Source organism: Diorhabda sublineata, chromosome 3, assembly GCF_026230105.1.
Source record: "Diorhabda sublineata isolate icDioSubl1.1 chromosome 3, icDioSubl1.1, whole genome shotgun sequence".
NCBI lineage: Eukaryota > Metazoa > Arthropoda > Insecta > Coleoptera > Chrysomelidae > Diorhabda > Diorhabda sublineata.
Genome location: NC_079476.1, coordinates 16074549 through 16146637, shown reverse-complemented (window position 1 = coordinate 16146637; position 72089 = coordinate 16074549). Strand labels below are relative to the sequence as shown.

At 33.0% G+C, this 72089-nt stretch overlaps 1 protein-coding gene across 2 annotated transcripts; it reads left to right on the top strand.

The window, feature by feature from the left end:
* The first annotated feature begins 46977 nt into the window (after positions 1-46977).
* On the top strand, positions 46978-58342 carry LOC130441543 (ethylmalonyl-CoA decarboxylase-like). 2 transcript variants are annotated; one of them, XM_056775270.1, is made up of 4 exons: positions 46978-47220; positions 54613-54799; positions 57782-57949; positions 58001-58342. In XM_056775270.1, exons 1-4 carry the CDS (start codon positions 47076-47078, stop codon positions 58329-58331), a joined length of 831 nt encoding a protein of 276 aa, XP_056631248.1. In that variant the 5' UTR covers positions 46978-47075; the 3' UTR covers positions 58332-58342. The 2 variants fall into 2 exon arrangements, with proteins under 2 accessions (XP_056631248.1, XP_056631249.1); XM_056775271.1 differs by having other exon boundaries at positions 47055-47220; positions 58011-58333.
* The last annotated feature ends 13747 nt before the right edge of the window (positions 58343-72089 follow it).

Genomic DNA, 72089 nt, shown 5'->3' with positions numbered 1-72089 from the left:
AAACACTGTGGGAAAACCAGGGAAGCGATTAGTTTGCATCTTTTATAAATTTTTGTAAAACTCTTTGTAACACAGAGGCGTGACAGCTAGGTACACCATTGGTTTTTTCAGGAAAAGAGGAAGTAATGCTTCTTTTTTTTTATTAGTGATACTAGACTTTTTCTTGTATAGGCCTTGGAGAGTGTTACAGTTGGAGTGAAACTGAAACTGCAAGAAGCAGATGAACTGCTTCGACGTTTCTTGTTCTGGTTTGTTATGTTTATAGATTTGAATTATTGCTGAGAGAATGATGTTTTATATCGAAAAAATCCAGGCCCATCTTTATGGGTCTTAATCACACAGATATCAGCTATTGGTACCTTAACACTGTCTTCATTGAACAAAGCGTCCTTTATCGTCAAGTCAGCTGTCAGCTATTTGCTTGACAGCGTATGCTGGAGGTGTCTTCTTTGCTTGTGAGATGATAGAAATATAATTTTCTGGGATATAGATGGGTGAGGCTTTTCTATATTCCTTTAGAGCCCGTTCTATAACAGAGTGAACGTTGTCGCCCTCGTTTTGAGTGTGTCTAGTTACTAAGAATAGAGCCATTATCATAATAGTACAGTTTTGGATTAAAGAGTGATACGAAAAAGTTACTTACTGTTGGTTTATCACATAATAACCCACTATTGCACAATAGAACTCCATTGTCTCTAAGTGTGGCAAGGATCAAAACTGAAATGATTCACTCTTGCACGGCCCACCCTCCACAAATCAAAGATGGCCCACTTACGAGCACTCCATCTAGGGGTGATCCACTAAGTTCTTTAAGAAACGGTCTTGCACAGAGTTAGAAGTGGCAACTTGAAGATAATTTATGCAAAAAACTGAAAATCGCTTTATTTTGAGTTAGGCCAGTCTTGAAGTGGACAAGCGATATCACAACTTTCACTCGAGACTCTCAATGTATTCTAACTTCCATAAAATATACACTGATGTATCCAAAACTTCCAATGGAGTTGGGACTGCTGTTATCACTTCTCATAAACCTCCCTTTAAATATATTTAAATATAAATTACCTGACGTAATCTCTGTATATTCAACGGAAATATATGCTATCCTATAAGCTTTGGTCGAAATCAAACTTACAAAAAACTGTTATTATAGCAGATTTTTTAAATGCCTTGATCTATTTAGTAATATCTACACCAACAATCCTCTTGAACTACAAATCAAGTTTCAATTGCATCTAATACAAAACAACAGTCGAGATATCAGATTTTTGTGGGTGTCCTTTCATCGAGGAATACAAGGAAATGTAAATGCTGACAAACACGTGTGACGAGATAGCATATACCAAACTGAAAATTAATCTTTAGTGGCAATTTGAGATCATTCAAAAAATTGAAACAAGTAGAGGAGTTGAACAGTTTATACACATTGCAAAGAAAATAATGTAATGTCACAAAAAACATGAAAACCCTACTAGGGTTGCGACCTGGATAATATCTATGAGTATCTGTTAAATAGGTTTCCAATTAACAATTATTACCTAATCCATCGCTAATGACCAACATGGTTGATGCGATACTTTCCAACCAAAAAACTGATACCGAGCGAAATTTCAGAAAAGTATTGATTAGACAAACTTCCACGCCAAAAGTAGTGAATTTTTCTAGTTGTCGCATACCTAGTAACCCCAAAATTGTACAAATCATAAAATAAAATATGTAGTTTGGTTTCGACTATCGATAGTCGCAGTGTGTAGTAATGTATTTATTATATATTTGTACTTAATTTCAATCTGTTTTTTGGATATCAGTTTATTTTACAAGTTTTGTAATCATTTTCTTCAGTTTTTATTTTTATCAACTTTTTAAATGCATTGGGGTGATGGTTTTTGGTGATCAATTCAAGTAGACAAATTAGAAGAAAACTGTTAGTAAAGAAGTCAAGAGTTTAACCTAGGAAAATCAACAGTTAAATAGCGATTTACTCATTTTAAGAGGAGCGAAATAAGCACTGAGGACGATGTACTTCGAGGAAGCTTTGAAGAGACCAAGACCTCACTCGTATACAAGGTTGCCTATAACTAGGACCCAATGTATCTAGTGAATTTGTTCATAGTTACCTCTACAAGGGAAACGGAGGGTAACAAAGATATTATTACATATATATAGAAACAATTCCAAAATTGTATATATTGAGAATCGAATTGCTTCCGTGTCCACGTGTATTCTCAAAATCTAGCCTCCAGTGACTACTCCTGTTCTCATATCTCAAGATGATGGTCGCTGGACAGAAATTTCGTGCTGAAACTAAAGCCTATTCTATCAACAAAGAACTTTTCAGCACACAAGCTATTTATTATCACCAGGTACGTATATCACACTAAATTTTCCAATTCATAATTTGTGTGAAGGAAAAATTCAACGCTTTTGTCTTATATTGAAACACTAAGTTCATTAATGAAAAGACTTATCACATATTTGTGAGAAATTTTGTATTTGAAATTTATTTGCATATTATTCAGAACAAAAGTTTCATATCTATTTTTTCATTTCAAATATTTCTCAAAAATCACATGCGAGAGCCGTAATATCATATTGATGGAAAAACGGCGGAAAATAGAGTAAATAAATACTTCTCGAACAATGGAATCCCAAGCAAGTTGCATCTATTTTATTAGGTAAATCCCACTGTGGAGACATCAAAGACTTTCATTTCAAATATACTGATTGTACGAAATGAAATTCGTTGGAATCATTGAAGGAGACTACGGGGGGTTAATGTAAGTACCATCATCTGAATCTAACAATGCAAAGCTTGATTTAAATGGATATTTGATCAAAGTTCATCGAGATAAAAGGAATATACAAAGTATATCAATGGAAAAGATACCTCAAGGAATACTGAATGGAAAAATGAACTTTGTTCCATATCCATCTATGTCGAAATGTAGTTTATTTTTCAGTATAATAACTAATGCTATTACTGGGAAATACGAGGTTAGTTTCACTTTTCAGAAACAATACTTTTGCTATGGTGATAGTTATATTGTTAGTTTCCGCCATGTTTTGATATTATTTGAGCTGTGGCTATTAAATCATAAGACTCGTGATATAAAACGTTGATATTATGTGTATTTATTATCACTTTCGATATATACCCCTCCTCTATCACTACATCACTCTATCTGAAACTTCCATTGTTCGAAACAGTGCAAGAAGACTTTTTCTGTTAGTTCTTTTAAAACGAGCGCCGCTTTTTCTTTTACAGCTTCAGCAGACTAGAATCTTGTTACTAATAATAAATTCTACAGAGTTTGAGTTATTCTGAATCGCATTCAAAGTAAACCACTCAAAAATACGTAGACACTAAACTTCAGTTGAAGTATGAGCATTAGTTTTCCAAGTTTCGTGTGGGGCATGTTTATGTCAAAATTTTACATAAATCTGACTGATAGATTAATAATTAATCAATTTTTCATGTGAAAAACTATAGAAACAGTGGAAAAGTTACATAAATATTGAATTGGAGCTGCTCGGTCCTATTGAATAGTTTGTAAGTAGTTATATACTTTTAAAAGTGGTTATACGAACACAGATGTTGCTGAACGTACGGAACCGTTATATTTTGATGCAGATAAGGTGATTGACATTTGCGTACCAGAAAGGAGTTTGTTATATTATAAATTATTTCATGTTTATTATTGTTTTGCTTGTGAGCTATTCGTAATCAAACCTTCTAGAACAGATGTTGGAAACTTATTAAGATTGCATATAGCGGCACTGAGCCCTTCAGTTATTAAAAAAGTAACTTGTCTGTTGCCCGTTGTTTTTATATTGAATACTAGTTGGGGAAATGTTTAACTATATTATTGTTAGAAACAAAAACGTCTGTGTAAATGATTTTGTCTTTGTCATGGATTTACGAGGTGTGTCTCTAACTTTTTGAATTAATAAATAACGAAGTTATTTCTCACAATAATCATTTTTAATTTTCAGCAATTCAAGTCTATACATTTGTTCCAGCGATGCTTGAAATTTTTCAACCTTCTCAAATAAAACTTGTCATATTTCTCCTGAAAATAGGTCTTTACGTATGCGACAGAGTATTCTTTTATTGAGTTGGGAATTTTGCAACCGTTGGTGATATTCATACTGTATACTTTGTTCACACCACCACTACACCAACACACAATTATACTGCCTGAGACACGTTTCGATAACTAAGTTATCATCTTCAGATACTGAAGGTAAACTTCTTCCTTCCCCCGCGAAAAATGTTTCTAGCGGGAATCTTTTTTCCTTAATTAGGTACTAAATTATAAACTGGGTTGTAAGAAAGAGGACCTTTGTCTTTATTGAAACTGTTGTGAAAGAGATCGTTGATACCCTATTCAAAGAGCACATAGCTCATTTAAAATATGAACGGACTGAGAAATCGAGCATTGTCGATAACGCTGCTAGCCATAATCATTAAAGGAATATAAATAATGTAAAATTATTGAAAAATTCATCCAATAATGAATTGTTGTTAGTGTTTGTGTAGTGGTAGTATAAACATTGTGTTTAATATGAAGTCTTCTCTTGATAAAAATCTCTATCCTACAAGTGGAACATTGAAGTTGGGAAACAAATCTAATGGTTTCTTGTCGACCAATTTGTAATCAGTGAATGTAAATCAAGGCGATAACCCAAATGTGAGAAAGTTTATTAATCTGATAGAAAATTATTCTTTTTTCGTTTAAAAGCGGTTACTGTTCTACAATTTCTCGTTCTACTTTACCAAACATTAATATATTTAACTTTTTGTAACACGCTGAACCAAACAAACTTGACAAAATCTCCTCTGGATCCAAGAAATTTTCTTGTGTTCTTCATAAGGGGTGCGATCCGAAGGAAAAATGAAGGGAAAATTTATTTGAGGTGAAAAGTGCGAGAAAAAAGTGCTGTCCATAGGCCCGAGGAAAAGTTTACTGTTAAATATAAATTTGAAATGAATCTTTTCCAAATATCACTTGAATTACGTTTAAGATAACAAAAAAATATGAAAAGTACACTTTTTTTACAATTGGATCAAGTGTAGGATACTGTTTCAAGGACCAAAGACAGTCCAAACAAATTGTAAAGCATATTTGAATACGTTCCCTAAGGTCGTGAAAAAGGTTTTAAATAAAAGACGTCGTGCAGTCTAGGGCTACTCTGGGCTGTGAGGAAAGGAAGCGAAGCGAAAAATATGTCACATTTTGCTTGAACTGCATTAATAGAGTCTGGAATATGGTGATTCGAATGCGTTTTTGGTCCAAAGCAACGGCAACTAACGACCGGTTGATTAACGCTTGCTTAAATATTCAGTCAATATAGTGCAAATGCGTTATTTTGGTATTTCTATAGACTCTTTTTTATCTGTTCTAACACTTTGGCGGAATTACATGAATTGGGCTTTGAATTGCTTTCGCATCCAGTGTAAGACAGAAGTGTCGGTGAACAGGTTATCTAAAGAATCGTACTATAATCAATGTATGACCATAGAAGCAACTTTATTTAATAGTTAAATTAAATTATACAAAAAAAAAGATTTTTCGATTGTTTCTCTACTAGTCTACATCCATCCTGTTTTCTTACAATATGTATTGCAGTTGGTGCTGATGACCATAACAAGTAGAATGGAAAAATGACATATCAACATCTATTTTATGCCATATCAGCTTTTTATACAAGTTGGATACTGTCAAATAGGACAGAGAAAGACAATTTGACATCTAATTATTTTTGTGAATAATCGTTACTGTTGATCATTTTTTTCATAAATGAAGTTATGTAATCGAACTGAATTGATAAAAAAAACATTTTAGCAGCCTATCAGAACAATCGTACGGAAAGATACCAATTGAAAGTGATATCTTTTCGAACCACACAAATAAGCGTGTTGTCAATAAGAAAAGTTATTAATGGATGTATTTCATAATTAATATCAATGACGGACAAACAAAAATGTGTTTTCTTTTTTCGGTAATATAAATCAATCTAATTTGGAAATATTATAAATGGAAACTTCTTCTTTCAGTACCGTGCTTGTCTTTGATCGTGGGCCATAACAATTTGATTGAATTGGTCTCTATTTATTGCTACTCGTAAAATTTTTTCTACTCCCAATTCTGTCCAATTTCTAATACTCCGTAGAACAACAGCTTTTTGCCCTATACCTTTCCCCGAATGAGTAGTCGAGAAATGACATGTCCGAAATAACTGATCTTTCTTTTATTAATGATGATAAGGAGCGTCCATGACTAACATTCGTACAAAAAAATGCTCCATACGTAACAGCGGAGTGTCCTCAACTGTAAGGTTTCTATTTGTGAGAGCTGCTTTCCATTTAATGAACGCCCTACATGCCACTTCAATCCTCGCTATTATCTCTTAGTCACACATTTTTTCCATCACTAACTTTGAATAAATTGATATTGTAATAGATAATCAAATAGATAATCAAATAATTTCTATTAACAGTATTTCGAGTCTCTTAGAAATCTTTGGCAACTGAGTATTTTGGCAGATCATATTCTTGCCCCATTTCATTTTTTGCGTTTGACTCGGATTGAAAATATGGTTTGTGATTGATCTTCCAGATCGAAAGTCGCATTGGTTATTTCCTTCAAATTCTCTCAACCTTCTTTCTATGGTCTTAGCCATTATTTTGTAGACAAATGGGACAATTTATTTCTGATCTGCAAAGATAAGAAGAAATCATTGGGTGACAAACAGAAACAGTATGGCGAATGACCACCAAATCGTTGTTTTGGCTATTCTAAAAGCGTCTCTCGCGATTGGTTTCCTTGATTATTTCGAGCACTTCTGGCAAAAAATGCTGGTGCACCTTTCAGAATTGATCGTTCCACATTGCTGTAATGGAACGGTAGCGATATGCCCACTTATTCCGGAAAAATAGGCGAATTTGCTTCGAAGTGGTCCGTCTTGAAAGATCCATACAGTCTATTGTTGGTTAATTTTGAGTTCATATGCATAGATCCATGATTCGTCACCTGTCACGATCTTATAGACGTTTTGAGAAACACCGCAATTTAATTTTTCCAGCATTTCTTTGTACTAATCAACACGAATTTTTCTTTTAAGCGAGTGTCAAATTATACGGTATCAACAGGAAAAAATCTTTTTGACAACCAAATACTCATGCAATATTGAATGTATGCGAGTTGAAATAATGTTCAGCAATGCCTCAATCTTACGGTATGGCTGGCACAACAGCCGAATTTGGACGACCTTCACGAAATGAGCTGAGTAGCAATTTCAATAAAATATTTTGCTCAAATCACAAAGAAGGTTTTTTGTGGTTTCGGCATCGTTGAAAAACAATGTCTTGCTTGCTGGCATAAAGTCTGTATTTATTTTTTGCAATCACTTATTTCTTATTTTATATGTGTTTGGTGTCTATGTTTCTGATGTTGAAGTTCTTTGTGAAGATTTCTTCAATTCAGCGTTAGAATCAATCAAAATTTAATCATCGTCACAGAGTGTGGATGTAGATAGCTGTGGTTCTAAAGAACCACTACTAACATACATTTTAAACGATGTTTTGTAACTATATTCATCAAAATGCACAATTTATAGTTCGGCTGGCGAAAATAGAAAAATAGGAGAAACCAACCACCAGATAATCAGCAGCTATAGCTCCTAAAATATGGACCGAATCATGGGTATTAACATCAAAAATAGGGACTGAAATTGGAAAATACAGGGCAAGCCTTAAAATAAGTGGAAGATGTGATAGTATATTGTTTCCTATCTTTCAAAACGGACTGTTTCCTAAAAATTATGAAAACTTGATTACAGTATAACATTTCTTATAATTTTCTTCTCCATTCACTTCGATGTATTCAAATGTTTCAGAACATACCTATCATTTTATCACATGTTTAGATATTTGTAAAATTGGAATGATTTTTCAAACAAACCAAAGCAAATATCACAAAATCCATGATAGGTTCATAAATTGTGACCAATAAAATATTCCATGTCATTCTTTTATCATGAGAATTAGAACCATAGGTGGCCACTTTTATCATAGTTTTACAGCAACTTATTGGCTTTTTGTTGCTATCAATGACATTAGGCATTTTGGTCTTAAATAGTAAAACCTGGTATATCTCTCTAGCTAGTCACGCGTCGCAATATCAGTGTTCCGAGAAAATTCGAATAACAGTTACAGGAGTAGTATCATGTAATAAGAACATTGACAAAAGCACAGTTCAACTTATTCACTAAAATTCTAAGTGAGGTAACGTACGTACCTTATAAGACTGGTCTGTAAGTTTTTTTCTTGACACCTCCTCCTAAACAATATTTCTGATCCACCCATGAACACAAAATAACAAAACATCAAATTACTTTGTAAACTTCATGAAAATGATGTCTTAGAAGTGAATCAACGTTTGAGAGGTGACTCAAGGCGCCGAATTGAGATTTTGTTACCGAGGATGTTTTTGTTTATTTCTACCTATTATTTTATTCAATTTAGACATTCTCTGTGTTGTTTTTCCTTGCACTTAACTGTCTCTTGAGAATACAGAGTTGTGAATTGATTCGAGGTTATAAAGAAAATGCACGTAGGATTTTTATATATAAAATTCAGATCAATCAAAATCAACCCTCCACAGTTTTTTTCTTTCAAAAAATTGAATAGAATGAGTTACAGTGTAAACTTCATACGTCGTTATAATCTGATTTGATATGATATTGAATTTCGTATTGACCATAAATCCAATAATTATGTTTATCTTTGTTTCCTGATTAAATTAATATTGATAGTATAAGTCTTTTCTGTACACCTTGCTTTTGTGAAGTTTTCCTGCACCTGCACCAGTTTGAACATCATCGAACTGTTTCATTTTCTATTGGTTTCTGCTAGAAATTTTCATCATTCACTTCTCGTCATATCCATACTCGTTTTTCCTGGTATTTTCTTTAGTTGTTGTATCTCTGATGCTATCATTATACTCTGTTCACTTATTACCCAGATTTCACTTCAATTTACTAAGGTAAATACTGTTAATGGGTTTTACACCTCCATTTTCATGTCTTCCTTTGTTTTCTTTCCTCAGTCTACTGTGAAAATGATTATCTCAGATATCCAAATGTAGTTCCTTTACCACCTATTTTGTTATGAATTATTCCTAATGATTTTTATTTTAGTTTGATACTGGTACCAGGGTTCTGTAGCCAATTGTCTTTTATTGTTTCTAGTTATTCTATTCTATTATTTTAGTGATCCTATTCTTGTCTAGTACAAACAGAACGGGACTAAAATTATCTCTTCACCTTACACTTATCTCCATCCTAAACCCTGTTGATCTTCTCCTTCTTTTTGAACCTCTCCTTGTACGTTTTCATTTCGTTATATCTATTTCTTCCGGGATATTTCTATTTTCCTGTATATCTCAAATCATTTTGTTTTCAAAAAAATCGATGAATGTGATATGTTATTTTTTGTTTTATGTTTCTTCCTTGATATTCATATGATAAAATGAATCCCTTTTCTGTTCTTCTCTCGTCATATTTCCATCTCCTTGACTGTTTTTTATTTTTCGAAAAGTTTTCTCCATGTCTTCATGTTTATTTTTATATTTTTTTCTTCATCTCTCATCCTTCTCATTCTCTTAATTCTTTGTCTCCCATTGCTCTGATTTGATCCAAAGGCTTCTTTGCTCTCTCAATTTCTTTCGTAATTTCTTATAGTTTTGTATGCCTCTTTGTTTCCTTCACTTTCATTTTCAATCTCATTATTCCAAGCTGCTATTTTCTGCATAGCTATTCACTCAATTTCTTCTGTTCACCACTTGCTTTCGTGTGTCTTTTATCCTATTCTCCTTATCCCACAAATCTCCTCAATTTCTCTATACATTCTTTCTTCCGATGACTTCTACTCTCATCTCTTTTAATTCAGCAAATTTTCTATCCCGGTATTTCTTTTCTTCGTAGCTCGTGTATCGAAATTCACTCATACTCCATGTTCACCACATTTTTTCTTCTCTCTTTATCTCCAGCTCTCCACTCACTAGTCTATGTTTCGTGCTCATTTCTTGTTATTGCTGCTATCCTTCCAATTAGTCTTACCATCATCCTCTCTGTATATGTTATATAATCTATTTCTGCATCTTTCTCTTCCTTCATGAGTGTAAAGTTATTCTGTAGCTTTTGTTTTCCATATGAGTTCATGCAAATACAAAATTCAATTATATTTCTCCAATTTCTGTTTATTATGTTTTCTTTATAGATCCTTTCATACATCCTAGACCCAAAAATTCCATATTTAGACTTTCAGATTTCCGTTTCCTTTCTTTATTTCATTGAAATATTCCTGCAGGTCATTGTAAACGTCCATTCTCTTATCTTCTAGTACATCTTCAACTGATGCATTTATTTGTATTATGTGAAGTATTTCTTTTAATTCTGATCAACTGACTGACTGTTTGAGAGGCTCATAATTTTCCTCATTCCTACTTCTACATTTTTCACAACTAGAACAGCTGTTTCTGATTCACTTGGTATACAATAACGTTCTCTAAATGTTTCGCGATAAAGAAATTCCTAAAAGCCCTCATTTTTCTCAAAATAAATGCTGCACTTCGCACAACATCCGACTTGGTCGACTGTGGAATATTCTGTGTAGAAATTATCACACATTTTATAGCGGCACGGCTGGTTCAGAATGTCATTAAACCTGTTTTCCGACATTGTTCACTCTACGATAATTTGAGTTTCATTACTTGGAGTAAAATGAAATGATTGTTAGAATGCAATTTGTTTCGAGACGAAACTAAGCTTGTTTCTCGTTTTCTACTAAAAACAGTGAATTTGATAAATTCTGAGAGAAATGTTTGAGACACTAACAACTGACTTCTTTTGAAATGAAACACCTCGTTATATATTTATAATACTATCTACGTCTAGAAAGTCACTCGGTTGTTAATGGACATTTTAATTTTCTAAAATTACTCCTACTACCGTCAAAAGTATTTAAAATGAATATCTTTGGAAGGATAAGTAATCTCATTGGTATTGTTGTTACATTTTTACTTTAAGGAGCAAAAATACGGCGAAAGTGAGAAATGACGAAGTATTCGAAATTAAATATTGTAACGATACAACTAATTGTGTGAATGGATCATCAAATCATTATTAAGTTCAGGATAGCTCCTTAGATCACCGCCAGAATATTGAAGAGACCCTTTTTCAGTCTTGGTTCGAAGAAAAACTGGTATTAGTACTATATGCAAATAGTGTAATTGTGTTAGATACCGCCTCGTATCATTCAAGACAAATTCGTAAAATCCAACTAAATATTCCTCGAAAGCAGGATTTTCTAGTTAAGCAGGACCTATATTTCGAAGAGCATGATACAAAGAAGCAGCTCATAAATGTTTTAGAAACCAAACTATTCGCTAAAGTATGTATTATGGAGACAATGTTTAAGAAGTGTCTATGTTTTAAATCCAATCTAATTGAAATAGTACCCACAAATAAGACATATAAACACTGATAACTTGTAATTTATTTAGACGACGGTGATTCTGAGATACATCAATGTGATGCTAGTGATTCAAAATAATTTTATTGTAGTATATTATTTATCATAAATGGAGACCACAGGGCATCCAAATTGGTGAGTTACAATTATAGATAGTAAATTGTCATAGTTATGAAATTGAAAAGTTATTCCTTTCAAGTATGATTTCACTGTTATAAAATATTTACTGTAGTCTATCTTATGGCAACAAAAACAAAAAATAGTATTTAACAACTTTTTCTGCAGAAGATTTGTAAGCTCTATAAGTAACTCCATTAAAAAAGTGCTATGTAACTTTTGCGCTAGTTTTTCAGTTACAAATAAATCTCTTAAACAACAAATTCTTCTTTATTTTTAATTTTACTGGAATTATCTTCGCTTGTTTCATTAAGTACAACTCTGTACAATTATTAATGATTGGTTCCATTTCTACGTTTGTGAGCAGATTATGGTTTTCCAAAGTGAGAAAAACTATGATAAAGTTAATCACTATTTGATGACCGGCATTATATCATAAGATTATTTTTAAAACTCGCCCTGGTATATTAGTTTGGTCATCGGAATTATCTTTTTATAGTTCTAAATTGTATAAAACGTTGTTAGTACCGGCACGATTTTTCAAGCATAATTTAACACTTTTTATTCACTTTCAAACTCTATAGCTTCAAGTGATATTCGCACTTCTGAGTTTACATAGTGATCTGCTTAAAATCTCCAGTACCCGAACTATATTTTCTAGACTTGTATCAATATTTTGGTTATGATGCTAGTCTTTCCAAGAAAAGGCGAATATATTTGCTATCATTCGTATTTTCATTATATTTATGAAAAATTGGAAAGAATAAGTGCTTTCAAAAACTCTAGGATATCTGTAGAACTATTTTATGAATATATTACCCTGTATATTTTTACAATTTCTCATAATCTATTAAATTGAGAGTAACTACTTGATTCGATAGTGCCAAAGTTATAGTCGTTTAATATTGGATCTTCAATAGTAAGCTCTGACTGCAGTTGATTCGCTGCTATCACTGAGTGGTCCATACGATTTGCTATAGAAATATGTCATGAGAACTATTATGCGTTTGATTATATTACAATTTCAATGTTGGTTGAAGTGAACAGCAAAGTTTTGGCTGCTTCCAGTCTTGGAATACGTTTACTAACTATGTCTCATTGGTATAGCGAGTCCGACGAATATTACTTGGTGATGATACACACCAGCAAGTATTCGACCTCATCGTAAACTTTATTCGTTCTTTTAAATCATCAAATTGGAATGTTCAATTTTGTAGAATAAATCTAAAGCTAGTAGCTAATTCAGTGAGGGTACTTTGATGATCTGTAACAAACTCCGAGGCATGATCAGAGATTTAGACATAAAATATTTTGTTTATATGATACGCAAACTATGAAGTACGATCTTCACTTAGTAATGCATGGCAAAGTAATGAATATAAGAATTATAGGTACGCGCACAAGTAGGAAAATCTTCGTCAATAGTTCGGGAAACTAACAACTGAGATATTCCACGAAGGAGTAATAATAGTCAATATGATAGCCAACATAGAAACCGACGATCGGTCATGATCACAGCTCGCGAAGATTAAAGAGATGTTCACTATCGATGTATGGCTAACATTGATAACAGTAGATGCATGTGTAATGTGTGGAGGGCTTTCCTCACACTCAAGCATCACATATGTCATAGTCATAGTCACTTCTTGTTGTCTTCGGGTCCAATTTCCGTAACCAATTATTTGTTAAACTATTATTTAATGTATTTCCGTGAATCTAATTTTCCAGAATTTCATACAAAAATTATAATAATGACAACTCACTATTTTATAATAATTTGTTGATTATTCTAAATAAACTTAAGTTGCTACGGAAAATCGTTAAAGTATTCAGAATAATCACGATCTAAAAATATGAGTATAATATCTATTTTATTTTATTCTATCTCAATGCTGCAATGAAACACAAGAAACCTAACATTTCTAAATAGAGAATGAAGAGACATTACAAATGATGTATCATAAATATATATTTCTCATTGAAAAATTGGAAGATTGGGATCGTATTTTCAACTTGTGGATTATCAATTTATATTTTCAATTCTTCACGATTTTTCTGTCGCGTTGATTGGAGAAAAGATTCAACTAGTCTAGAAACAAATTATATTACTAGAACTCCAGTAGAGAGTCTGTCGCCTACCGAATAAATAAACAAGCTTTGTTGTACGAGGATGGCTAAGTAAATTATTGATAGTGAAGTGAATGAAGCATGCGTTTCTTATTATTACTTCTTGTTTCCTCTCCATTTTAACCAATTATTCCTTCATACATTTCATTTTGCTCTTCTACTCTTCCGTTTAATGTGTCTACTAGATATATTACACTTTTGTATTTTCTAATATTTCTGTCAGGTCATACCAAAATTTATACTTGTTATTTCCATTATCATATTCATTTGGATGATATGCCACAATAACACTAGAGTTTTTTTGTTCTTTATGCAATTCTACCATTGAGGTTCTCATTTATGTATATATTAAATTAGATCTTTATGTATTGAACACGCCTACAGCTACTCTTTTCATTGCGTGTACACCACTATGAACTATACTATTATATGTCCTTTGTACGATTTGAACTTTCCTAATCCTTCTGTCTTCGTTTCCATTAGACCTATAATAAAAACTTTTGATTTCAAGGTCTATCTCTTTTCCACTTTTAATGTTCCCAGTAGCCATTTTCCAAGTATTATCTTTGTATTTGTTTTCCTTTTTTTATTATTCTCTTTTCCTTGGTAATTGCTTTGAGTTTCGTTCCATTTTTGCATATTCCATGTTCGTTGCTTGTGTCTTTTCCGTGTTGACCCTGTATATGTGTTAACTATATAAATACTCAGATTGATTGATAGGGTTCACCACTTTCAATAGCATACCTCTTATTTAATTTCATTCTTACATAAATAAAGTCGATAAATTGATTTGTATACAATTTCTACGCAATTTGAATTTATTGAAATTCGATATTTAAAAGTTAGTTGATCAATTTTCCTCAAAATTTTTGAACATGTCATTTACATTAGAAGTGAATTCCAAACGACGATAAGCTCTATATAATCTAGAAATACTCGGAAATGCTTTCACTCCTTAATGTCATCGGGGAGATTATTGAATAATTAAAGTTCTTGTTGAACTGATACATTTGCAACCATAATTAACTAAGTGCGGAGTTAGGTGTGATTAAATACAGAATGAAGGCTCTAATGCTGAATTTTTAAGTAGTCTCCATATACGAGTACGGTTTGGCTAGTGTCTTGGTGAAATTATTTTACTATTAAGGATATTTTCCAACATCATCATTTTATGTTTAGACATTTCATGTATTTTTTCAAGATGTTTTCTTTATTCAGTCTTGATAAATGCAAGGTATCTCGAGAGAAAGTTTACATTAGAATAACAATTTTGAGATAAGAAAGGAGTTTATTGAAAATATGTTTGTTCCATTTGTAAAATACATTGTAAGGGAGTTTATTTCTTAAAAATGACATCGTCTAAATGTGAATCTTCGCATTCACGGCATTCATTCAATCGTGCACTAAAATTGCTTTGACAGCTATGGAGGTATTCTCCGTGATGGCTGCCATTTCGTCACAGATATTTTCTTTTGGTTATTCCAGGGAAGTCAGCTGATTAGCGTGAATAGATTTGACATAACCCCATAAGATAAAATTCATTTTTTGTATTTGTGTATGTAGTTCCTACTGAAAAAATATTTATGATGTCAGATTCCGACCCTTACATGGTTTAAGCAGGGCAACAACCTAAAGTAATTTGTTCGAAATCAGTGCACGTGACTTGTTGAGGAAAGGAAAGGGAAATTAGAAGGAAAACGCCTAAGAGGCAGATCTCCAGCTAGATGGGTAGACCAAACAAAACCGTTAATAAAAATAAGACTGCATCATGCCGAAAAGATTGTACAAGATATGCCAGCATGGAAACAACTGGTAAATCAAATATAAATGGTGTCACTTCATCCTTTGGAGGATGTTTAGCTCATGGAGTGACAGAAAGGGGACAGGGAAAGATTGCGAGTGAACCTTTACCTCCCGAAGTAATCAATAGGTTGGAAACCGCAATCTTTTATAGGTAGCAATTGAGAAATTGCTCTCAGATTTTGATGCTGAAGATAGTATGCTATTGCAGAAGCATTGTGATAGAGCTTCATTGGCAAATCAACGAACCTATATCAAATTTGTGGTTAAAATGTTTTCAATAGAACTCGTTAAAACTTTTAGCAATATCAAAGAAAAAATGTCAGTTTCTGGTAAAATTTGTAATTCAGTGAGTAAAAAATTTCCAAGCCTTTTGGAAAAAATACCGCGGCTTGAAAGGCCTCGAGAAAATTAAAGACAATTTGAATGGAAACTGATGATGTGGGTGTAGAATTTTCAGATTCATGTCACTTTAAATATGCTCCAGTTACTTCGGTGAATAGTGAAAGGAGCTTTTGGAATTATAAAAATATATATAAAAAGCGAAATTTCCAGGTAGATCATTTGGGAAAATTCCTTATCATTAACTATAATAAGACATTTTTTGAGTTTGTGTTATGATAATATACAAATTCCCATATTGTGCTATATTTCTAAATTAATCTAAATAAATTTTAGATTCTCAAATGAAAGATATATAGTACATAATACTAGTCTATTAATTTTGACCATTGCAATAACGGATGTGTGAGTGCATTGTCTTGATGAAACAACACTTTCTTCAGTCAAATGCGGCCGTTTTTGTTCGTTGTTGCAATAAGTTCGCATAATACTCGCCGTTGATAGTTAAGATAGTCCATGTCATGCAGATGGAACGAACGGTCTTTGCCTTGATTGAAGCCGGTTCGTCCTTTTCATTCCATTGTTTTGATTCATACTTTGTTTCGGGTATGAATTAATGGACCCACATTATATCCATGTTTATTAAATGGCGCTAAAATTTGATTCTATTTCTATGAAATATTGCCAAACACTCGATGGAAACATCTCCATGGAGCGGTTTTTGTTGTGTGAGCCAACGCGGTACCCATCTAACGCACTGCTTTCTCATCTCAAAATTTTCAGTTATTATGGTACCACAGTTTTTGAGATGCCTACTATGTCTTTTAGCTCACGCACTTTCAGTCGACGATCATCCAGTACCGCTGGATTTTCTTCAACATTTATAGAGTCGTCATCTGATTTAGTTATGATGGTATTTGCAGGTCGTACGGCTTCGTTTAAACTATCCAACCCAATATTTTGTTGTTAATAACGAAGAAGCAGTCTCACCCTAAATATAATCTAGTTCAGCTTTCATACTAGTTGGGCTAACGAATAAAAAATTGAAGTATTGTATCACATAACGATGACACATTTTCTCCATTTTCACAAATACACTGAAAACGTTCACTATCAATGGCTGTCAAACAGATAGTGGAAACGTAGCGTCCTTAAATTTGAAACTAATACTATCTAGTACAGGATATTTTTTAAATAATTATCGCAATCTCTAGGTCAGGCAAGGTACTTCTGGGACTAATCTGGGAAAATATCAAATAATAGATTTCTGGATGTAACAATCAAAACAATGAAATGCATAAGAGAGAAACGCAATATCGTTGCTTAGGGAACTGTATACTTTGAAATAAGAATATGAGTGAATATAATGATGGAAGTATATCTAACATCATTAGATAGAATATGAAAGTCTGTAGTTTAGAGGTGGGAAAATTTAGGATGAAGAGAATCTCAAATTATGGACTCGTGAGAGATATTGGATATGAATATAGAAATAAAAAGTACTACTTATATTAAATTTTCCTTTTTTGTAATTGCACGCGAAGTCAGTATTTTGCGTTATCTTACTTATATTTACTCCAGAAGTTAAAGCAACTACATCTACTGTTTCCGAATATATACTATATCGCCAGAAATGGAGTTGGAAATTTGCTTCTTGTTGATCAAATTAACAGCTGACTCGACCTCTCTCCACCTCACACTGTTTTATATAGAGTCAAAGTTGGTAACCAAGTTCATGTTAATTTTTAATTTAGTTGGCAGGCGATAAGCACTTTTTGATATGTTCACGCGACAGCGAAAAAACGAAATGAAATGGCGACAGGCAAACGTGCTCCAATTTGTAATCTCAAGAATTGTTAAGTATTGAGCAACAATCCAACGATTGTTTAGTAAGAGTTTTGTTGATCAAAACAAGTATTGTCAAACGATTCAAAAGGTATGCTAATTTCGTATCAAATTGAGTTTTATTTTTGTATTTAAATATTGTCGTCCCATGCCAAAACTTTGTTCATTAATTTTCTTTCACAGCATTGTTAGAATTGTAAACAAACAAAAAGTTGTTTTAATATGAAGAATATTTTTCTTATTAAAATTGTAGAAGTTAGATACTGATTTTTGTGTACATTCGAAACTATGTTCAATAAATTGAACACTTTCTCAACTTTGGACTTCATAATTTCTCAACAAAAAACCCAAACCCACTGAAAATAACAACACTCTTTATTTTCGGAAGATTCGTCTAAAAATCCTTCCGCTACTGTCCTGGACTTCCATCCACCGTGACGTTTGAAAATTGGCAAGCAGAAATTCTCCAAAACAGTCACCCGTGTATGTTCCAGGATTTGGTAATCTGAGATACTTGGCAGTCATACTAGGTATATTCCCAATGGTATGCACTCCAACAACTTGTGCGGAGCACTTTACATTTACGTATCTCAAGAATATACGATGATTATTAACAATATGTTTTGATAGAAGAGCTGCATATTTATGATAAATTTTCACGAAATCCGTATTAGTAACAGTGAAAACACGCTTCTTATCTGTCTTGGTATCAGAAACAACATTCTATTAATACAACATTCTCTTTCTAAATATCTTCAACGACCATTTTTACTAGCTCATCTCGTTGAAAGGCACCAAATATTTCCATTATCAAAATTACCTACAAAAATCAGTACAATTAATCAGAAAATTGTACATGACATCTCTCAACACTTACCTTCAACAATAAGTATTTTCCATCATTAGCTTCTTTCAGGAATACATCAATTTGCTCACGCGTAAAAACTTTAGTTCCACTGCTTTTTTCTTCAGAAATGGTACTAATTTTGAAAATATAAAATTAAACTTTCTACAACATTTGATTTCTGCATCAAATAAGCCAATAAAATATTTTCAGACATCATCTTACCATTCTGTTTGTCACACCAATCTTTAAATTCGCTGAAACATTTTTCGTACTGCCGTTTAGTTTTTTCGGGTATTAAAACGGAAAGCGGCGAATTTACAAACCTCTTGAGTTCAGGAGGAGTGGAAGGTACTGAAATATCGTTATCAGTATCAGACATTTTGCGTTTTGTCAAGAACTGTAAAAATATTTTTTATATATTCAAACACATTATTTCCACAGCAGACGGTGACATTGTTAAATGAATGAAAGTGTTGCTGATTCTAATTTAGACCTCAAGATTATCTTGCCTCGGCCGCAAGCGGCTTCGGCGATAACTGTTCTTTCGGTAAGTTAAAAAGGTATTTCTCGTTCTAATCATACAAATAACTATTTTGGAAAAAATATTCTCACTAAGACGTTTCTTAAGTTTATTACAAGTTATCATAGTAATTGAAAACAACTAGATTAAATTATTTTGTAATCAAATAGAAACTAGTAATTTTACAATGTAAATAATGAAAAAAGTAAACCAAGATATAAATGCGTGTAATAGTGAATATATCAATCTAACCTACTTTAATTTAATCTCCAACCTATTTCTGTTCCTTTTATTGCCAATACCAATTAATTTGCAAAAGTGCTAGTGCGCCTCTGCCTGCAGGCAATCGGCAACGAGTACAAAGTAATAAAGTGACCTCTACAAACCCTCCATTTTATCAGCGGCAACATATTTTTAAAGTGGCTCGGAATTTTTCATTAAAACTTTGATCTCTCAGCATACAAATCTTGCATGTTTGCTATTTTCTGTTCATCAAGTGTATGAAATAATATCCTTTCAGTGGAACTTCACAGAAATTATGTAACCAACATTAATATTAGTTTGGGATATTCTGGATTTAATAAGCAAAAATCTTTCGACCGATACGGTTGCAAATCAATTTATGAGATATTTATTGACCTTATTACGATTTATACGGAAACAGCGTTTAATGAAATGATTGTAATTGGATAACTAAGTGAAATGTCATCAGTTGTTTATAGTTCATTGAAATGAACATTTTCTAGAGGACACAATTTTATTTATAGAACATGTGGGGGAGTCAATACAAGCTTAATCCCAAGTTTGTGGGGTTGCCGCCCTCGTCCCCTGGCCACCATCTTGGAAAAGGGGGTAAAAACATATTTTTCACGATATCTCTGAAACTATCAATCTTAAAACAAATTTGTGAAGACAAATTTTGTAAACAATCGCTTTGCCTTTAATTAGGTTCATGTTATTATTTGTCATAAATCCAAAATATAAAAAATTATGAGCAAAAAAAGTGAAAAAATTCAATCAAAAATTTCCTTTTGAACGGGTTCGTCATTGCTCATGACAACCCGGTCAAAACAAGATGTTTATTGCCATTATATTTTATTCTTCGATGGTGTGTGGCTTAGAATCTCGTTCGACGTCGAATGTGAAGGTTTGGAGAATGACAGGATTTGAAATTATCCTTCGCAATTATTATTGAAATTAATTTTCTTCCGATAATTTTGTTACTTCCATAATGTTGGTACACGGTTTCTTCAAAGCATTTGAGGCCCGCTTTCCTACAACCGCACATGCTTTCACAATTTCCTTTATATCTGCAGAAAATTAATTTCATAAGATCGAAGGATGCTAGAAGCTTCTAAGTATGGTATCTGATAGTGTCTAGAGAATCGTCGTTGGTGCCATGGTATAAAGCAACTAAAAAACGTTCGCCAACGCATCTGCGTAAAGTTGGATCTACTTGCTCATTCAGGAATAGCGCTGTACGCTGTTTGTCTGATGTTGCGTTGCATTCTAAAAAAGCATGGAGAAACATTGAATTTTCCGCTATGAAATCTCCATACATAAAGGCTGAATGGCTATATAACTGGTCAGATGTACGCCCTTTTAACTATTTTGAAAAGAAAATATTTGACTTTTTCTTCCCTAATGCCGTGAACAACACAAGTATGTCGATGTCCTGTGTTATATAATCACGGAATCGCAGGATTGGGATGCAGCAAGTGAATTAGAGACGATGACGGTATCTGATTCATTCTGGTCGACATAAAAACCCACCTCTATAAGAGCAGTTTTCAATAGGTCTATGAAATTAATTTTTTTTTTCATTATAATAATTTTCAACTTCTGTAGAAAGGAAAAGAGTCAGTAAGGAATAAGTGAAATTGTAGGGACTAAAAAGAAGCTCTAAAATTTCAAAGCTCACAATACTAAATAATGTACGAGGATATATTGAATAAATTCTTAGCCAACTACAGAATCAAACGAAATTTCAATGTCAAAATATTTTATTACTCAACATATTATCCTCTTGATTGAATACATTTATTACAGCGACCTTTCAAGAAAAATATTTTTTCTTGCTCTGCAAACCAGACGTCCCCAGTTTTTATTACCTCCTCGTTGGAAGAACATTCACGACTTTTTAAACTTATTTTCAGTTGAAGAAAGAGATGATAGTCGGACGGGGCCAAATCTGGTGAATAAGGGGGATGTTCCAGCAAATCAAACCCTACATCACGAATTTTTTACACGGCAGCATGAGATTTGTGTGCTATCTTTGGATAGTCTTTTCTCTTCAATTTTTTCCCATGGAGTGGTCATTTATGTCGAATAGTAATCTCCAGTTATTGTTCTACCCTTATCCAAAAAATCAATCATGATGATCATGATATTTTTCTGCAAATTTTTGGACATGATGAAACTTCTTAGGTCTTGGAGAACTAGAGTGTCGTCATTCCATCGATGGCTACTTTGTTTCTGGATCGTAGAAAGTCTCATTCATAGTAACAATTCGGTTTAAGAAGCTTACATCTTATTCAAATCGAGCACCGATCGAACGCGATGCTTCCACTCTTGCACGATTTTGCAGCAATTTTTCTCATGTCAAAATTAACGTGAACTATATGATGAACGCGTTCGTATGAAATATTCATTGCTTCAGATAGCTCAATTCGACGGTCTGATAAAATCATGTCATAATTTGCATCGATATTTTCGGGGACTGACACAGAAACTGGCTTTCCCGATCGGTCATCATCTTCAATGGAAAATTTACCTCTTATGCAGCTACCAGTCTAATTTTTCACGATCGCATACGAAGAACATTGAGCACCAAAGATATTAAGCATATCTTCGTAAATCTGCTTACATCTTAACTCTTTCAAATACAGGTAGTTGATGATAGCTCGATAGTACAATTTTTCGAGTTTTACAATTTCGGTGTCCTTTCTCGTAACACAATATTCAATATTGCGATGGGTAAACAACCTTCGAACAAGTGGATCAGTATTGAAGAAAAAACCACCGGGTCCCCAACTAACTGCTAGCACTCCGGAGAACATTGAACGAGTGAAGGAAGTCTTTGTCAGAAGCCGACGCCGCTCTATTTAGAGGCATTCAGTAGCACACGACTTCTGCATACAGATATAAAGTTCCATCCTTACAATATAGCCGTCGTGTGGCAGTTAAAAGAGCAAGATTCCCAGGAGCGATTACAATTTTGTCGACAAATTGTTGACCATATTTGAAGAAAATGAAAATTTGATATTGTTAATAAGTGACGAAGCCCATTTTCATCCGAATGGCTTCGTCAACAAACAAAATTGCCGGTATTGGACAGAAACAAACCCACATAAGATTCACGAGAGACCACTTCATAACTGATCGTTACATTGCAATGTTGAATCCGTAGCCCGATGTGGCCACAGCGCACACAGCGAGGGCAACAATGGATTGTCTCCGTGATTTGTTCCCGGGACGGATCGTTTCCAGATTCGACGACATTCCTTGGCCTACTTGGTCCCCCGACTTGAGTAGCTGTGATTTTTTTCTGTGGGGGTTCTTGAAATCGCGTGTGTACAACAATAAACCACGTCCTTTGGAGGACCTAAAGATCGCAATTCGTCGACACGTCACCCAGATTGATGTAAACATGCTGTAAATAATTGAGTCTAGTTTCCGTCAAAGGCTACAACAATGTATTGCTCAAAATGGACATCACTTGCCGGACATAATTTTTCCTAAGTGAGTAAGTAACAAATGCTGTGATTCAAGAAGTGTTTCTGTACTAATAAAATTTTTTTGAAGTAAATATTCAATTTATTATGATTTTTTAAAAACATCCGATACCCATGAATGCCCAGAGAAATACAATACTATGACTACCAAAAAGGTATGATCTTTTAATCGGAAATGCCAATCTAAAATGTCGTCTGCATACAATAGACATAATAAAATATCTGCCACTGCTACATCAACGAGAATGAAACTGGAGACCACGTCATCGGTGAGCGTCCAACACTCACACGAGCGAAGTGCGAACACGCACAAGCTTCGTGACTGCAAAAAAATGAAATCCTCAATTAAGACATCTGCTTTTGTTATTTTCACGTGGTTACAAATTTGGAATTAATCACTCTGTATGGAAAAATACTATAGACCACTTGACAAATTCAACTCTGTAATTTGTCAAGCTCTATAATTTCTCTAACAAGCGAAAATTTTTTTTATTATGTTGAAATTCAACAAAACCCGAACGCGACCCATAGAGAACGAATATCTAAAATTAATAGCATACACTGTAATCTCAAAGTAAGCACTCAAAAAGTCATAAAAGCGCAAATAATACTTGCCGGAAATTCGTTAAAATTGACGAACATATGTAGAAGAGACGCGGACAAAAGAGGGTCGGTATACTCGCCACTTAACCGGTATAAAATGTTATAGGGAAAGGCACCACAAAAAATTAGAAATTTATTCGCATTGCCGGATGACAGAATTGATCATTTTATCTGAATGAATTGCTGAAAATAATTTGAATTACTTTTTAATATAAAAATAATTGATTGCAGTGAAAGCAGCTTTCATCTGAATATCCCCTAAGGGCGTGCCCTAGTGATGTCGGTATTAAATTCTATTTAATATCTACGAAATATTGATATAGTGACTCCTTGGTTAATTACCAAAATTGTAGCATTGCGGATTGTGAAACTCCTTGAAGAAAGGAGTTTAATTAATCACCACCCTAAAACAAAGAAGAGTTAGATCTTTTAGAAAAAATAAGCAGACTAGTAAAACGCTGGTTGAAAAAGAGAATAAAAGAGAAGATTACCTATAATTGATAACACTAGTTGATACGGTTTTAATACCCCAGCTGAAAGTTATTTTGTTATTCATTCAAGTGGCATTATCACGTCTGGTTTGACATATTTATTAACTTAAATTGAAAAATATATTTCTGGTATTAATACTGAAAAAAATGGATATGACTAATTCTTGCTCTCTGCTTCTCTCATAATAGACTAGGGGTCGGCAACCTGTTTGTCCTTAATGACGCAATACTAAATTTGAAAATCACCAAGGGCGTATATTTTGCAGATAATCAACAGGTATAAATAGGCATTAGAAAAAACAAATTTTTTATAACTTTATTTTGTTGTTGTCATACTTAATGATACATATACTCGTAATTCAGTGTGAAACTTGAGTGACCATATTTTCAGCTGATTCCTTATAATTGGGGATATATTAAGAGTTCCCGTACTATATAAATGTGAGTCATTAAGCTTTATTCGGTACTTTGATTTCAAATATTTTATATTTAAGAACAACTAACTTGCATTTGAATACATTTACTGCACATATCAGTAATATGCTGATTTTTTCTATGTATTTTTAAATTTTTAAATTTAACTTTGCCGTTATATCTGTCAGAAATCCGAGGTCAATTAGCCAATACTTATTATCTGATTGCTCGTAAAACTCGCCTCTTCATGCAATAAATTCCTTTATTTGTGACAAAAACATGATAAACTGCTCAAGAATTTTACATCTGCTCAGCCACCTCACTTCAGTATGTAAAAGAATATCTGTGAACTGAACGTCCTCACCTTCTAAAAGTACTTTGAACAATCTATGTTGCATAGCTCCCGATCGTATGGAATTAATAATTTTTGTTACTGTCGTAAATACGTGTTGAAAACCGATTGTTTTGCGCATAGCATTTCCTGATGTATGAGGCAATAATAAGAAATAAATTTCTGGAATAAGGAATCCCGTCTACATAAGGTAATAAATCCTTTTTTTTCACCCGTCATCGCTGGTGCTCCGACGATAACTTTTGTACAGGTAATTTCACATCTGTTATATACTTTATAAAAGTAGAAAAAATATTTTCTCCTCTGGTGCTCCCCTTTAATGGCAGAACTTTGAGGAATTCTTCTTTTGTTGTAAAATCAGAAAATACCATCTTAACGCAAATTGCTAATTGTAATATATTTGCCACGTCTGTCGATTCATCCATCTGTAGCGAAAAGAAAATACAATTTTCCATATTATTTGCTAATTCTGCCTCAAAATTCTCCGCAATTACCTCAATTCTTCTAGTAACAGTCCGTGCTAATAATTGGCACGTGTTTATAGCTGAAACTATTTCCTTTTTATTTTTAAATTCTTCAAAAATTGAATCAGCAGCTTCTAACGTCGCTTCTTTCACTGATTCTCCATTTGTAAATGGTTTTGTATTATTAGTTAGCGAATGCGATATTTTATATAATGCGATCGTTGCTGCACTGGTTTAGTGAAAAACTTGGTTAGTAATTGAAGAAATAATTTTTTTATTTTAATTTAAGAGTTCATTGAATAGTCACTATCAAAATTGGTATGAACGGTCTTAAAATGTTGTTCAATATTACTTTTCTTGGGAATCGTAACACTATTATTACAACAAACAAATACACTTCCCTTTGTAATCAACGATACAATATAGATGTTCCTATTCATAGTTAAAATAATATGCTGTTATTCTTTCATATTTATCCATGAAGGGTTTTGAAAGACAAGAATTACTTGGATTACTTGGTAGTTTTAAATGCACGGTCTACGCGTGGTCTATTCGAAATACGATCACACACTAACAAAAAGCAGGTGCGTATTATTAGATACGCTCAAGGTTAGCAAACTGCTAATCTTTGACAATCCTAAACTCATCTGACTACTTGCTGTATATCTCCGTTTGATAAGAGTAAGTAAATCGGTCTGGCTATCATACATTTACATTAGTCCAGCCAGGGCGCATTAAAATCGATCAGGGGTGCCAACATGTAACATGTTTTCATCCCAAAATCCTTCATGTCGTTCTACGAAAACCTGGGTGAAAACTTTTCCCTTGTCTGACATGTTTACTTCCCCCATCTTATGAAAATTTTCCAATAAATAAGTATAAATTCATTTGGTATTATCATTTTTCTTATTTCCATAGAAATGCTCCACAACCATTTTGAAATAATATAATAAATATACCCCCTATCAGTTTTCTAACTGTAATGTTTTGAAAGATTTTTTGTAGATACCGAAAAGCATCACTGTAACCACTATGCAATCCCGATGACCTTGAGATCGCCGCACACTTTCCATTGGTGTTCTTTATACTTTATTAATTGGAATACGCATCCTTTCACAGCTCTCTCAACAATTCACTGCGTGTCCTATTGGTATGGGAGTTTTTTATTTTTTTATTACCTCTTTAGACGACGCCTTCTGAAAGTTGTTCGTTTTGTATTAATTTACATTCCGAATGTTGCGTTTTGAGTGTTCCATGTAGTGCAAGTGACAGTTTCGTACTGCACAACACTTCCATACTTTTAGTAAGATACCATGTAATATTGCTAAATATCTACATTCACAAAATTCAGAAGATTATACAGGCCACAGTTTTATATGCACCTCAGCGTCCTTTTTAGCTGATACTGGCGCAGATCTTCTGATGTTACAAAGGTATGGTGGGTGGCCTTCTTCCACCGTAGCGAAAGCTTATATAGATGACACAATAACAAACAAGATTGAAATTGCTAACATAATACTTCTCTAAGACTATATTTTGACTTATATACATAGATATTGACAAATTTTGATGCTCTGCTTCAGTTTCTAAAAGCGTCACTTTTGTGTTCGGGAACCAAGAAGCTTGAACATCATTCAATTCGGCTTGGAGTGGAGTATTTTTCTGAAGTGGGAACTTTCCAGAATAACTAGAAATCGATTGGAATTCACATTCATTGTAATCTAGTATATTTGAGCTCGAATACGGGGACACACTGGATCTGGTAGATTTTTCGAATGTAATATAGGCTAAGTAACAGATGGAACTCCGGTGTATATGAAACTTGCCTTTTTTATTCAGTATATCCCAATGTCTTCGTTACACAAAAGTAAAAATAATTTCCATGATTACTAGATTCTCTCCTAACCAAATGGAGAGTGAAGGTTTTCTCCTGATGATCACTGGAGTAAGAGGCTTTCACAAAATACATTAGGCACCCACTTTTAGTCTTGATTTGCAGAATAAAATCCAGAATTATGAATATATACACTTCTTAACGATTCTACATTGTGACTTCTCTTTTTTAAAAATATAAACTGTCCAAAAACGATCAGAACTATGTTCACACTTTCTACTCAACATTTTAAATCGATTCGAAACAAGATGATTGTCGTTTGAAGCGAACGAATAAATGATAAATTGTCGTCATCACGTTATCAGTCTCTGAATTTACTAAATTTCTCACCCTCTATCTAGTTTTAAACGCACGCCACTCTTGTTAAATTCAATGGTTCACGTGAATTTGTGTGATATATCCAATGCTAAATATAGAGCTAGTTTTGAAACATTCATTCTTTTATTATTGTTCCTTTGACTAACTCCATCCATTGTGCTAAACGTATTTTGTCAGGTGCTCTATTCACAACCAGCACTATCATTTGATGAGCCAGAGTCCATTATAAAAGTAAATTGAGGGTTGTAACGACAAAAAATATATATTCAGCAGTGCTTCATTACGAAATATAGGGATAAGTCAAAATAATTATTATTAAATAAAAAATTATTGTTAAATCGATTGTGTCAGACCAAAATCAATGACCAAGGTCAATAAATAAATATCAATTAATATTTTTAGTAGATGATGTTCTTAATTGGCAAAATGAGTAACATAAATTCTTACAGGCCGATATATTCCATAGTTTTCAAGGTTATGTTGAATGATAAATTCACCTTAGTGGCGCAACAGTCTATATATATGTACTGTACAGAAACATAATCAAACAAAACAAAATAAAAATGTACGAAACCCTAATAAGATCTGTAATCACATATGCGATGAAAACAACAGTAATAAACAAAAGAGCAGAAGAAGAACTTGGAAGAGCCGAAAGGAAGATGATGAGAACTATAACAGGTCAAAACATATTACAGGAAGGAGAAAGAAGAGCAAAGAAAAACGAAGAAATAGAGAGGGAACTAGGGAAGGAGAATATAGTGAGATACATAAAAGCACAAAGGCTCAACTGAGCCGGGCACATAATGAGAAGAAAACCAAATGAAATGATAAAAAAACGCAATGGATCTCATTGTGGCCAAGGAGAAGGGGCAGGCCAAGAAAAACTTGGAGAAACGAAATAATAACAAAATCAGCCAAAACAAACGACAAACTATGAAGAAAATAAAATTCAGAAAACGAGGAGTAATCCACTTCAAAAAAAAAGGATTTAAAGCGTCAAAAGCGATAGCCATAATCCACATGGGATTCAAAGGTTTGATGACGATGATGAGTAGTTATATTATCAAATATACTTCCACCACATCCTTGATAACAAATAAGAAGATACTTAACCTCTTCGAAGTCTTCGATTTGGAACAGCACTAGCATTCCATGGTATGGGTGTTCTTCGCTAGATTTGCGTTTGCTCTATTTATTCGTCGTTTGATGATCTCTTTAGCGGCTGCTTCAGATGATTTGATCATCCACCAAAATGTGCCGTTCCTTCGTCCGTAAGATTTTTTCTACTCAGCTATGACATCCCAGCTATCTTCTTTTGTGGTCATAACCTCTACGATATTCTTGGAAATGAATTTTGCATTCTTTTTTGTAGTATTCCGAGTTGTAAGTTCCAATTCCTATATATGAGGAATGTGTTGTCCGTAGCTTGATAGCTTATCTGAAAGCTTGACAAGAGAAGCCCTCAACTTTTCCTTTAAAGAGATTGGATGAAAGTCAGACGGTAGTAGAAGGTTCACCTCGCAACTTCTCTTTATCTATACATTGCCAAGTGACAATGTATAGCATTTGCGTACTTGACAGTAACATTTGTTGTACTTAACAATTTTTTTCAAAATATCTTGTTTCCAAAACACTACCCAACAACAACACTTCATTGTTATGCTCCAAAGTTATTGTCTCAAGTGTTCTTTCTCAAAATAGGTGGATATACCTACAGGTAGAATACAATCTGTTCATTCGTACTCTTTCCTCTGTATTACTTCAGGTTTCTGTTCTTGTACTGCTTTTAGTCATAATACGTTACTTTGTTACATCACCATTGTTTTTGATGTCTGCATAGTAGTATTTTTTGAAATTACCAAACGAGAAGCTCTTAACAGTAGAAAGTCGATAACTAAGACAAGTTTGATTCCTTAGAAAAATGCTCTCAAAAGGAGGTCGCTGTGAAGGTCAGTTTTTTGGAGTCGACTGTATTGTTAAAACAAAAAAAAATGCGATTTCCGATTAAATTACTGACAGTGTAATAGTTATTTGTACGCCAAGGACTGAAAGTGCTACTTTGTTGGACGAGTCTGAAAATTCCGAGACGAGCAACAGACGAGTCCAACAAAGTAGTAAATAAGCCGCAGTGTACACAACAATTTTTCAGACGATGCATAAGATCCAAAACTTTTTCAAATACAATGAGGAAAGAAAGTGGATAATAGAGAATTATAAACATTTTATTTATTGAATAATATGATGTACTTAATGATATTTGCACTGTTAATATTGATTTTTTAATTATTTGCAAAAAGTAATGTTGATTTGTACCTCCAGGACAATTATTAATATTTATTTGATTGGATGCAGATGGAATATGTATATCTCTATTAGAAATTGAAGTAATCTCTGTAGATGTGTTTGTGATTTCGATACAACTTGTAGATGTGTTTGTGTCTTCGATATAATTTGTTGATTGATTTGTATTTGTGGTATAAGAAAGTTATGCAAAATCATCGAAGCGAAACTGTCAACTGTCGACATTGAAGTTAAAGTGGTGTCGAAAGCGTCTCGAAAGTGTTTTGCAGTACGGAACTGTCACTTTCACTACATGGAACACTCAAAACGCAGCTTTCGGTATGTAAACAGAACGAACAGCTTTCAGATGGCGTCGTCTAAAAATTGAATTTGCAAATGCAACAGATTTGGATTCGTGAAAAATTTAGAAGAAGCTCTTTTTCGGTGATTTCAATTTGAAAGATTAAAAGCTTCCACTCAAGACTTTGTGACAAAGCGGAACATTTTTCAAATCATTTCAAACTTTTCTACAACGTATGGATGGCTGACGTGGAACATCTATAACATAGTCTTTATAATATCATCTACAAAGAGCTTTATCTATAAAAATCTGTTGACATATCAATAATGGATATGTTAACGAATCCATTGAAATATTTCTCACAAATCAAATATCTAATTTGAGCAGCATTGTCGCTAATGTCATTCTCATTGGTTATTTATGTAGTTTGAAAATCACTCATTGAATTGGAATATAATACAGGGTGCAGTATTCGATACCAGTCCCTAAATTGCTTTGAATTTTTCCATTCAGGTAATACCAGTCTAAAGCTTGATAGTGGTATACGGCATCATGGAAAAATTGAAAAAATCGAATGAGCTGTGTAAACACTATAACCAATAAAAATGTATGGTACATTAATTAAGAAGAGGAGTTGACACTTCTTAGTAGCCACATAATATCGGTATATGATAATATTATGTTAAGTTTCTCATGACTATATTATCGACACAAAGAAAAAAGGAATGAATTATTGTAACCTTATTTTGAATAACCTTTTTTAAATAAAATGAAATAAATTATCGATATTTTCCATTAAAATTCAGCAATATACTTTTTATATTATAATCAACATTATTTGAATATAAAAATCAGTTTTAAATGATATTAAGTGAGTTCATAAACTCCTTTAACAGGTAATTAATAATTACTGGAATTAATGGAAATAGCCGAGAAATACATTAAGCTTTTACCTACAAGCAGAGAACTTTTATGTCAAAGCCAGCTACCCACTATTAAATTAAAGTGTTATTAGAAAGATTTTAAAGGAAACAACGGACATAATTCTAAAAGCACCACAAATTACCGAGAGAGAAGAATTGAATTATACTTTACAAGGAATTTGCTATCAAGAATTCATGAACTGAATTACTTACTACACACTTTATACCAAAATTCTTTCATATGAGCTATGAACCGTATTACGATTCGCAGAGGAAATAATTGTTTTAGTATAAAATTGAACCGAACTGGAAAATTACTTATTCGAACACATCAGCTTTCTTTCCACTCGAAAAACTAAAAAATACTGTGAAAGTGTAAATAACGAAGGATTCTGCCGTATTCAGTGGTGTCCCATTGTTATGTTAATTCTACTAGGGCTACTACGTGAGTTTTCATATAGATAAATATTCATAATTGGATATGGCTTTATTGTGTTTCAAATTATGATGTACTACACAGATTATGTGTAGAAAAAGGTTGACCTCGCAATTTATTTTTGATCTGCGGGAATTAAAAGAAATCTTTGGGTGCCAAACAAGGGCTATGTGATAGATGACACATCAATTTTATGTTTTGAACGTTTAAAAGGTTTTTATTTGAACTGTGAGAGCACGCATTATCGTGGTGAAGAATGATTTGTTTATTGCAGTTGGTTTTTCTGATCGTTTCGAACACTTTTGGCAAACAAATGCTGATGTACCATTCAAAATTGACCGTTCTTCGTTACTCTGGTCCTCTATTGGAACGGTGGCGATATTCTAAAAAACCGGGCGACCATTTGCTTGAAACTGTTTTTATGCGATTACCTTTTGTTGGATTTGGCTCGTTTTGAAAGACTCACACAGTCGATTGTTGTTTACTTTCGGGTTCATATACGTAGATCCATGATTTGTCAGCGATCCCATAGATGTCTTTCGAAGAACTGTGATTGAATTTTTTCAGTATTTCTTTGTACAAATCCTCATGAGCTTTCTTAAACAATTTTCATATTATACAATAATCAACGTGTATACATCTTTTTGACTGCCAAATGTTCGTACAATGTTGAAGCAAGTGGAGTTATTGTCGAAATATGCTATAATCTCACAGTATGTCAATGGCTCATGCACAAAGAATGGAGATAAAACTGGAGATAATACAGATAAAGTGTCTCTTTCGACAGAAACAGAATATGTTCATATTTGATTCAGTGGCAGAGTTCACATGCTGAATGACATAGAATTGTTACTGTTAAATCGAATAGCCCGTGTAAATGTAAAAGAAATCGAGAAACTTCACTAGAACAGAAAAGAAACAAAGAAGATAGAATAATTAATGCAACATATACAGAAATACAAAAGATTGAGGCACCATTTGATGGTTTGGGTATATATGTATAAACAAAAACGTTCGAATCCAAAATACCAGATTGAAATTATAGAAGAAGACTAAGAAAAACATAAAGTGAATATGTGAAAGAAGCGGCTTAAATAAAGAGGATAGAGTGAAAAGGAAGATAGAAAAAATGTATGTCATAACCCTCAGCCACACATACACACTATTCACGGTAATCTGGTTTAGGAATAAGGGAAAATTCAGTGAAAAATTTTTAAAGATACCAAACACAAGACTTTTTATTCTATAATTTCATTTTTTTAACCTACTCTTGATAAAATATGAACGTAGAATTAATACACTAGGAAAAAAACTCGTACAAAGCAAATTCAACAAATCAAGAGCTTCACTAACCATTAGAAAGGCGTCATCATTTAATGTGCCAGTATCTGATCTACCATTTTCTATTATAATCATAAGGAGATTTCCGTAGGTTCTGGCAATCCACTTCACAAGCTCGCCTGACCCCCATGGAGTAACCTATGTAAGAAATATTAATATCATGAATTCAAATTGGGAATCATATTTTTTTTTGATTTAGAAAAGACAGAAAATAATTTCTTTTCACACAATTCAAGCTCCATAATTCAAGTTTCAGATACCCAATCCCTTCAAATAGGCCTAAATGCTCAAGCACACCCGTGAAAAACTTCAGAAGAACTAGGAAACGAAGACCACGATTTTCCTTGGTAAAGAACTAACATCGTCCAACCCTTTAGAACCCCTAGAATATGATAGCTTCAGTTGTAACTTAGGTGCTCATTATTATTTCCTTTTCCCAAATTCAATAATTTAATAGTTAGTATATTTTGATGAGCAAATTTGAAGTGGAGATCAACGAGACATTGACTGTTCAGTTTAAGATCTTATTAACCTAAAACCATTTAAGAATGGAACCCGTTTAACTTTGATATGCGATGCCGAGATTGTAGGAGCCTAATTATCTCTAAATTAAACACTTCACATATAGACTTAAATGGAGAACGATTACATCTCAAGAACTACGATAATTTAACTACAAAAACTTTTGTTCGTGGCTTACCTTCACCTATACAAACCAACATACATATGATCACCTGACAGTCTAGAAAAGGCAGTATACTTGTAGAAGAAGAAAACTTTTTGTACTCTACTCAAAGATTAAGAGTTAGAGTAAGAGTTTGAGAGTTATACCTACTAGAACCCAAAATTCCATACCCACCGAGGTATTCACAACATTCTCCTACAAATCCGTCTTACAGTAATTGACGTTCAAATAAAAACTATCCCACTGACTGCGCCAATTACAATACTGAACTTCGAGAAGCCGTTTTTAAAAACGCCTTGTTGAAATTACTAGACACTAAGGTTGGGTGAAACCTTAGGATTTGAGAATTTTCTTGTTAGTTGAATTAGGTTATTGATCTTTATGATCAGATTGTAATAACAGAAAAATACTCTACTTTGGCGTTTCCTTTAACAAAAAATATGTTTGTTTCCGACTACCCCATTCGAAGTAGTAATCTTTTGCAAGCTCCTTAAAGTTAGTGTGGGAGTGTAAACAAACGTATAAAAGCACTAGCCAACAAAAACAAAGTAAATGTAATGTGGCTTCCAGGTCACCAGAGTATACCAGGAAATGAGGAAGCAGAAAACCTCGCCAAAAAGGAGCAACGACTCCACACCTTGGACTAGAACCTTACTATATCAACAACGAACTTAACGAATGGCTAAAGAATCAGATGTAGTCTTACTGTAGAAAAACTCTAAGCATTAGACAATCTAAAAGATTCATAACCATATCAGCTAAGAAGTATGAAGAATTTCTCGTGATGACTTCTGCGAGAAAGCCATGAAAACAACATGCGAATGGGAAATGGGAAATTTTACGAAATCATCGACCATTGAAAATTAGTGGTTATATAGAGGGCAATTACCAGAACCTATCACAAAAAGATGTTGATCCAAGCTAAAAGTTTTATTGTGTGTCTAGTGGAATTATGAAGGTTTATTTCACTTCTAAATCATTCGAGATAATCGAGCTAGCAATGCCGAAGTATATACTAGACAGCTGATTTGAATATATGAGGTTTTATCACACATATCTAGGTTTAATTCACGTGACTCATGTGAAAAGCCGTGAAGTAATTAGAATTATCATTTGGTGTAAAACTAGTTAGCAGGTTATTTCAGAAGGCGATAGCTTTGTCTTCAGGTTTAATTATACTGACAGAATAAATGTTTAACAATTGGCGTATAAATAATCCTAGCTTGTTCACTATTATTTTTTCACGAAGATTCACATTGTATTCTATAAATATTTTATAAAACAATCAGCTAATTGTGTTTTTCAACAAAGAATTATCTAAAACATATTTGTCCATGAGTTTTCTGTGCTATGAATGACGATATTTCATATTGATAATCGATTGATATTCTGATACGTGAGCTTGAAAAAAATTGTATCATCAGTCAGCTGTCAAATGTTATATATCTATGACTGATGGTCAGCCGGCTACACGTTTTAAGATTGAACAACAGGACTAGTGAACTATTGTCGAAAACTTCAGTCTTTTTTTTGATCCCTTCAGAAAGATATATCAACGGTAAAGGAGATTAATTTTCTTTCATTGTATATACTTGCTGTCATAGGAGCAGAAAAAATATATTCAGTACATTAGTTACCTTGGTATGTTTGTAAAATAAAATTATATGAAGAAAACTCTTTGTTCTTATCATTGCCTTATATATAATACATAACAAACTACCGTTAGCTGTATAAACAATCTAAAATGGAGCAGAATTATGGTTATATTCGCGTTTGATTGTCATTTTTTTACCAAAGATATTCATATGCATGAAAAAAACATGAAACAATCAATTCTCTATTCACAAATGCGTGTTCACCACGACAGTATGTCCGACGTCTCAAATCACTTTACTTCAAATGACTTCTGGTGAATGTAGTATCACTTTTAGAGAAATCAAACAAACATCAAATCTAATAACGCCATCTATTATTGAATGAGAAATCAAATATCAAAGTGTTGCTTGTGCGACAGATAGTGTGTGATTTCTACTCCTACAAATTGTGCTATTTGACATGCGGGAACGACCCCAAAATATTACTTTAGCATATCTACTCAAGATTATCTGCTTTGGCGCACTTCTATTGGCCTCTTCCTATCATCTGCCTCTTTTAATCGAAGCATACTTGTTATCAGAGAAGAAATGGTATTCCAATTTCACTATATTCTTTGGTCTTTGTTCTACTTCAAATCTGCTTTTGACATCTTTGCGTTCGATGCTTCGGTACTCCATTAATGACATTTAAATATTGTATATTCAACATCGTCATATACGAAACAGTACTGTCAAGATGGATCCATCCTGATTTTAAAGCAATTGAAATATTGCTCAAACATCCATGACCCGTTATAAGCTGTGTTAGGTGATAGCTGAGAGACCCATGTCTTCTCTTTACCCACTTATTCAGGATAGGAATTGATTTTTTTGTCCATTGTCCTGAATTGTATGTGTGAGTGCATCTGTTTTGTCATATTTCCAGCGATGTCTCCTCTTCTACGTTAGCTACTTTGTTTTTTCTATTTGCTCCAATTCTCTCGTCTACTTTATTGACTATTGCTTGTACGGATCTCAGTTTTCTCTATGTTTTTGAGAAGTATAGACATAGCATTTATCGTTCTAAAAGTCTCACTTCAGTCAGTAGCAGGATACAGCATGAATGGTTAACTGCACTCAAAATCTTTCTGGTCTTGGATTTTGGTCCTGTTTTAACTGCCTCCACTTTTTTGCGGTGTTCAGCAAATGTCGTCTCATCTTTGTAACCTGCTCAAAAAAGACTCTGAGTTATTTTAATTCTTCTTGTGGTATTTTCTGTGGCAATGACGTCTAGGCTGATTCGTTTCCTCAGTTTTTGTCTACTAGCAGAATTGTTTTTTCTGGCACCAGTTGGATTTTTTTGCTCCGTATCCATTCAGATATGTTAATTATCGACAGTTTTGGTGTCGGCTTTTACTTTTGACCGTAACCAAAAGGGCTAGGTCATCAGCGTATCCAAAAGTGCAGCATTCTCTGGAATTTTCCATTTCAATTTCCAGAGCAGCAGCACAAGAATTGATTCCTGTGGTACCTCATATGTAATTGTGATTTTCTTCATCTCTCCAATTAGAAGTCATCTTTCCGAGAAATGGCTTTTTATCATACGGATCATGTAGTTTGGTACGACTTTTTATCCAGCGCATTGACTATGCCGTCCCACAGGTGGACATTGAATTTCCCTCTACAAATCCAAATTTATCACTTGAGAGTCCGCCACTATTCTCAATGCTCCTAAGCAACCGTGCTTTTAGCAGATGCTCAAGCAGTTTTTTCACGAAATTTGATAAGCAAATTGGCCTAGTGCTTGGTTTATTTTGTCCAGGTTTTTCCAGTAGAAGCGGTCTTCCATATCTGTGAGAATACGCTGCGACTTAGTAACTCATTTATCATATCCAATTATTGTCCTGAGTCATGTCGGGCTGAGCTTTGAACAATTTCAGATGATATATAATCAGATTCTGGTGCCTTCTGTTAACTGCCTTAAGTAACTCTTCTTGATTGAATAGTGTGATTTTATCTATATCTGTCGCACATATTTGTCATTTTATTTGTTCCTGTCTTAACAAATTCTCAGCTGTCAACCTCCTTAATATCCTTCTTCCCTGCCTTTGTTTTGCTCTTATCATACGTTTTTTAGAAGTAGCTTTTTATTTTATTACCTATTCCTTCATTTTTCTTTTTTTGTTCAGTGCTTCCCGTTTGCTTATTTATACGAGTCAACGCTCTTTTTTTATCGTGACATTCTCTTCGGGCCATAGATATTTTCTCATACCACCAACACACTGATCTTATTTTGCCTTCAAAGGGGTTTTTTGTTCTTTAATAGCGAGTCACATATTCGGATGCAATGCACTTTGTGGGACTCTGATGTCACGGAGCTATTTCCAATTTCTTGCTCTAGTTTCTTAGGAACAATTTAATTAATCTACCTTCCAGACTCTGAATGTTCTCTTAACTACTACGATATACTATGAACGTATCATCAGCTATTACAAAAAGGATGTTTTGGGATCCGAGAGGCTCTCATTATCGCATACTACCGAGTTTGCTAGTGTACAAGACGCCAGGGTCACATCAATAAGCGACGTGCTGCCACTCCGAGAGAAAGAAGGTGAGGTTTAACCGTGCAATCCACTCGACCAGTATAGTACCTGTTTTGTAATATACGACTATACTCCATATTATTAACTCAAATTAAAATCGCCGCATACTTAATCTCAACCTATACGAAGCCCTTACCTCGTCTGGTAGTAGTGGCCTTTACTGATGGACTTGTTATTCCAATTGCTGCGTCTGGATCTTCATCGCCGTACCAGTTGAAATTCTTTGAGGGCTCACTAAGTGATAAGTCTTTCCAGGTAGATTATGAGCGTTTTCTTAGTGGAAATGTTGCAAAATTAAACAGCAAAGAGTACTAGCTCTAGCATATTCCGAGTTTTTGTCTTGATAATGCATCTAGTCCAATGAAAATTTTTTTTATGCATAAGAGAGGTTTTCTAGACCTGAAGTTCAAGTTTTAGGAGTTGCAGTGCTTGGGAAAGATATGTCATCTTGGAATGGTTTTTTTTGAAAAAAAATGGAATTATTAACTGCACAAAAAATTGTTCAGTTGTGTTCGAATGAAATTTGAGTATTCGCTGTAACTTTTTTTATTTTTCCGAAAAATAGGTGCAAATCAAATTGAGAGAAAATGAAAAAAAAAACCAAATATCTTTTCTGATTTAGATTTCGTTTATTTTTAACGATTTTACAGCATCTCAAAGTTCACAATATCACTTAGTGCGTAATATTTGGTTGAAAAGATACATATCGTATGTGTAATAACGGGGAAACTACCACCACACAAAGATGTCATTGTTTGTAGCAAATTAGATTCTCTGAAAATCTGCTCTTTTAACTTGTTCTCATAAAATTGAAAATAACAAAGTTATTGAGGACCAGATCTAACCATCGTCGACTTTTTTCTGTTTCCTCGACTCAAAGTTTCACTTGTAGGAGAGAGAATAGCACTTACATATGTAAAGGAAGGAAAAAGACGGTAACTGAAAAGTTTTGTTCAATTGTTAGTTCGGAAACTTTTCATACAACCCTCGTACACTAATGGAAAATCTTCGGCGTCAATTAAGTTTGTTATATCTCGTAATTTACGTATAGTTGTATGGGATGATTTGAATTTGATGATTATTGATAATGAATATTGAATTTTTCTTCTAATTCTAGTTGAGTTGAATATTAATATGTACTCTGTTTTCTGAGTAAAAAGAAATAGTTACAGTTTCATTCGTATACGTAAAATGTAAACTAACGAAACGAAGTGGCAGTTTCCAACCAAATGTTACGAAAATAAATAATATGCTCTCCATGTTATAATATTTCAACATATTTCAAAAATATCTTGGTATCTTTGTATGATGGATGGTTAGCAGTCCCTTCACAAATGACAAACTGTTTCCTGTTGGGATGTGAACAGACTGCAACTTGCCAATTTTTTGTCGAGAATGTGTATTTCAGAGCCAAACTGAATATGACAATGTTTCGCGCTGGCTTGTTTTGAATAGGATAAGAAGCTTAAAACGGATTAACCATTTTTCTTGAGTGTCTTCCAAAACAAAAAGTTCGAGAAAAACTCAACTAGCAACAGAAGGAAATTAGAATTCCGGAGTAGAGATCAGTGAGCTTATTGCTATTTTCTTTTCACGTGAACGAATAAAATTAGGGAGAAATGATGAAATATGTTTGAATGATCGTGAAATAATGTTTCTTCGAAGAAAAGACTAAAAATGGATATCATCACTCTTATTTGACTCTATACATCACCGTAGTATTCGAGGTTTATACTAAATTATGACTTGAAAATCACGAAACAAGTTTTTTATATTTGTTTAATTTGAAGAATACACTATTCAACAACTGATAGAAATAAAATTAGTCTTATATCGTACTCGTATACAGAGTGTTTTGGGACTTGATGCAAAGGAGTAAGTAGAGTAGACTACACTACTATCTGAAGGCTAGGGGCGGCTCATGCCCAATGGATAACAATTCAAAACTTTTACAGATACAACATGTATTATCTAAAGATAACAAAAATGAATTTTTAAGTCGATATGTGGAGATATGTAGACTTTTAAATCGTTGTACATGCTAAGGAAACCGTTTCTTCATAAAGAGACATTCTGAAGAAAATTATCATAAATTCCAATTATTTATTGAAAATAACTAGAGGAGGTATAAAATACAATCAGACACTTCTAACTGAACTGCATACTGTCGAACATCGTGTTACTTACTCAATAAAAAAATTGAAATATAGAAATATTCAGTTGGTTACTCTACAACTCATCGAATGGGATAAAAAAAAAACTAATAAATGTTCGAAGTGGACACCTTGCACGTCTATACACTACCGGAGTCTATGGAGGACATTCCTTTGAACCTACTACATGATTCTGCGTCACAATTGCTTCTATTATTTATTGGTGTTGCAACCTCTGTGAATGCTGAGAGGAATATCACATAACATGGGAGGGAAATTATTTTGGAGAAATTCTAAGGATCTCTGACCATAAATATAAATTATGAGAGTTGATAAAATCATCTCGTGTGAAACCAGCTTCATCATTAAACAGTACTTTTAACAACAAATGTATAATCAACTCTAATAAAAGTTCCACAGTCGGGTATAATTCTTATCTTCTGGATTCTGACGAGTTACCAGAAGCCAAACCATACATCAAATGCATATCAACATATTCACTTGAGGTGCAGTTCGAGTGCAAACTGACATTAACAAATTGAGTCGCTTGCAATTTTTAATTGAATATCACGTAGAGGCTTGATAGACAGTAGCCTACTAGATGGAAAATAATTATTAATCTCTATAAATACTGAACGTGTAAAAGTAAAATGATGTTCTCCTTTTCTCCCAGTGTTTCAATCCTTTAGCGCATGGAAACTCATATGTATATGGCTGATAAAGTTCACTTATTTCTTTCATCAAATGAAAGAGTTATTCATGATAAGTGTTGAGAGTCAGATCAGTGGAGTTTTTCCTCTCCCACGAACAGATAAAATCACTTTTAAAACTTACATCAAACATAATTTTTCTGGAAAAGTCTCCTTACGCAGACAATAAAAAATTTTTACTCTTATCAAAATCCACATAGTTAAAAGGCTCATTAGGTGAGATTCATTGATGTGTGATATCAAATTATAATTTGAAATTGATCAACTGAAAAATACGGAACTAAGTAGTTTAGAAAAACGAAAGAACAGGAGCTTCTCAATAATTGATATCAAAGGTTGATTCACCTCAAGAAATTTTCATATCGTTGTTCACGGAAGATCTTATTTTACTGATTGCTGATCAGTCTAGTTTGAAATATGTACAGGATAACTTCAACAAGTCAACAAATATTACAGGAGAAGGAGTTGAGCAATGTTTTCGAAACTAAACTTTTTTCATATATCTAAGAAAGTTTTTTCGAGGTCTGCAAAGTAGATCTTCTTGATGACCTCCCTATTCCATTCAAATTTCTATCTTGCTTGTATCCAGTTCCGCACAACTTCTTAATATTCTTCTGTACATCCTATTTCCTTCATTTCCACCGTAAATCTGAGTATTCGACATTTCCATATTTCTAGTATGTTATGCTCTTTTTTGTACACTGTTCAGATTCCAATTGCGAAGGTAACTGTCGGTCTTCTTATTGTTTGGTTCATTCTCATCTTAGCGTCATCTTCATCTCTTTTATCTGTGATAGTAACTGAAATTCCATTTATTCCACTTATTTTAAACTATTTTTCCTAAAAATTCATAATAATATAGGTTTTCTCATGGTTTTCCTTCACCTTGTATTCTATTATTTTCTTATTGATCACTAGGCCATATTCTCTTGCGTTCTCTTCCAATAGGTTGAACATAGTTCAAAGTTTCTCTCTGAATCTTCTGGTGTCTCTGATTTGGACTAATCACGATGCCGCGCCACGTTCAGTCCGCGACGTTCACGTCATTATCACGTACTAATCATTATTTTGTTTCAATAAATAGACTTAATACCAGATACGAAATTAACCTTGTCGGGATCAGAATTGAAAGTTATTTGCAATTAATATGCACGTTGATAAAATTAATAAAGCAAGAGAAAATGTGCAGCGACCTCAAATTGATTAGTTTGGTTTCACAAAGTGGTTTCGATAAACTCTTGTTCCATTCTTCTTTGGAACAGTAGGGTTAAAAAGCATCAATATGTTTGAAAAGAATGGACTATTAAAAAAAGATATTCTCAGCAAAATGTGCGTCAAATCTGAGTCGTTGGTAGATTTAAATAATATAGAAGGAGAACGAAAACTTAGCTCGGAAATCTCTTATTTATCAATGGAGAAACTGCTTGGATGTTGTCGGAGAGTCTCGAAGATATAAAGAAACTGACAACTTAGGAAGCATGATTCGTTTTTATCAACATCAAAAATTTTTTGTATAATTTCATTGGGGATTTAGGCCATAGGTATATGATAGTAAATAACTGTTGTTTTTTGTATATTGTACGAGACTAAGTGATACTACATATGTTTGTCCAGTAATTTAGTCATCGCTCTTCTACAAGCATGCAGCACTTATATCTACTTTATTCTTGGACTTCTATACATATTAGTTAGACTTCTGGTGAATATAATAGTACTAATATATTAAATAATGGTTTGGAAGTCACTTCTTTTGGTATTCATTCTACAGAACTTGTAATAGCCTAGCATATTTATATATATATATATATATATATATATATATATATATATATATATATATATATATATATATATATATATATATATATATATATATATATATATATAATCAAATGAAAATTCTTCATGTTCGATTGAAAGCATTCATGAGACGGAATTAGAAATATTTTAAAACATTCCACGGAATTTTCAATATAAGCCTTTAAAAATAAGTATACAAGAAAATCGGGACAATTCTCACACATATCAATGAATGCTACGACCACCAGCTAATTCGATTACTTCCTAGACGTCGAGGTTAGCCAAAGATTCATAACTTTGGCACGGAATTAATTTAGTACATCGAAGTTATGAATTATTCACTAGCAAACCTTTCCAAGTTGTAAGTTTCGTACTGCATTAATATTAATATTTCGAAGATGCCACAGATTTTGGCACATGTACCCGAGTACACAAATAGCTTTTTGGTTGTATTTAAATTCTATTAGTCAGAAGTTTTATTGCCGAATCCGCAAGAATAATTTCATCAATATAACTTTGTAATAAATAAGTTTCTTAAAAAGATATTTCTATTGTTCGAAATTTAGGGAAAACGTATTATTCTGTTTGATTTACATATTGTCTGTAGTAGTTGTCCTAAATCAATATTAGTATTCATCAATAATGGGGTTCGACCTTTTAAAGGAACATCGAAGCGAAAATGTGAATGTGCCAGTTTTACGGACTAGTAAAATAAAAATTGCGTGCCACCTGCCAGTGAATGCGTCTATAACGTCAACACTTCCTTAGTCGCAAGAGAATCGCAAGATCTTCGGCCATACTCGGTCCGAAGACGCGACAACGCAAAGAAAATAAAATTAAATTCACTCAAAATTTTATAGTGATTCTAACAGGTGTGTTTTACTTTTAAGCACTACTTTTAGTGATTAAGCATCGCTTTTGCATATGAAAATTTGCATTGGTATTATAGATTCTCTTCTCCTCCTCTCAGGAGTTGATGTACTTCATTAAAATATGGATGGTATCCCATGAGTAGAAGTATAACTCATTCAAGTCCATAGATTTAACCCTAATTTCAGCAATCTCTTCAAGAGTAGAACTATTCTTTGGGGCTGGATACAGAAAATTATCTCCTTTGAATGAAATTTTTTCCTACGCAAAGATCTTGTCATGGACTTGAATAACTGGTACTCTAAGTGAGAGTTAAATAGAGCAATAAAACGATAAATGGTTGAATTTTGAAGATTCCGAGAAAGCAATTGACTAGATGAACAGATAATACATTGTGAAATTTGAAAAGCGTACGGACTATCAGATAAACTACAGAAGAAGCTACAGAAATAGCCAAAAGCAGAAGGAATTGGAAGGAATCTACAAAACAACGCATAAGTTTGGTGACCTCATAGTTTAACCACAGCTGCTAAAACACTGAAACGTGCCCGCTGCTCCACTAGAAACTATAGTTTGATTAATGAGCGAACCCTAGAATGTCAAATAATTTTTCATTTTTGTACTTCTGCAACCCACCATTAGATATTTACGATTTTTCACGTGTCACGACCTTTTCTTTCTGCCCAATCCTTTTCATTCCCCTATCTTTGTTCCTATAAAGAGTAGAAGCAAATGGTATCTCTTGTATCACATGTCCCAGATATGTTGTTTTCCTATGTACCCAGCAATTAACGTTCTCTTCCCATTCTTCTCATAATTTTCTCCGTTGGGTTTTCTTGCCCTCAAAATTCTTTGGTAGATCCACATCTCGAATGCCTCCAATCTATTTATGGTGTTAACTTTCAGTGTTCAGCCTTCCATATTGTACAATAACTCAAATCATACGTAGCAGCATTTTGTAAATTTAATTCAAAGGTCCAAATCAGAGTTCGTAAACATGTTTTCGGATATCATGAATGAGCTCATTGTTTTTTCTATCGAGCACTTCAGCTCCACGTCTGATTACACCCGTCTTCACAGAACCAAGTTCCTAGATAGTTAACATTCGTTCAATCTCTTCATTTTTGTACGATAGTTTTACATTCTAAAACTTATCCAATTTGCAGGTGATTACCAGTAATTTCACCTTTTTTATGTTTATATTGTTTTCCATAAGACAATTGTATATTCCAACTATGTCCAGGAGCCGTTGGAAGTCTTTCATGTCATCTGGACTGGATCATCGGCATATCGTATGTTGTTGATTCACGTGCCATTTATTTTGATACCCAATTGTTGACCCTAGAGGGCTTAATGGCAGATATTTTCCAAATTGACGTTAAATAGGAGTGTAGGGAGAACACATCCCTGCCCAATACCTATAAATATTCGCTGTGCCTTTTAAAGTTCGTTTTCAACTATAACTGTAGCTGATTGGATTCAATACAGTGTAAATATCTTTCTGGTCTATGCCAAGTCGCCTCAGTACTTGAACGAGTTTATGATGTTGTACTCTGTCAAAAGCTTTCTCGTAAACTGTACAACCTATTAATACATCTTTTCTCTCGACGTAGTAGTTCAGTATTTGGGTAGCAGCTACTGCCTCTCTCGTACTTAGGCTTCTTCTAAACCTGGAATGAGACGACCTAATAGCGGTGTTGCATTTTATGGATATTCTGTAGTGAATAATTTTCAGAAATATTTCCAGAGTATGACTTATCAATCTGTGGTCTTCGCGTCTTATTGCGTTAATCTTTTTTGGCTGTGGAGTGAAAAGAGATGCAAGCCATTTGATTGGGATGTTTCCTGCGTGGTAAATTTTGTTAAAATGCCTTTGAAGCCTCTTGATACCTTGTTGTCTAATAATTTGAGCAGTTCAACGGGTACTAGATCTGCCAAATCGTTTTCTTATCTTTTGAGCTGTATTCTGTTGTATTTGATAGCGCAAACCAATCATCTTCCAGGTTATCTTCTAATTGAGGTCTTTCATCTGTAAATAGCTTGTAAATATATTGTTCATAGATAGCTTTCCTCTTTTCGTTATCCAGTGCCATTTGATCATTTTATATATTAGAGAATATCTGTTTTCTATATCTTTCAGAGGTTTCTTTTATTTTCTTGTGCAGGTTATACTCATCGTGCTGTTCTTTTTTCAAACATGGCTAGTATTTCGTATGTCATATAATTTTTCTTTTCTTCGTCTCCTCAACTCTTCTCGTGTTTCGAAACGTTTATTGTTCATTATGTGGTCTATTTGGTTTCTAATTTTGTGTTTGCGATCATCTGCTTGAGCTCTCCATGTACAGAGACACCTTGATGGTAATCTAAGCCAAGTGTTAGTTATTTTTATGTACTCCACTTCACGAAATTTGTGCAACAGTCCACCTCGTTCTTATCCTTCTCTCAATTCATAATGACCAACTGGTGAATTGGGTATGCATTTCCCAATTTTGGCCTCGAAGTCGCCACTCTTTGGCCAGCCCTTGGACCAAAAAGTGGCTTTCCATTTACTGGTTCCTTCAGTCAAGGCTGTTGGCTTGTGAAATGGAGGATTGCTTGTACCGGCAATGACTCATCATCAGAGCTTCGTCATTGATCTAACAGGGGGTACCGGGTAAATAATTATCCTTCGTGAAGGTAATGAAAATTTTGATCGAAGATCGAACGATATAGAAGTTTCTTTAACTGCTAAAAGTGAAGAGAATGTGAAGTGGAAAGGTTAGAATAAGATCTCACAACATCGTTCTCCACTTTGCTGCAAAGAACGGCATTTCACAAGAAAAACTGATCTCTTGAAATTATGGAGATGTTTTTTCAGCGATTACATAATTATAAGAATTGTTGAGTATAGAAATATGTTAATAGCTTCCAAAGTAGTCTGGAGAGAAAGAGAGAGATTTGAAACTGACCAAGTCTTCACTTCACCAAGTGTTAATGAAACTGGATGTTTGATTATGAAACAATTACGAAGTACAGATGGGAATTGGACTCTCAAGATTGACGATGGGACAGATTCAAATTTTTATTGAAATATATTAAAATATACACAAAAGTTGGAATGCTAGCAATTAAATTAGAATTTAGAAATTAGACTTTAAGAAGAAATTGCGTCTTTGAATAATATATTCCATATTAGATGCCGAAATGTTCTGTACAAAATGTGGGAAGTTTATGTTACGGAACATCTGGAAAACTCTTATTCAAATACTTCTGAAGCAATTGTTGACAGATGTGTTCTTGAATCCATGGCACTGGGACAGATATCATTATAGTTCACCAGTTTAAGTTTGGTTTTCAACGTTTTGAAAGATAAGAAATTGATCAATCTACAGCTTACAACTGTGAAACGGAAACGGAAGAGTACATACCTGACGATAATAAAAAAATATTTCGAATTATGTATGGTAATACTCTATTTATGTTCATTTCTTTCACATCATCACTCAATTTAATAACCGGTTTTATTTAGGAATTCCAAGGGATTAATTTTATGTGTAAAGTTGTTGTTTATAATATATACTTTCAAATGATTCACTGATTCTGATAAATTCACCATTATTTCACTATTATTCACTATTATTTTTTTGTATAAAGATGAGATTTTCGATAATTGATGACCTGCATTATACCAACAATTCAAGTAATGTTTATCATGCAATTTTATATAGTGCATTATACACGTGCTCCGAAAATAAATGTGGGTACCAATTGAATACACAAGCTCTATATTTTCATCAACTAAAAAACGATAGTTGATTTTTTTATATTTCCTTCCTAATTATTTTAACAAGGTTATTGGAATAAATTTGCAGCGGAAATAACATTATTATAATAATAAACCGCGCAAAAAAAACTCCTATTCATTTATATAATCAAGTGAATATTTAAAGGTGTTGCTACGTATTATTACGATTTTATCAACATTAGTACGACGTGCTATAAAGAAAATTAATACAATGGAAGGTACAGTAAACCACGAGCTTATTTATGAATTTCTAATTCAATATGGAGGTGGTGGAATCAGTTTAATGAAAGACTATTGGGAGGAAGGGATTGCTTTTATTTGTATTGATCATAAGGAAAAAAGAAATGCCTTGAGCGGTGAGTTTTTTCATTTTCTTCATGGAAATTTTAAGTTATGGAGTATAATAAGAAGGTTAATTGTACTCCGCTCCGTTTCAAATATTGAAATTAATGTCTTCTAGCTACAAATTTTAATAATAAGTGGAGTGATTTAAAATGAAAGTTGATCATATATTTTTATATCGCTAAAGTATTCACTACAGGGTATTCCAAAAAAGAAGTCTTGAATATAGGTGGAAAAATGAAAAAGACTTTGAAGAAAAAAATCTATATCTATTTTACACACTTTTACTGAAATAACCGGCAACATTGTAACGATTTTTCGTATGTTTTGCATGCTGATATACCAATCAGCTATGGTATTATCAAAGTTGTATTATTAATGGTTATTGTTGCTTTTGGCCTACCTTACCACTAAATTAAAATCTATAACACCAAAAACCAAAAGAAGTAATATTATATATCAAGTGCCTCATACTAATTGTGACGCTGCTGCCTACATAGGGCAGACATCTCAGTATTTAGAAAGTAGACTAAGAGATCATTAATACGATAAAAAAAATAAATCTGCATTAACGAACCATGAAATATCAAAAAAAAACATAAATTCAATTATAAAGACTCAAAAATTTTTGGAACGGAATCTAATACACAAAAAAGAGAATTTTTAGAAATGGTTCCCATTCACAGGATCGAAAAAAGTATAAATGATAAAGAAGACTTGAATAATTTAAATAAAATTTATAGCTTTACTTTGTAAATTCTAATGGAACTACAAATAATTTAATCGATTAAGTACTGCTACATATTTGAGATGTTAGGACTGCGGAGAAATTTTTATTATTAGGACAAATTTCTATTTTGATTTTATTCTTATTTTGATGTTCATGATGAAGGTGATCTATTGATTAATATAAATATGCAAATTATTAGTGTTAACATCATATTTTGATAAAGACTGAAGTTAAGTCGAAACATCAATTTTTTTCCAATCTTCGAAAAATTATTAGAGAAAAAACTAATTTTGAAGAGAAGATACCTAAAATCAAGAACATTTGGAAGCATCAATAAATTTTTTTTGGTGAGTTACTTCTTGGAAACATTTTTGCATAACCCCTAAAAGCTTATTTAGATTAACCCATCTAAGGTTAATAACAAATCGTTGTTTTTAACATCCGATCTTCAAAATGATTGACAGTTTTCTTAAGTAAAAATTGGAGAAAATTGAGATTCATATATTTATCACTTTTAACGCCAATATCATACAATATTTTAGGTACAACTGCCCTATTTTGATAATGATATAGACGAATTTGGAATGACATTCAACTTCAAAATACATTTCAATATTCAAATAATCTTAAAACCGTGTTAAAAATATTTTTACAGGCTCAAAATATTTTTAATACGCTTTTAAGATTAAACGCCGAGAACGGGTTGTGAATGAATTTGAAGTGATGCTTTCTGTCGTAGAAAAATGTTATTAAAAAAGAACCTCTGCAATCCAAACTACTTCAGTAAGTAAAGTTACAGTGGCAAATATTTTGAAAGGTAATAAATATCATGCATACAAACCGCAATTTGTACACGTTACTACCTAACCAAGGGATTACGATATTGGTTTTGAATTTTGCGCTCCTATTCAAGGAAAGTTGGATAAAACCAGTTTTTACAAGAACTATAATATTTTCCGATGAGGCAATATTTTCTTGGAACGGAACTGTCTCATCACAAAATTGTCGCTGGTGGTCTAACAGTCATCCAAATTTTGTAATAAAAACTCGGAACCAATATTAAAACTAACGTATGGTGTGGTGTGTACAAAAATAAATGAGTTGGATCTTCTTTTCGACATTCCTTGAATGCCACACAATAGTTACTTTTACAAGGAAATCGAGTAAGTGATTTTTTACACGCCCTTCCGTTACCAGAGTGTATGACAATTTAGAGTACTGCTTGAAAATATGTTTATTGGGAAGGCGGTTTACAGATATTCAGATATTTATTTATTTATTATAACCTGAATTTTCATAATAAATGTCTGTAATTGCATATTTGAACCTCGTATACTGCTCTAAAAAATTGATATCTGATGGTTGCATTTCAACTTTTGGACCATGCAGAACTTTTTATCAGAAATAACTTTTTTTCATAAAACCACCAATAAAAAAGTTTTCCATATGGTTCCAACTTAAGTAGACACACTGTATATTGATAAAAAGTATCGTGAAATACCAAGTTTGTCTTCTTCTAGAAAAAAGCGACAATACTAAAGATACAATACCAATATAGAATATGTAGAATCGCACTCCATATATTACACCATCGTCTGATGTAATGGAGGAGGAGGTATTAAAACAAAATCAAATATTTCTTGGAGAACGCACCACACGTAGATTTGCAATATGATATTTATTTAATTAATAAAATGTATTATTGAAGTATCAATTATCATAACGAAACAAAAAAATATTGCGTTCTAAGCTTTACAGCGAAACATCCTAGATTATAGTTTCTTTTGATCGTGTCTATTGGAATTTCTCGGCGAATTGATCAACAAAAAATAGCAACAATTGCTGCTGACCATTTCCCACTATAGCGTTTTTCAATATGCATTATATCCTGATGATACCTCTCACCATGTTCATCGGATACGGCTTCAAGTTCAAAAAATTAATCTTGAGTGATATATTGCATCCTTGAGCTTTATAAGCAGAAAGAAGCTCCCGAATGATCTGTCGGTAGTTCTCAGCATTTGTATTCCCAAGAAAATTGTGAAAAAGTTCTTGAAAAGCCACCTAAGCTCTTTTTTCTCTTTTGCTCAGCTTCGAATGAAAAGCTTTGTGTTTCATTCCTTCAATTGTGTGTGACTGATTCGAGGAAATTTTGTTTTTAAATATTGAAAACCTGTACCCTCGTTATTCATAGCTCTCACAAAGTTTTTGATGAGTCCTAACTTTTTGTGAAGTGGTAGCAGAAAAATTCTCTTACTTAGCATCAAAGATTTCCGAGATAATTTTTAAGCCAAGGAGTTAAGCTTTTTCTTAGTAGCCAAGTATTTATTTTGTAATGTTTTTCTCTTGCGCGAATGTCCCACTCACAAAGAAAACAGCAGCATTTTGTGTATTCTCCTTGTAATATAATAATGTAATGTAAAGTACAGCGACAACTTTTAAATGAGCACAAATATTCCATAGCTATAGAGAATATCCAATTTTTTCGAGTAATAACTCTAGTTTTGCATAGTTTTCCTTCATGTTCGTAGCATATGATGACCACAGACGGGTAATTATTACCATTATGGAGTAGAACGGCTTTGAAACTTATTTCTAAAGCATCAATGAAAAGTCTCCATTCACTATAGTCTTCTGGGAAACTCAGTTTTTGAAGAAGCCATGTAGGATTATCATAATCTACAGAGTCTTCTTCTTCGATAAAGTAACTCGTGAAATCTCCTTGCCTTGTACTAAAATATAGTACTTTTATCCCATCACTGTTGATGTTAATCTTGATCCAAGTAATTGCACCTCATATTTTACAAGTCTCAAGTCTCTGACGAGATCATTTGAGTCACCTTGTTTAGGTGAATGAGTTTCTTCAGATGGACTGGAATATCCAGACAAAGTATATTAAGATGAAGATGTAGAAAGAAAACTCGGTTGAAATTGTAGACCAGAAATATTTTTATTTTCCATCTTTTCATTAATTAGTGGAACTGGAGGTGAAGTGCCTTGTTCTCTTTTCAGATGGGACTTCCGAGTATAAAATCTGATTTCTTTTTTCTGAGAATCCTCGTATCGATGTCATGCAGAAATAACAATCATCTTCATGATTCTGAAGCCCACTCCAAATCATTGGCATTGTAAACGGCATGGATTTGTAGTTTCCTTCAAGACAACCTTTCAAAGTTCTAGAGCAGCTGTTGGCATCCAACTTCTCTCGCTTATCGATAAAAAATTCAGTATAGATTATAAGCTTTTTTAACAAGATCTGTCATGACATTTCACTGTGTTTTTAGTATGAATTCCCCACGAATGTAGAATTTTCACAAGTTCGTGGCATTTTATAACAATAAATTACATTTATTTTAAAGTAATTTTCAAACATCTATTTTAAATTTATTTGTTATTGGCTCTAGTCAAAACAAAATACATGAACTACATTCAAACTTAACCTAACCTAACCAATATAGAGAGCATGAAGTTTATGCAAAACTTACCAAAATATTCCATGCATCAGCCCTATAATATTGATGTAATTTCATTATTATTCTTAGCCGACTATCTAACAACTCCGGAGCTTTAAGGACACTCATGAAATGAAATTCGACTCTAAATTTTCATTTATCATTTAACAATTGAACTTCATTAATTTTTTTCAATGATTTTGTTCATTACTTTCTTATTTAAATTATTAATTAACAAGCAAAGCAAGTTACTCAAATGAATTAAATTTAAAAAATGTTAATTTGGACATACCACTTCCCCGTTCAGAGTCTACGACTCTGTCACTGAGCTACAAAGTATAAACAAAGTTTATTATAATAAATAGATTTTCAGCTGCCAAAGGGAGGTGGCTTATCCTTCTCTACTTGTCAGTGGAGACACGACGCTTACGCACAACGCTTCAAATAAAAAGATAGAAATAGTCATTGACTGTCTCACTTCATGGACGTTTCCATTTACGACTACTAGCAATAAAGGAATATTGAATATATGCCTACGACTTGGATGTTTTGCGTGGCTTATTCACAATTATCATTTTTGCCAATCTCTTCTATGTATACTTTAAGAAGGCCCATATCGGCCGTATCCTATCCATTCAACTTCTAAAATTTGGTGAAGAACGTAGGATGGACGGACTATCGACGTCTGGAACTGATTACACTTGTTCACAAAACATTTTGTCTATTGCCGCGAATTTTGTTGTTGACAATGGTCATTTATGACTGATATTTGCTAAATCCACCGTTTTTTTTATCAGTTCGATTTACTTGCTTCCTGATTTTTATCATTTAAACGTATATATTAATAATTTAACTGTGATACGATCAGTATCTTTTGCATCATGGGTAACTTAAAGACACGTTGTTTGAAAAAACCAAATCATATTTACTATATATTAGAAGAATATATGACCACGAAATCATCTTGAAGACTATTATTTCTGTTGAGTGATCGTAAATAGTCTAAAACACTAAGAATATATCCATGTACTAGTTTTGTACTCAACGCTTACCCGAGTCCTCAGTGGCTAAAAATATATTAGAGCTCATCACAAAATGATGCTGATTTTGAAGGTATGTCGAATAAGCTGAAATACCTTCACCAAATTAAATGCATGACTGTGAGCTTTAGATCTACCAAAATCAGCTTCAGAATTATGAGCATCAAGAATGAAAAGGAGATATCAACTAAGATCAGATTGAACGTATGCATCAGGACTTACGCGTCATGTTCCAAAGTCTATACATCAGAGAAGATAATTAAAACAAAGACCATTCTCAAAATGACATGAAAATCCTAGTAGGAAAGGATTGCGAAGTGGATAATATCTATTAGTACCTTTATGTTAATTATGTCTTTACTCAAATTGTGATTAAATAATACATTGCTAATAACTAAAAAGGGATGATTAAGGAAGTTGTGAAAAGTATGATCGGGATAATTGAACACAAAAACGTATTAATAGATTGAAGAGATAATCAAAGATCGTTCCAAATAAAATATGTTTCCTTGGAATCATCTTCTGCAGTTATTTATAAAGGATGTTTCAAAAAGTAGGTGATTTGGTCTCAAAAATAGGAAGAAAACAGAAAAATAATTGGGATTAGCATAGTCTCTAGCAAATTGTTTCAACGTTATCTATATTCAAGATAAAAGGCATTAAAAAATATTCACACACATTTTGTAGGATTCTGTCGAGATTGTAATGAATTGTAATGTAATAATAATTTTATTTTTTTTCACGATTATGTTTAAAGTTGATACATTCAAGCAATACGTTTTACTATCTGATTCTCTTAGAGGGCACTAGTTAGACGGTTTGTACCAAGTAATTCTGAGCATAACTTTTTAAGGCTACCTTTATTGCCAAGAGAACTCAAACATCATTCAATAAAAGGTCCTCTTTGTGAAACTTGATACTATGTACCGATTTCCATTTTAAAATTATGGAGTGAATAATAATCTTCCTAATTATTATTACTATCACTATTACTATTTGAAAGCTATCTTTCTTTCTAACATTTCACAAAATGTAGAACTGCCATTAAAAGTGACACTTTTATAGAGAGTCAACAGTGTTAAAAGTTATAGTTTTCTTAAATTTATTCTCTATACTTTCAATAGCCTTAAATTTATTTGAAATTTTTGGAACTGTTTAATGCCTAATGTTTCTATTATTGAAAATATTTGCGGCCTCTCTATGTGTTTTGCAATTATCTCCAACAATTAACACAAGTACTATTTTTTCTTCTCGACTTAGTAAATTTGATATTTTTTTTGTAATGTTATAAACAAAAACTCATGTCAGAGCATGTCATTAAATTTTATCCTGCCAGAATAATTAATACAGAATGATTGGTAAATAACCACAAAACCTGAATTTTCATAATAAATAGTTGTAATTGCTTATTCTAATATGACTTTCAATGCAAAACAACTTCACTCTATAACATTTTTCTGAATTGTAAAAAATAAAGATACTTTACTCTAGCATATAATTCAATTTTTTGACAAACCTCGTATACCGCTTAAAAAAATTGATAATTGATTGATTGATTGATTGATTTTAAATTTTGTATTATGCAGAACTTTTTATCAGGAATAACTTTTTTTCATAAATTACTAATAAAAAAGTTATGGTTAGGTTAGGTGAGGTTGGCCACCAACTATTAATTTAGTTTTTATTTTATATTTAATCGTTTATGAATTTCTATGTCTTTAGTTAAGCATGATTCTCTCTCAATATTTTTCTAAAATAGATTATATAAACAGTTTAAAATAGATGTATATATTTTCATTAGAGCTTCATTTTTAATCACTTCAACTTCCAGAAGTCTTTAATAAAAATTTCACTTCATACTAAAATGCATTTTTACATGGTGAAAAATATGCTGAATTGAGGACGACGCGAATGAAATATGGATATAATTTTCATGAAAATATTAAAAATAAAAATGTCATCAAAATCTTTTTGCATTTATTTAACATGAATTCATGAATTTTTAACCACTGGAGAATTTACTGTAAATGAAAAAATGTTTTTGCACATATCTTCAAATTGACTACGTTTCAACTAACTATATAGCTTTGCAAAAAACGTTTTCCAGATGTAGGGAAATAATTTACACCGTTGTGAACTGTAACTAAAAAAAGTAATATTCACAATTCGTATATTTTGTTGTAGGAAAAATGTGTACAGAATTAAGAAAATGCATCGAAGAGCTTGAAAATTGGAAAACAGGAAAAGCTGTAATTATGATGGGCGAAGGAATTAATTTTTGTTCTGGTGCCGATTTAGATTTTGTTCGAAAAGAATGTAATCCAACGGCAGGATATTATCTAAGCTCTTATATGCACGATATATTGATAAGGTATATTAGGAATCAGAAATATTTTTCTATACATAATTAAGTTTTCTCTTGGATTTGCAAAAAAAAGAGAGAGGAAGACTTTATCGTCAAAAAATAGTTACAAGTTGTAGAAAAAACTAAAAAATTAGAATAAAAATAACTGAATAAAGATAAAAATAAAATTTCAATGTACAGGAGAAAACCACGATGAGTAATAAAATTTAGTTATTAGAATAGAAGTCGTTTACAGAGTAGAAGTCACTTTCCAGTAAATATGCCCTCAAATTATTGCGGAATTCACAGTTAATTCAGAGTTTGTAGTAATTAACTAGTTTGAGTATTTTGGTATGCTCTCGAATAAAAAAGGGAAGTTTTGAGCATTCATATATGTTTGTGGATTGTGTGGAATATTTTAAATTATGGTTAAGTCGTGAAATATGTGCTTAAATTCAGAAAACACACTATTTGTTGAGAACCACGAAATCATCTCAAACACTGTTATTTTTGTATTGTGAACATAAATAGTTCAAACATTAAAAATCGAGTTAAATATAATCATTAACGGACTAGTTGTGTTCGATGTCCCACCTATCGCTAACCTAATTCTTTGGTACCTAAATTATCTAAACTATTAGAACAAGATATTGGAAAACCAAGCTTATCACAAACTTTTTGATTTTGATTTTCAAGGTATGGCGAATGGGCCAAGACTGAAAGAAAAAAATTACCTTCTTCAGATACTTAAAGTTATTATCATTATTTTTCAAAAAAAATAGTATCAATTTTGATATCTAAAACTTGTCGATAAGAATGAGCTTTGCATTATACCAATCAAACAACTGGCGTTTATCTATTGAAGGCTCAAAACTTAGCCTTAGATGAATTCTACTACAAATGATTATGAGTGTATATCCATAGAAAAAAAAAATGGTAAATATTGTGATCACACTAAGTATCCTCGGGACAGTAGAGCTGAACAAGAGCATTTATTGTGAAGAAACTGGCACTTGAGAGAAATATGGAGCCTGTGAAGAAAAATATAGTTTAGGATTCTTTACAAATTCACTACAATACCACTATGGATAAGATTAAATACGAGACAATTCACGAATGATACTCAATTGTGCTATGATAACGAATTTGAGTTATACGAGTATATTGAACTGGTAATTGCAAAATATGAAGTTCATTATGACCATTTCTTCCAAGTCATCAGGACAAGTTTCTGGAAAATTTAGAAGATAAGAGCGAAGAGTATGCGTTAGGACTTCGTCATGCGCGTCATGAAAAGATTTATGGGATACAAATATGTTGTATGACTATTGTTGGTCTTTGATACGTTATTTTACAAAGTCTATACATCAGAGGAGCATTCAGTTTTCAAAGTTCAGTATCATTTGTGGCTGTTTTTTTTCGTCCACAACCGGGAATTGGGGACACTGTAGACTTGGACATATGAGAAATTCTATCAGGATACGTTCCATTAAACAAATCGGCGGCTCCTTGTAACGATCACTTCGTATCTTCAGAACCAATAATCGAAAACTAATCATTACCTGTAAAATAATTATTTCACGTTCACGTAGTTTTGACATAATTGATAATATATTGTGACATCAACAACAAACTCAATAACTGTTATTTGTCACAAACATTAAAATGGATGAACAAAGCTCGGCAAAAGGCGATAATTATTTATATTGATATTACTTCCAATTTGATGATGTTAAACCCACTATCAGTAAATTCAACACTACATATCTACTCAAAAAAATCCAAATACACGTGATGCATTTAAAATATTACCCGATGACGTCGTATCCCTGTAAACACCATTGGATATCATAGAATATATGCAAAAAATTTTTCAGTGTAGCAAATATGTAGGGATGGTTGAAAGGATTAGTGGTCAGTAAATGCAAGATCAAGATCGGTTAGTCTCGGTGTGGTATATGTAATCTTATTTTGTTGGTCTGCGCCTTGTAGAGTCCAGTTTTGGTCTACGTCTTGCTCCGAGACTCCTGCAAGTCTTCTACTTTTTTGGTAGATTTTTATTGAAGTCATTTTTTCAGATAGAAAACAATAAACAGTTTTCAATAATTATTAATTTTGATAGCCACAAAATTTAATAAATGAATCGCGTAATTTTTTTAATTAGAAATACTGAAAAAATATTTCGAGTTGAGGAATTACTTGATTAAAGTTGTCCGTATGATAATAAAACCTTTTGTGTATATAAAATGGATTGCGGAATTACCACCAGAATTATTTTATGTATAATTAGTTTGAAATGCATATTTTTTCTTTATACCTGATTGCATAAATCTTCAATACTAGATCTTGGTCTCTGAGAAGTTTTACAATACTTAGTCTTGATCTTGCACTACTCGATATTGGACTTGGTCTCGCAGATCTAAGGCTTGGTCTGGCGTTTCCTACATGACCAAGTCATGCAATACTAGATCTTGGTTCATCATAAGACTTGCAATGCTTGATTCTGGTATTGGTCTTGCGGACTTAGGCTGGATTTGATATTGGTCTCGCTTTTTCTACATGATTAAGTCACGCAATGCTAGATTTTGGACTTGCATAAGTCTCGCACTGCTCGATATTGGTCTTGGTGTCGCGGACCTAAGGCTCGTCTTGATTTTGGTCTGGCGTTTCTAAAAAGATCAAGTCATGCAATACTAGATCCTGGCCTTGCGAAAGTCTTGAACTGCTTAATTGTGGTCTTGGTCTCGCGGATCCTAGACTGGTCTTGATCTTGGTCTTGCTTTTTTTACAAGACCAAGTCATGCAATACTAGATCTTCGTCTTGCATAAGTCCTGCACTGCTTGTTTTCGGTCTTAGGACTCTTAGACTGGATGAACAACTGATTGTAGTTCACTTAATAGATTTGATTTTTGGGTAAAATTGGAATCTGAACAGAGCTCTCCCAAATTTATACACTGCTTATACTGGTTAACACAGATTGTATAAAAAATGCTTATTATTTTTTCCAGATTCAGAAAACTGCCACTTATTACTGTAACTTTACTACATGGAATAGCTGTTGGAGGTGGTGCTGAGATATCAACTTATACAGATTATTTATTAGTAACGGATAACGCGAGAGTTGGGTTTGTTCAAGGAACAATGGGAATAATCACAGCATGGGGTGCAGAAACTAGGTAGAACTATGATTTATACAAAATCATCGAATTCAAGTTCTAATTTTTTAGGTTAATCCAGCTAATAGGACAAAGAAAAGCGTTAGAAGTACTTTTATCTTCAAAAATTTACAATGCACAAGAGTTACTAGATATGGGGTTGGCATATAAAATAGTTGAAACAAAAACTATGATTGAAGAAACTCTTGATTTTGTCAGGAGTCTTACTACGCACCATTATTCTATAATACAATCTTATAAATTTGTCTCTAATGTTGCATTGGAAAAGTGTTTTGTGGAATCACTGAATGTTGAGAAAAGGGAGGTTTGTACAAAGTGGGGAGCCGAATTGAATAGAGAGGCACTAAGGAAACGTATCAAACATATTAAAGATAATAAATGATATCAAGAATATTAACTATATTTATTTCTTCCACTTCATGATAAAACAGATGATTTAGCGGTATTTGAAACAAATTGAACATTTGATTAATTTTCTCGATTATTGTGCAATAAGAGATGATGTTTGAAGAATGAAACATCATTAATAAATCATGAAGCTCTTGATTACTCCTAGATATATTCATTATAAATCTTTTGAGCAGCTTAAAATGGAGTTTTTCCCTCAATTTTGGATTTCAGGGTTATTGAGGATTCGTTACTTAAAAAAATTGTGATTTGGATTTTTAAAATTTAAATGATTATCTAACGTCTACTATTGAATATTTATTTGATAAAGCCATGTCAAAACCGATGTGAAGCTCATGAAATGTTTTATGAGAAAGGTTAGTTTTACTCGTGGATCTATATATAAATATAAGTAGGCTAGACAAGCTCAATTTCAAATTTTTTATGTTTTCGAGAAAAGCTGCTAGCTAATCGTAAAATTAATAGAAGTTAGAGCTTTAGAGTTATAGCATGAGCTAGAAGCTTGACTGTATATAAGATATGATAACGGAGATATGCGGGAGATATGGTCTCTTCTTCACATGTTTCATTAGAGATTCTCAAACCTATTCTATGCACCAACCACTATGAACATTATTCATTTTTCAGGTCCCCCAATTTTTTTTATATTCCTTGTACTTTGAAACACTTTAAGAATATTTTCTATCCAAATTGTAAAAAAAACAATATTGAAATTGATAATATACAATAAAAATAGATAATTATTTTAATTTTGGAACTAATCTAATAAGGAGGATGAATGATTCTCAACAAGTTTATTGATATCAGGTTATAATTCACTCAAAAAAGTAAGTGGTTCGACAATATGAGAACGAAATCTTTTTTCAGTATTATCGTTGCCATAACATTAAATCCACGTTTATGACTATCAAAAAATGTTGAATGATTTAAGATTCAGGATTCATATACAATTCCAGGATTAGCTTTTAAAGCCAAAATCCTCTGTAGCCGTTTTTGAATTTTATTTCTACTTCTTCATTCGTTGTATGAGTTTTATGAGTTCTCTGTTCAGCTGGGGATATTGTTGTATTTGAAAAAGCTCCAACACACATTCTGGTATATTTATTCTTATTTTAAATGCAACCCACTGCAACCTTATATATTTTTGGGATTTTAAAGAAAACTTTAAACATGATTTATGTAATTATACCTTCCTTGAAACTGTTTTGGAAATATTAAGTATTTTCAAATTCATTACAAAAATTGAAATTTGCTACATTTCATCTTGTCTTTTTCTAGGAGATGTAGGTAGGAGATCAATTCACTGAAAATATCCCAAAACCGGGAGGAATTAGACAAGGTGCCAGTCTATGTGCCTTCTTGTTTAATCTCCTGCTGGATAAAATTATAAACAAAGTAACATGTCTCAACCTCGAATATAGAATGGGCAACAAAAGAGTTGGTATGGTATGCTACGCCGATGATGCAGCAATCATCGCCGAATCAGAAAACGACCTGCAGATGCAACTCTTCCAGTTCTTCTTGGTAAGCCGCCAACACAATATGAACATTTCTATCAGCAAAACCAAATGTATGACAATCGCGAAGGATCCGCTCAGATGTAAACTGGTGGTGAAGGACAATCCCATAGAACAAGTTATGCAATTCAGATATCTGGGCATAGACATATCAAGTACCCACGACCCAGTTAAAGATCCAAGAAGCCAGATTAACAAAGCATCCGCACTATCAGGATGCCTACGAGATATAGTTTGGTCCAACCCGTACATGCGCAAAGATAGCAAAATTAGAATATACAAGACCCATCATGACGTACGGCACTACGGAAATATGTTATGAGTTAGAAATAAACATTATGACCAAATTGGCATCGTTGGTGATTTTTATACTGAATACACTGTTTACAGTACCACTACACCAACACTCACAATTACACTGTCTGGCGCGCGTTTCGATAACCAAGATATCGTCTTCAGAGACTGAAGGTAAACTGTTAACTTTCAATCTTGGGCAGTCATGTAATGAACCTCCCAAAATGTGGAAAAGCAATAAATTTCACTCAAGATAGACAAGAAATATTGGTAAGAAGAAAGAGAGTCATAATTGGGGCTTTTGTAAGGAAATTAGTATGTGAATATCATACTTCACAGAGCACCATATAGCAGAAATTATAAAACCATCGTAAAAAATACCGAGTAAAACAAAAGTGTCTTGAATATACATTTTGCGAATAAAAGAGTCTTTGTTATGGACGATGAAAAACACTTCAAAGGTTTATACGGATAATATAGGAGCTCTGGGTTTGTGTGCGATTGTGATAAAATGGATATTCAGACCTTATGTGGGTCGAATGAGGAAGAAAGCTGTAGTTTTTGAAACAGCTGCTTCTCTAAATTAGTTTATTTTGTACGTTAATATCAAGTTGGAAATGATATGTAGGATACTACTTGAGTTTGTGATATGGCAATACTGACGTGAATATGTATACTGTAATACTTGAAACATTAAATTATCATGATTTTCTACTACTTTCGATGTTAATCCACATCCACATCCACACTTTCGATGTAGATTAAACCAACTGCGGTGTGCCAATCAACTCGCTTCGACTTTTGGTGATGAATCACAATGTGACATACCATTAGATAGAGGCATTAGTTCCACTTGCATACAATCAATATCCCATCACCATTTGGTAGCTAAATTTGTCCATGTTGAATATCTCATAGTTTGATTATCGCTCCCAAAAATCTCGTGTCGATTGGTGCAAAGAAATGTTGAAAAAATTCAATCACGATACTTGAAAAAAAGTCTTTAAGATCCCGGCAGGCGACGAATCATGAATCTATGTATGTGAACTCAAAACTAAGGAACAATCGACTGTTCCCTTTTTCAAGACAAGCCAAATCAAGTTGTTCGCGAACGAAGAAAATGGTTGCCCGCTTTTTTCAGAATATCGCAACCATTCCATTGAAGCAATGTAGATCGGTCAATTCCGAATTGTTCACTAGCATTTGTTTTCCAGAAGTAATCGAAAATATCAGAGAAACTAATCACAGAAGACGAATTATAATCCACCACGAGCATGCGAGCTCTCACACATCAGTTCAAACAAAAACGTTTTTGAACAGCCAAAACATCGAATTGATGGGTCATCCAACATACAGTCCTTGTTTGACACCCAATAATTTCTTCTTATTCCCACAAATCAGAAATAAATTGCGAGGTCAACGTTTTTCTACACCTGAAGAAGCGCTTCTTTTATTGATTGATCTTGATGTAGAATATTTTTATACAGAATAGAGCCTTATCCAATTATATATAAATATATTTGTTTTCATTCGTTTATCTTAAAGCTTAAGTAGCAACCCTTGTGAATATGCCCTTAATCAAATGAAGCGTTTCTTACAAAAATGACAAAAGTCCTAAAATTCGGATTTAGCGGTTTAAATTGACCCTTATAAATTAGGGGCCACCTGGGAAATTCAGATTCTACAAAAAAAACCATAGTACGAATTTGCAGCCGCCAAAATTAGTTCTACAAAAACAGGCATAGTTCAACTGAATTTGTGCAAAAGCACCATTGTTTGTTTGATTAGTGAGCATGGCGAGTGTTATCGATATTTGTGATAACAATAATGTTACAAATTGGCAGAAAAAGAAGAAAAAAGGTGTAAAGAAATAAAGAGTTATAAGGAAATAAAGAACGTGGTATGGTACATATAAATTATGTGGGAAAACAAGTTCCGGCTAGAGTTACTAGCGCTCATTGTAGGTATGTCAAAAACTGAATATATTTCCAAGTATTCATGTTATTATTGAGTAGATCTTTTGTTTTAGGTGTTCGCATTTAAAGTGCTTTCAACATATTAAAGAGAATAATCGATAGACTTTGATGACTCTGTTTAATAACATGTCGTCAAAGAAGGATGAACAAGATTCTCATTTACTTGGCTCAAATGCGGAAGAAGGAAATTATAGAATGAAATCGTCTAGTAACAATGCAAGAGAAGAGACAAAGAATATCCAGTATATTTTAAGACGTTTTTAAGCATATTTGGTGTTACTATAGGGAGAGTACGAAAACTAAAGAATAATTTTTTGCTTTAAAGTGAATTACCATACGATAGAAGAGGAAGGCATAATAACAGACAGAAGAAAATACCGGAGCCTGTAGCAAATTTGATAAAAACCCATATCCAGTCATTCAAAACTTGGCAATCACATCATGCAAGACGAAAAAATCCAAATAGATTATACCTTTCAGAAACACTTTCTGACAAAGCAATGTATAAAGTGTTTTTAGAGAAGTTTCATATCAATGTATCCTACAAAGCATATCATTTAATATTAAGTTTAGACTGCCGAGATTTGACACGTGTACCATTTGGGATAGATTTTTATCAAAACTATATTTATGCACTGACTTAGAAAAACGTGTTAGTATCGAAATAGAGAAAAATCTTCATCTATGTAAGGCTAACAAATCCTATGAGATAAAAAGGCAATGTAAATTTTCAGCAAAGAAAGGCTTTACTATGTGCTTATCGTTTGATTACATGCAAAATTTGCCATTGCCCCACATTCAAACTGATAATGTTTATTTTGCCAGCCAGCTCTGTACTCTGTTTTTAGAGTGCATGATTTGGCAACCAATGACGCAACTATGTTCGTGTACGATGAAACTATTGACAACAAAGGCCAGAATGGTGTTACATTTTTATTTTTGCACTATTTTAACAGGGCAGATATAAGCAACAAAGACTTAGTGTTGTTTAGTTATAGACGGCCGGGACAAAACAAAAATTATTTGATACTTAGATTCCTCTAAGCCTTAGTTGACATTTTCAGAAAATTCAAAACCATTAAATATTATTTTTCTATTCGAGGACATTGCCCAACGATTAAGATTTTAGTGACAGAGTGACATGGATTGATTGATATCAGCAACAAGAGAGAAGCCTTGTCCTGTTAAGATTATGGAAGCAGAGATGTTTTTAATATGGCTGAAGTTCTGAAGCCATTTTTTATGCCAAATCCAAAGCCGCCTATGAAAATAGAATCAGAAAGATTGTAAAATAACTGCTGAAGCAGACTATATACAGACTAAGCAATCTTATACAGGTGCCTGAGAAACAATACATCTGCGAAACTGGAAGAAGCTTGGTACCGAACTGACATTAAAGCCCCTGTAACAGAATGATTCAAATCAAACCCCAGAAACTAGGTTTTCTACGAAATCTTGTTAAATCCCTGAAAGTTCTCGAGAATATCTATTATTATCTCAATCTGCAATCAAATTTTGCTCAGCCCAGCACCAGTACTACTACTGAACCTGAAGTTGAAATAGACAGCGGAGACAATAGTAGGGTCGCAGAAGATTGAACAATTACAACTTAACATTTCTTTCAACCTTTCGCGTATTGAAACCCTCAGTTCCATAGAAATTGCCTCAAAAACAACCATTATCCATGAAAAAAGGAAAAACTACGTTGTTATTTGATTGAAATATTACTAAAATTTTGAGTAATCTTTTTTCACCGACATTCGCTAATTATAAAATCGAGTATGTCTAGCATAAGAAAAAACCAAATTGAGCAAAACGTTGGGCGATATAAAGCTTTTTAGACTTGCCCAAAAAAGTCAGAACTTGACTGGATTTTGTAATAAATGCCTCAATTGATACAGATACCAAGATGCAGTCATCAACTAAGACGGATACATTTTACGAATAGAAGAGTGATTCACATAGAGGATGAAAAAAATCTCACACTTTCGTACCACTAATATAGAAGGGTATCCAAGCAATGTAAAATTTAAAAAAAAACCAAAGCTCGCTGATAAAGATCTGGTCTGGTATGCGATTTTGACAAGACGGATATTTAGACCTTTGTGGGTAGAATAAGAGGCGAAGCTTTAGTTTATGCGAGGTACATGGCCATTTTGGAAGGGCAATTCAAAATTTACCTCAGGTTTCTCCAATTTTGGATTTTTCTTGGAAATATGTACGATATTCAAGTTATTCTAGATCCAATGAGAGTTCGTAGAAACCTATGTCTAGTTGATGAGAACGGGCCTCTCCTTTAAGTTCATTATTGTCAGTAATTGAGCTGTTTATTATGGCAAAAAAGAAAAGTCTCGTGAAAGATACTTATCACAAAAATATATGGTTGAATATTTTGTACCAAAACAACTAGGACATAAGTAATAATTTCTTTGGTTTTCAGAGAAACATTTGTGTAGGCTACTTAGATATAACTATGTTAAAAAAAATGACGTAGAAAAAGTAGGGTTGATGCATAGGAAGACGGAAAGAAGACGGAAGAAAGAAACCAAATTATAAATGGTTGTCTACCCAATAGATTCCGTTTTTACATACAATTCTTATCCCAACAATAAATGTTTTGAATATATTTGTTATAATTTTGTATAAAATGAATTGTATCTATGAAGTTTTATGCGAAAATATTTTTCCCGTTTCCACAAAGTTGAACATAATACATACGTAATAAAATAAAGATTACGTCGTGTTGTTTATATACAGCAAAAATTAAATTCTCATTTTCTTTCAAACATCAAATTTCAGGAACGGAAAATATGAATTTTAATCTCGAACATCACCGAAACTTCAGCTAGTTTGTTATAGTTAGTTCTTAAACTATTTAAGATAAGAGAAGTTATGCGAACAACTAAAGCCAATCTTGTTCTTGAATTTTATGCTCAAACATGTGGAATAACAGAAAACTTTATAGCTTACAGTCGACTTTCAGTTCCAATATAGTTTGTTGACATATTGGATGAATTACCAAGGCAGCTAAAACCACAAAAAATTGACTATTCGACTTAACTATTCTTTATCAAAATATTTTGATTTGATTGAACATAAGTGGAGAAAGTACATTGAAATCAATATTTTTCTCACGGATATAAGTTTGAACTTAAGACCGGTAATTTGTTTTTGAAATATAATACTGCAACTATACAGTACGGCTCAATAAATCAAAATTATATGAGATACTACAGCATTATCCAGAAACGTGATATCGGAATTGTGATAGGTATTTACAGTGCAAAGTAGGTCTTAACCGATGCGCAGAGGCTTTTTGATAGGTCCATCTAGTCGTGTCTCTATTAAAAACAACAGAAGCCGATGTCTTTGTGAAAACTAAGCTGGAATATCTGGAACCGTTAGTGATATTCATACTGGACACACTGTTCACTGCTAATATTACACTAAGCTATCGATTTCCTATCAGGAAAGATGTCCTTGCCAAATAGTGAAAAAGTCCCCCAAAAGCTACTGAATTACCGTCAGATTGAAGTTAGAGGGATAGAACGGCTGTCAGCATATCAAATATTCACTGACGAATTTTACATACGTGAGCCAACCGCGCATTGGTGCTCATTTTAGATAAAAGCATATTAGAATGAAAACTTCCAGGCCTTATTGAAGCAGATTAGGCAGAATAAGTTTCATTCATAACTATACATAAAACCTGGATCTATCACTACATTCCTGAAATGGAAAAATAGTTAATATAGTGGATTACAAAGGACAAACCTGATCCAAAAAGGAAGAGCCAGCATTTGAAGAACAATGACCACATACATACTCCGGGATTGCACCTCGAATTGCTTGATTGTATTCACCAGATCTGGCACCCAGCGAGTTTTATCTGTTTCCTAACCTTAAAGTTCCACTCACAGTAAAGAGATTATCATCAGATGAGGATGGTATCGCATATGTGTGTGCTATTTTATGGAGAAATACAGCAAATTATATTTGGAAACGTTTAAAAGATTACAGCATCGCTGGAAAAAGTGTATGGACTTGGAAGAAGAATTTGTAGGAAAATTCTTATTACGAAAATCTTATTTTTTTGGAAGGTCATAATTTTCAATCGTCTCACTTCGGCTTTGTAGACGATAGCGTGTACCACAAGCAATATTTTCTTTATTGTGTTGTCTTCCACAAAAGTCTGTTTTAACCAAATCATTTATCCTGAAACCATTCGAGTACCAGGTATCTCAATTGATCTTGGAATATCACGTTTATTGTTCTATTCCAGTAATGTTTGGTTAAAGTCAATAATATCAATTTTAACTGGCCCCATTTTATAACTGATGATTCCTCCAACGGATAGAACACCTTAATGGGATAAATTCGTTATTAAATACATGAAAGACTCTTGGAAAAACACTTGGACACGACGATTTGTATTTTTTAATGCGTAATTTTAACAAAAAAAGCTATACAACTTGCTTATTTCAAATGAAAACCCCTGTATATTTCTCATTTTTAGGATTCTTGAGAAGATTTTCGGCATAATTCATGTGCATTGCTCTATATCTATCTTCAACTCTTTGGTACCGCTTTATTATCAAATCAAGACTGGCAGTACCTGTACGAAATTGATAGAGATAGAGAGGCGCGGATCTATAGAATGGCAAACACGATCTCCTGATTTGAAGCTATCAGACTTGTTTTTGTGGAAATATAACAAAAGTATTGATTAAAAAAGTAAATGCCTCAGCTTACATATATTAAAAAGACGAATCACGCCTGAGATGTTAAGTAACGTCAGAAGCTTTCTATAACAGATTAACACGTTGCCAAGAGGTTCATTGTAAGAGTTTTAAGCATAACTTAGAATTGTGTTGTAAAATGTGAGTAGAACTTCAATGGACCGAGCGGTGGTGAACTCTGTCCAGTTCTACTCTCGATGTCATTTATTCCGTACAGGTTCACATAATGTTTAATAAAATTTAATATTACCTTAGTCTTCACTTAATAATTTTTTTATTGAAGTATCCAGCCCTGTATATCATTCTGTATAATCACCCGAGGCTTTACTTCTAACAGAACAACCTTCTTGTTTCTCGTTATAAGGATTTACTACCGGATTCGATAACAAGAGTAAAGAAATCGATATGTCTCTATAAATCAGACGAATGGAAATAAATGTACACAAAAAGGATTCCCGATTGTCCTTTTCGATTCTCTATCAAACCCACGAACCAGCATCAGCTTCGTAGTAGAGGGGTTGAGTGTTTTGTAACAAATATGTGAATTATAAGAAATATTTTCACATACAATTGATAATATATCAGAAATGACATGGTTACTGAATATTTAAACATAGTTTTTTTATACGAGGGCCTTTTTTTCTCAACCTCCGATAGGGTATAAATAAAAGACAAGTTCATATAAAACAATGATTTTATTATGGTTACTTTTCCACATAATCACAGAAGAGTTTGAGACACTTGTCATATTTGTGGACAATCTTTTCAATACCCCCTTCAAAAAAGTTGCCGCCAATGTAGTCTAACTATTCAGTAACAATAGAGTACAAAATAGAGCTTGAAACTTCTGGAAATTTCGTATACCCACCAGTAATGGTAAATCTGCGATTTTCTTTAACCATTCTGTCAACTCGTTGAATCAGGTCATTTGAATCGGCAGATATGCATCCTTGGCCCCTTTCATCATGCACATAATTACGGCCAACTTCAAACTTTCTACACGCACAACACCATCACTCATGAAGTTTTCCCCATACACACGACTCATTCTCCAATGGATTTGGCCTTCAGCTTGTAGAAAAAGAATCACACTTCGCAATTCACACTTGGCGGGAGCATCAATAATGGCAGATAGGTTTACGTGGCTGGAGCACAACGCCGACTGACGCAGTCGCCTATAGCGCATGCTCGCTTTCTTCTGCCCACGTAGTATCTGAGGGATCGATCAGAGGTTGAAGAAAAAACAACCCTCATCTAAAAAGGAATTATTAGAGCGATAAAATTATTTGAAATTTTAGAAAAAATTCTTCGAAGCATCTATTTGAAAGTAATTTTTGTTGTTAAATTTATTTATCAAAGTCCCAATTGCGTATTTTGTGAAATTTTCGGAAGACTACTTTTTGTATGGTTTGAAAAAGTTCAATTATATAAATAAAGTGTTCATTGTAGAACCTATCCGTAGTTTATTACCATGAAATCACTTATGGATACCTCTTCTCTATTATTTCCAAGTCATAGTGGAAGTTGCCCCTTGTTTCTTATTACAATTTTCTGAATTGTCATGAGATTCATCCGATTTAATGCAGAGATGGTATAATTTGATACTTTCTCCTATAATCTGATAGTTTATTAGCACATTTCGCCAAATTTCTTCATAAATCTATGCTTTACAGTCCCCTAGGCAATTTTTAATAACCAGCACAAAATTTTTCCAGGCTTCATTTTCCAAAACATTCATAATTTCGATGAAATCAGTATCTTCCGAGTATTGTCATATTTAAGGGCCATACAACTTTTTTGTATTGAGAGTATTGTATTTGCTTTTCAATGGATCTTTCAATATATTAGCTCTACCATGAGTTTCTTACACACCAAATATATTTTTTACAATGATCCCTCATATATTGGTAATTGATGATCGGAAAAACTAATTTTTTCTGAAATTAATCCTAAACTAACCATTTCCATATACTTTTTCTAGTTCTTTTGGATGCGCAATTGAAATTATTGCAAATCTATTTCTATTATACAGTAAGATGCATTTACAACTGTCAATAAGAAGGCACCACTATTGTTGGATTGTATTCTTTGAAACCCAACATCTACGCATCACAGTTAACCAACGCCTAAATTTCACTAATAAATAATAATATCATTTTCAATGCAATATGAATATTCACAGGATAAGTATTAAAGCGATAAAATCATTCAAAATTTTATTCAGTGTCTATTTGGGAATTATTTTCGCCTATATATACTTTCTTATCTATTCTTATCAGGATAATAACACGAACATATTAGCTTGGCGGCTTTGAGGTCGTAGAATCCATTTTTGAAATTCTCAATTGCGTATTTCGCGGAGCCTCCGGAAATTTACTTGTTATATGGTTCAAAGAAACTGGATATTGAATATTTTTTTCACAGTTAATGAACTTCATCCATTAAAAAGTCATTCGAGTTTCAAGCCGTCTTCGTATTCGAAATTAGAATAAATTAATACAAAACCGCCGAGAAGAAAACCACATTTCTGTCGCTAAGTATTTGAAGATTTTCATTTGTAACTTAAGTATGTCAAATCTGACATTAACATCATGAATTTTAACATGGTAAACGCACCCAGAACGTGTTGTCATACTAGTGCTATTTGAGATGTTTACAGATACTTGAAACATCCATATCAGTCAAAGAATAGAATTAATTGAATTGCGAATATTTTCTCGCTTCGACTTTTAGTGATAAAGCACCATCACAAGTTTCACCATTTTTTTCACCATCGAGTTTCAATGGTTTTCCGGATACAATCGTGGTCGCACTTCACTGCAGGATGAAGGTCTTTTAAAATCGGTTGTCGTACTAGAAAACATTGATGCTGATATTGTAAGATCATCATGTGTCATACTGCGAGATCATTTCCACTCGCATAAATTCAGAACTGCATGAACATTTGGTTCTCAAAAAGGTTTGTTGGTTTTAAATATCACATAATTTAAAAATCGCTTGAAAAATGCTCATAGGTGGACAGGAGCGAGAAAATGCTGAAAAAATTCAAGCACAGTGCTTCAAAAGATGTCTTTGAGATCAAGATAGGCGATGAATCATGGATCTATGCCTATGAATCCGAAACTTATAACAATTGATTGTATTGGTCTTCCTAGACAAGCCAAACCCGACACAAGTTGTTCGCGCACACATCCCTACCGTTCCATTGGAACGTGGAACGCTCATTTCTGAATGGTACACTACTATTTGTTTAGTGTTTTGTACTCACTGGGACACCGTATATCTATTTATGAAATATGTTTATGTTTCTAAATCTTCTGTTTCAAAATTAGTTTTTTTACTAATTTCACATTGACATTCATATTTCAAAATATCATATTGACACTGACAATTTGCGTATTTATATTTATCGGAGAAGCTATAAAAGATTGCTAGATATATAAAATCAACATCCTTTATAAATGTTTTGTATCATTACGTGATTATTTTCCAATATTTTCCCTTAATTTCCACACATTTTTCAGAACGTCTAAAGTAATATGATACATCTATATAGTCAAAATGTTGTTACTCGCCTTTGAATCTCTTTCCCTTCAAATTGGCCTTCAGATTTGTATCGGACGGAGTCAGCTCAGGGTTATATGGTGGGTGTTAAATCTCTGTGAAATCATATTCGTAGCCTTGGAAAGAGAAGCAATGTAGACTGAAGTATTGTCATGAAACAAATGCTCACCTCGGCTAATTTTATGAAGCCTTTTTTAATAATTTTTTACAGCTATCACTTTTTTTGTGCTTTTAGTGACTTTTACTTTTTCTAACACGGATTCTGGTCATGTTCCATTAGGAAGTGTTCGAAAAAATCATTTTCCACCACGAAAATGCAAAAGCTCTCACACATAAGTTCAAAGAAAAACGTCAAAACAGTAAAAACATCGAATTGATGGGTCATCCGTGCAGTCTTCTTTGGCATCCATCGATTTCTTATAATTCAAAAAAAAATGTGAGGTTAGGTTAGGTTAACGTTTTTCTATGGAGAATATTTTGAAAGAAAAACAAAGGAGCTATATCCAATTATATATTTTTATGTGTACTAAGCATGTATAAAAATATTTGAGAATAAATATGTTCTTTATAGAGACTATCCTTGGTTTATTACTGATAAATCATTCGTATAAGTCTCGAAGATTAGCCTCACTGATAGAACATTTCGAATGTATAAATTTTGGTGTATTTGTAGGTGTTATTTGGTTGAACTGCATACAGCTATTTTCGTTATTATTAATAGGAAAAAACTGTTTATTTTCAAGTTATTCTCATACAAAAGGTCTCAGTCGTTCAATGAACAGAGAACAAGAATCCAGAAAAGTTTATGGGTTCCAATATAACCAAAGGAGGAGTTAGTACTGTTGACAAATTATGCGAGATATTGTTTACTTCACGATTACCAGCAGAATTTCCTGATTGAAGAAATCTCAAAAAACTAGCTCAAGATCTGATGGAGAAACAGTTGTATGATAGCGCAGATATAAAAAGCTTTCCCATTGATGTGAAAGCGTTTCTAAGTCTTTGTTATCAGAAAATGGCAGCTGAAGCCGTTGAAGAGACTGTTACTTCTTGCCCAATTTAAAAAGGTTGTGTAAGCAGTGCAAATCGAGAAACCAAACACTACAAACTCGTGTGAAAAGTGTTCAGCATTTGTATGTGGGAAACATTCCAAAATAATATGCGAATATTATTTGAATGCCATGGAAGTTGTTCGCAAAGGCAGTTTGTAATGCATTGTGTAATAAAAATATAATCTTATTTTGATAAAATTTATTCAATTTATTTATCAATTAATATTTTTTCTTACCTATAAATGAAAATTCTGATAGTAGTTGCAAATAAAATTCAGAATCAATTAGCGTTTGGTTGTGTTATAAAAGTCTAAGCGCCTATCGGAAGATTGAAAAAACTCCATATTGACAATTGAACCGCAGAAATAGTATACCTGTATTATTGAAATTAAATTAAATTAAATTAAAGTAACGAGAACTGTCATCGCGACCAAAAGATTAATTGAATTGTGTGTTTATATATGAGATGAATAAATTAGTTTTCACTCCATCTCCCACGAAAGTATGAACGGTAAGTATAATATATGAATTAAAATTACTGAAGCATTACTCTATAAAAAATCTCGTTTTCCATTAGAACATTATTTTTT

What these genes read in the sequence shown, in the direction of transcription:
- LOC130441543 (XM_056775270.1), top strand. Translation starts at nt 47,076, where the DNA reads ATGGAAGGTACAGTAAACCACGAGCTTATTTATGAATTTCTAATTCAA. An exon ending in ATGCACGATATATTGATAAG is followed by an intron (nt 54,800 to 57,781) that starts GTATATTAGGAA and finishes TATTTTTTCCAG; the next exon opens with ATTCAGAAAACTGCCACTTA. An exon ending in GCATGGGGTGCAGAAACTAG is followed by an intron (nt 57,950 to 58,000) that starts GTAGAACTATGA and finishes CTAATTTTTTAG; the next exon opens with GTTAATCCAGCTAATAGGAC.